The sequence below is a fragment of the Macrosteles quadrilineatus genome, unplaced genomic scaffold (genome assembly GCF_028750875.1).
Source record: "Macrosteles quadrilineatus isolate MER2022 unplaced genomic scaffold, UCM_ALF_1.0 Scaffold_3__2_contigs__length_128488019, whole genome shotgun sequence".
Classification (NCBI taxonomy): Eukaryota; Metazoa; Arthropoda; class Insecta; order Hemiptera; family Cicadellidae; genus Macrosteles; species Macrosteles quadrilineatus.
In genome coordinates, this window is record NW_026542596.1 from 28,173,291 (window position 1) to 28,234,309 (window position 61,019).

The window sequence follows — 61,019 nt, forward strand, 5'->3', positions numbered from 1 at the left end:
AAATAAACTAAAAGGTCATGTGAGCCCGTAGTAAAGTCATAAATTCAGCCGGTTTATAATAAAACTGAAAAGTATGTTGGGCAAAGCTGACGTGCATCAGCTAGTTGTATTATAAATCTGCTGAATATTTTTTTTGCATAGTCAATGCATTTACATGTTCTTCTGGCCAAATAAATTACTTATAAACATAAAAACTCAATAGTATCAAAGCAATCGATAAAATGAACCATGTCATACATAAATATACATTATAACAACAGTGAGGACAAAAAAACATCAAAAGCAAAAAAGTCAAAATAACAATTTTATTCAGTGTTTGTGTACTACTTAAGTACGTCGCCACGATACAATAATAACGTAACATTACCCAAAAATAAAGCAATTGGTTTTAAATTTCATGTCAACATGCTTATTTATATCCTTATCACAAAAATATTGCAACAGTTATAACTAATTTCAGTTTTTATGAGTACCTATCAAAAATATAGGTTTCATTGAAAGTTTATAAAAGATAATATTAGTATGATATAAATTTCAACAGTTAACAAAAGAAACATGTATTATTTATTTACCTAACTGGTCTTGAGCATACACATAAATTGAATTCCATTTGAGAATCATTATCAAACTGAGGTAACACATTGTTTAATCATATACATTTTTGCACAATACAAAATGCATATATTTATTTTGCCGAAATGCATCTCCTGTACGGTAATAGGATACAGCACATTAGGATCGACCGGCGGACACAGGTAATTTAACCTTTTATTGAATGTCATACCGATCCGGAACAACAACAAACAACATAAAATGATGAAAAATATTGCTTGCACACATAACAAAAAACACATCAGAGCAAAGTTTTGTACTCAGCAAAATAAATACCCAAAAAAACAAGTAGTAGAACCAGTGGGTAATGGGGTGGGAACATGTTACAGTACAAACTCGCTAATCCGCCTCCTACGGGACCAGAACCACGCTGGTTCCGCCATGAGAACGGCAATCCTACTCTGCTTTAACCTTGAATCGTATATATAAGTAGGCAACCCGTGTTTTTTGTCATGACTCATCAATGAATCTAAATGTTAAATAGCATTCAAATAAGTAATAAATCTCCTGCAATGGAGCTAAATGTGAACCTACTCTGGAATTACAGAAAAATTGTGACTGCCAAACCATAGGCCGTCACAGTGAAATCTAGGGGCTTAAAATATTTTCCAAGGTCGTGTCCCTTGGTCGTGGAGACATCACCATCGTATTCCAAGATTAATTTTTCATTAATTATTTTTAATTAGTCAACGCTTTAAATCACAATCTCGAAATTTAATTAAGTTCGCTTTTAATTAAGTAAAGCCAGGCAAATAGAATTGAAATAAAATGTTATAACTTAAGAGGAACATTTTAAAAATTAGTAAACATTTTTATATTGTGCAAATCATAACATCAATCATAACTACAAATCAAACTACTTAAAGACTAGTTTGTGCATAAAACAGGCCACCTTTTAAACTTGCGGCTATTTGATTATTATATTTTCAACAAACAGTAGAACACTACTACTCCGATCTTGACTAGTCCGATTCTTCACTTAATCCGACCATGCTATCCCCTATAAACCTATTGTTGTAATATTGAGACCATTTCCCATGGTCGTACCCATAATAGTATTTCGTGATCGTGGTAAATCCTAGACAAATCTCGTGATCATCGTTGTCTTCAGCGATCACGTAAACTTTATCGTGGTTATCTGTAATCGTGGTAAACTCCTGAATGTCTCCTAGGGTAACAGAAACATTATCAATATCTACCGTGATCATGACAAAATATTTAACGTCTCAAGGGAGCATGGGAATATTATCATAGAGATCCACGATTGTGGAAAAATCCTTGGCAAATCTCACGGACATGGGAAAAAATTCCTCGTCTTCAGTGATTGCAGCGAAATCCTGAATATTCTACTTCTCGGATAATTCGACCTGTACACTGTTCCGGCCATGGTTCCGGTCCCGTAGGAGGTGGATTAGCGAGGTTGTAAGGTTCATTCGACTTCTTAACAAACAACAGTTGTCTAGAGAAAACCAATAGAGGTTAGAGAGTCCAGTCAATCTTTAGCATCGGACAGCTTTTGAAAAGAACACCTAATCGCGAAGCTATTGTCAATCTGCAAAGGTAGAACTATCACTGGGTTTTGAGTTTAGCACTGCCTAGCGTATTTAACTTGTAAAGTCTATTTAAGAGCTAACCATGTATATAAAATGTGTCTTAACAATTACTGTATTTACAATTATTGGTATGCTTGCCCAACTTCCCCTCATGAGAATAACATTTCTAAAAAAAAATTTACAGAGTTTCATGATAATGTACCTGAGTAAACAATTTGTTTGTCATCCTGTCCAAACTGGTTAATTAACAAGCGCAAATATACATTAAATGCCAAATCCAAAAGTAAACAGTATAAAAACTGTTTGTTGCACAACCATCAAAAAGTACTGTAACATTAAACTAAAACTAAATAAATCTAAATAAAACTGTAAAAGTCCAAAACACATAATGTCTTGCAACATAGTAAAAGGAATCATCTAGGCTATTACTTATCTTGGAATTAATGACTGATATACTGGTACAATTAGTTTATTAAGTAATTAAACCAAGTTCAAGATCATTTTTGTTGTGTTGAATAGTTTTTAATGTCTTGATCGATTTGAGGCTTTAAATATTCTTGCTTCGATTCGATTTATTATTTTCTTTTTCGAGAGGAAATACATGTTCTCTGCAAAGCGATTTTGTCTGTAATCAGTAATCAGTGCAAAAAACTAATGATTCCTATCACTATATTGTCGGACGAGTAGTGGATTAGGCTGCACTTCCAATTACAATAGCACTGCTGTTAAAAATGCTGAATGTCACATGAACGTACAGAGAAACTTTAAGTAAAAAACAAATTCAACAATTTTTCATTACAGAAATATTAATTTTTGTACCGTCTCAATCTCTCAATTCTTATCAGACACATATTTTGCTGGTAATTCCATTTCAGAGAGCTAAGAGCTTATTTAATCTATTCAAAAGAGCTTTATGCAAAAAGAAAAATATTAAAATAAAATGATGGGAGTAGAAAAGTTTTTAAAAATAATCAGCTTAGCAAAAACATTATTACCTAAATAAAACAACAACCATAGTACTACTTTATTAAAAAATAATAAATTGAGTTCTATTTCATTATTGGCAAAAATAAAGAATTTGAGAAGACTGGTAGGGTATCTGAACACTATGATTAAAAACAGTAAGCAATCAGTTAAAATTGTCAGTCCTTTAGTTGTTCTGTGTTTGATTTTTTAATGTTTAGCCTAGTCCTATGGTTATTGAGAGTGTAAAAAATCTTTAGAAAGTCCACAGGTATTTGGTTTGAATTTCATACAATGACTCTTCTACAGCATTTTAAATTAATTTCACAATTAGTTCAAAGTTACAATATATATATTTTAGTTTATTTTCCTTTATTTGCATTTCCTCAAAGACCCTAATGCAGTATCCTCCCTCTGTTCCGGCCATCATGGGACTGGAGATCTGATCAGACGATTAAACCGAAATTAACCAATGTGCTCTCAACTCATTAGGTTACAAATTTCCAATTGCTAAATATGCTCTGCATGAGCTTATAAAAGCATGCATCGAGTACAACTGCACTGTTAACTGATGATCCGACACTTTGTAATTCGACTTGTAACACCGGCAGCAGTCTTATAGGAAACAACACTATTCTGTGGGAACATGAGTCTCCTTCCCCGCTCTATTCTGTATATACCATCATTGTGTAGTCTAGATTTTATAATTACAATGTTTGGAACATTTAATTGACTTCATTGTGTTTTTACACTGTCACAAAATAATACATTAAAGTTATACGTACTGCATTAGAAAATAATGGTAATATTTTAGGTTGGTCAAAAGAATTAAGAAAAACCAATCTTGATAATCTCACATTTATAGTAGACTCCATCTTATCCGGACACCTTTTAACCGGACTACACTCGGAGGAAATGACGTCTCTTTAACATGACAATTTTTGTCAGCACATTGGTAACCGGACTAGATTGGCTGAAAGTGGACGGTACTGAAACGACTGTTCTCGTGGGAAAGATTTGAGACTAGTGATCACGCGTCTAAATACAATGCTCTCCTAAATTTAAGTCAAATATCACAGTCAACAGACCGTTTTAACGAGTTTTTGGGAACGTCGGTTCAACCGGAAAACCCAATATCCAGACTGGCCTTGGTCCCGAGGAGTCTGGATAAGAGGGAGTCTACTGTACTGTAATCAGACACCCATTCAGCCAAGTTAAATTCTCGTCCTGTTGGATTATTGAGAGAGACCACTGTATTTGTAAACACTATTAGCTTTCTAACACTGTAGAGACTCAAGAAAAAAAAAACCCATAACTGAACAGAAAAGAAAATATAACTGGGGGAAACTGTGCTCAGGTAGTCTCCGAGTTTAGTTTATAGAAACCACCAACTGACTTAACTTCCAGCCAGGATCACAATCACTTTAAACAATGTTTTGTTAATGTGGCCTGCTGTTAATGTTTTAAGTTTGATAATGACCAATTTAAGCGATGTTTAACTAAACGAGAGCCTTGAGAGGGAGGCTACTGTATGTTATTTAAAATTTTATTGCTTTTGAAATTTACCACAATATATTCTACTTCTTTTTTGCTGTATGTATGATACATCCTGTAATAATTGTCCTATATGAAAAATAAATTAGTTCAACATATTCATTCAACAAAGCATTACAATTTTCACTAATAATCTTAGATAAACACTGAAGGTGCAACCATGGTGAATGCTGTCGGCAGTATTACGATGACTTGTAGTTGGCAGGGCCATCAAATGTGCAGCCAGATCGCTGAACTATCTGTGTTGCAGCCCAGATACCGCATTTTATACACTCGTCTATGCTTGCTCCTTGGATAAGCTGAGCGAGAAAGCCTGAAAAAAGGGAATAAAACCTGGTTAGGGATCTCATGTGTTGAGTATACTGGGCTAAATACACCGGGTGTCCCACAAAGAGGTCCCTATTTTTGAATTGATATGACAGACGTTTAGATCACGCTACAGACTTGAAATTCTACAGTCGTGACTAACACAGGTGTAAAGGTGTTGCCCCCCGAGTCTCAATTAATTCTGACTGATCCAAACAGTGGCGGAAAAAACAAAACAAATCAGCAATCGTATTTTAAGGGTAAACCTACTTTTATTTAGAATATTTCTTTGATATTCCGCCATTTTGTCCTAATGTGTCAGAATTAACTGATACTCAGGGGTATTTCTTTTCCATGTGTGTATGTTAGGACTGTTGAGTTTCAGGTTTGTCGAGTGTTCGGTGCGTCTAATACATTTAGTATAAAATAGGGACCTCTTCGGGAGACACCCAGTACATTACTAGTATACCAATTTATCCATGTGTTACAGAGATATTTTGTCTCTAGAATAACTCCTTTGAAAAAGCTCTTCACTCAACATGTGATACTTTCACAGTTCATACCACTTTATGTTACGAGGGTTGTCTTTAAATTGAGGTATTCATCAAGCTTCTCAGCCAAGCGAGCTAATTCAAATTTGAGACCACCACTGTGTACCTTACTTCATGCACAACCACTCTAGCCAGTTTTCACTCCTATGGGACGATAAGCCTAGTCATAGTATTCGAAAAAGTCGTGAAAGAAAATTTACACATCCGCCAATTATCACGTTATTTGATTTGGTTTTTGTAGGAATTGGGTAAATTGTAAATCTCTGTTGATTGCTGTTGCCGGTTGACCATTGTGTCAGCAGAAAGTGTCTCAAAGTATAAAATGTACTGTAGAAAATGTAGAAAATGTGCTTAGGAGGTTTGTAGAACCATTGTACATATTTACACAATGGGGCTAGAAGTGTGCGTTTATCCACAGAAAACTTACTACTATAACCCAGAATGCCAACCGCATGGTAAAAAGCATTAAGCGGTTTGAGAGAGCTTTGCCTGTCAATCCGTAGGCAGCGCCACCAGCGTTGCCATGCAATAGCATAGCAACGCTGGTGGCGCTGCCTACGGATTGACAGGCAAAGCTCTCTCAAAACACTTAATGCTTTTTACCATGCGGTTGGCATTCTGGGTTATAGTAGTACGTTTTATGTGGTTTATCTGTTTTCATTGGCCAGAGATTGCATTGAGAAAACTATGCTTGCTGATCCACATTAGGAAGTAAGGATGTATCGAATCCGAATCTCGAATCCTAAGAAAAGATTCGGATTCGAGATTTGATTAGCGAGTTTCGATAATCTAATCTCAATCCGCTGACAGAATACGCCAATTTGCCACCAGCTCTATAATAATGTGTAGCAGCAGTGTCGATTTACACATAGCTGGAACAAAGCCAAACTTTGTCTCAAAACTCAAAGCAATCGCTTGAATTACGTCCTAGTAAAAAATTAATTGTATTTTAAATAGGGATAGGCCGATAACAGAATTTCTCTAATCGATACCAGTTCTGAAGTGAAATATTACTCACGACTCTCGATACCAATTTCATTAAAAACTTTATTTTTAAGGATGTTGCCGTGGTCAATATTTTGTTGTTTGTTTAAATTCAGAATCAGACAAACGGCGTAGTTCATGCCGACCCAAAATTATCGTATCCAGGTCTAATAAGTACCTAAATGGAATCTTTTTACTAAACGAAATAGTCGTAGAGTGAGAACATCCAAATGGAAGTAACACTGGCACGGCAACTCTGCTAGAAAATTTAAACGCTGTAAAATGTTGTTATGTTGGTACCACTAGAAGAATCGACCAGCTCATTGGCTGAGTAGTATTTGTCTGAGTTTGTGTAGCAAGCAATGGCTGTAACATGTAATATACTCTATTGCTTAACTAATTTCATTTATTGAAGTTGGTCACTTCAAAAGATGAATTAACATGTTTTTGTGTTGATGAGTGCTCAATCAGCTCAAATAAAAATTAGAGAATCATGTCAAATAGTTACTCCAATCCCAACCACATAATAGCCATTGTATCAGCTCACCAGCTCAACTGGTGATTAACCTTAGATGCGCGGTATTCGTGGGAACAACGTAGATGATCTGACCCCAATGTTGGAGGAAGGTCTACTGAAATCTAACGATGATGACAAGCTCGCGGAAACTGGAAAGGAACGGAAGAAAACAACTTTCCAGGGGCGAGTTGCGAAGACGGAGGATAGCGGATGCCTAAGCAAAAGGTGCTATCCAGAAGTGAGAGGAGGCTGGCGTGGGCTGCCAAGCATCCTACTCCCTGCAAAGCCAGTTCCTCCGGGAACCAGGATGCTGGGAAAAAAGCAGGGCGAGGGATGCCCCCCCAAAAACTGACTCTAGTGAAGCCTCTAGTGAACTCTAGTAACAAAGAAGTCAGGATAAGCAGCTGCCATCTTGAAGGCAGAGCCTTGGTTGCTGGCTGTGCTGACGCAGCCACAAAGGTTTGGCTGGTCAAACAAGTTCAGGAGCTGAGTCCCTTCGGGGAAATCTCGCTACAGCTTGCCCCAGCCAGAGATTTTGTGAAAGCTGTGAAGGTATCAGCGTTTGTTCCCACCTCAATGGGGGCAATGACCAAGAAGGCCTCAAGCTGCAGATTGACCTTGACAGCCTTGACACAGACCTCGGGACCTTGGGCGGTTGTCGGGGGGAAACTCAATCCCTGACGGACAATTCCTGGTCATGATAATGGTGACATACAGTCAAAGAGAATGCTGCAGACACCTACCGGTGCGATAGCGGTAGATGCCCTTGGGCTGAATAGGAAGACCCTGCAGAAGGTGATTGGCCTTATCAGCGGCCATTGGGTATCCTGCAGACATCTACACAAGATGCGAATAAAGTTGAAAGCCTCTTATGTGGGAAATGTGGAGAGGAGGAGGAGACAGCCTTCCACGTGATATTTATGTGCCCAGACCCTACGTATGAGATCCCTTGGCCTATCGACTGAGATCAAAGGGAACAACAGGTTACCATAAGAATCTCATGGTTCACCAAGGACCTGGGATTTGATGGAGAATGAGGACCTGTGAATGAGGGTGCACAATAAGCTGTTCCAGCTGCGATGCAATCCCATGGTCACTTGTAAGCCTGGCCCTCTGTTAAAAAAAATACCCCCGCCGCAGCAAACCTGCAGACTTAGCGAATTTCCATTTCCCTGATTGGATTTACACTAAAATGTCTCCTTAAAAAATATCACATCTATTCCCTATTTAAACAGAATTAGTTTAACGAGTACTTAGGTTTGCTGCAACAGGGAGGGTAAAAAAGATTTTTTTAAAAATGTAAAATGTTAAAAGGTACTGTAGTTTAGTAAGAAATTAATGTATTTTCCAAATTTTATCAAAATATGTCCATAAACAAGCAAACTACAACAGTTGACTTATTCTCTATAAGAATAACATGGGAATTTTAAAATAAAACATTTTTTGAATTTTATCCATAACAATTAGGCGCATAATAACGCTTCAATATACTAAATTATTTCTTTTTTAAACTCTTCAAAATGGTTTAGAAAGAAAAAGTGAAATTTTGTGTTTTAGGGTAAAAAATGGGAAAAACCTATTTTTACCCCATAAAACCCCGTTCCAATAGTCCGATCATGCTGGTTCGCGAACTCATTCAAGTTTATCCCGCCTTACACCTTCAAACCAAATTGTATCAAAATCGGACAAAAATTACTCAAGTTACCGTGCGGATGGACACATATATATATAAATATATCTCTATGTATAGATATATAAAAATTTGAACGAATGGTGTTTTTGGCCCCTGGGGACTTCAAAATGAAAAATTAAATCGGTTTGAATTTGCTAAAAAAAAAACCTATTAACATTTGACAAAAAAAACTTTTTTACCCTCCCTGTTGCAAACCTAAGTGCTCGTCAAACAATTATATTTAAATAGGGAATAAATGTGATATTTTTAGGAGACATTTTAGTGTTAATCCAATCAGGCAAATGGAAATTCACTTAGTCTGCAGGTTTGCTGTGGCGGGGGTATTTTACTATACGAAAGAGTAAGGTTTGATTGTTTTGTAGAATCTACAACGGCACTGTTAAAAACAACATTGTTTCGATTAAAATTTTACATACCTCCAACAAAAGCATCGCCAGCTCCATTCGTGTCTACTACTTGCTCCAAGGGGATCTTCGACACGGGAAACTCTCTTGTTTTTCCATCTGCAATGTAAAGAATTTTAGTCAAAAAATAAATAAATTTTGATCAATTTAGAGAAAGTACTTAGTGACAACATCAGTCTTAACACACAGCATGTTAAATTACACCCTTCTTTGGGGGCAAACAGGATCAGCTCATTTGTTGGCACAAGAGGTTAGAGATTTAAATTTTGAGGAATAATTTAAACAAACATACATAAGAAGAGATATCTTTTAACATTGTGTCCGCGATCGCAGCAAAATCATGAACATTTCCCGCAGCTGTTTCGACATCACCGTCATCTCCCGCGGTCACGGAAACGTTATCGTCGACGTCCGCAATCACGGCGAAATCATGAAATTTCCCGCAGCTGTTTAGACATCACCGTCATCTCCCGCGGTCACGGAAATGTCATCGTCATCTCCCGTCATCGCGACAAAATCATGAACTTTTCCGCGGCTGTTTCGACATCACCGTCATCTCCCGCGTTAACGGAAACGTCATCGTCGTCGTCCGCGATCGCGAAAAAATCATGAACATTTCCCGCGGCCAAGCAGATATCATCGTCGTCTCCCGCGGTCACGGAAACGCCATCGTCATCTCCCGCGATCGCAACAAAATCATGAACATTTCCCGCGGCCAAGCAGATATCATCGTCGTCTCCCGCGGTCACGGAAACGTCGTCATCTCCCGCGGTCACGGAAAGGTCATCGTCGTCGTCCGCGATCGCGGCAAAATCATGAACATTTCCCGCGGCTGTTTAGACATCACCGTCATCTCCCGCGGTCACGGAAACGTCATCGTCATCGTCCGCGATCGCGGCAAAATCATGAACATATCCCGCGGCTGTTTAGACATCACCGTCATCTCCCGCGGTCACAGAAACGTTGTTGTCGTCGTCCGCGATCACGGCAAAATCATGAATAATTCCCGCGGCCGTGTATACATCATCATCATGAACATGACATGGAAGTTGCTGTTGTGAACTTGACTATTTAATATGTGAACAGGTCTAAAGTATCCAGTGCATTTAAGAAGTTTTTTAATATATTCTAAGTATTGAATAGTGTTTAAAGTGCTACATACCTTAAATTTAACCATATATAAACATTTATAAGTGATAAATTTTGTAAAGAAAAACACAAGTTACAAGAATATTTGAAAAATAGTTTTCCACTTTCTACAGCAGGCCAAAACACATTGTTACACTGACTGGAGCAAACTGGCAGGAAAAGTATAAAGTCTTATTCATAAATTATTAATAAAGGTAAAAAGCATTTTGAACTTAATTTCTTAGCAAAATAAAATAATATTTTTTCTTTTAACACAATGAAAATTTTAATTTGTAATTTAAATTATACAAGAGATACCAACTACGGAACTCAAGAATCACAAGTAAACCTGTAACCTAAGGATAACCTGTTGGAGTTTGAAACCTGCTTCAGCAGAATCGACAGACTCCTTATCAGCTGCTTTGTTTACTCCGAGAACTGACCCTTCAACTGACCTACTAATAGAGCTATTGCCACAATATTCAAATATTTTATCACTTCTCATTACAGAATAGAGAACTATTGTTATTTAAGATATTACATAAGGAAAGCAATTTAATATTTTAACTGTAAATTAATATAATTGTTTTACTGGAAATATAAACTGCAATCAAAAGTAGTTTTGATTTTATTTTGTGTTTATGTTTTATACTTTTTGATATGGATAGCAAGGATAAAAAATGTACGATTCCCAAAGGGTGGAAAAGAGAGGAAATAGTTAGAAAGAAAGGGATTCATAAAGGAAAAATTGATGTATATATAACCTCACCGTCAGGCAAGTTATTTCGTTCTAAAAAAGAACTAGCTAAATACATTGAAGAGAAAAAACTTGTGTACAAAATTGAAGATTTCAATTTTTCTGTTAAGAAAACAAATCAAAATTTTCTGTTGGAGCCTTCTGGTGATATAAAGTCTGTTGATTAGGGATGGACGGGTCCCGAAATTTCGGGAATTTTTCGGGAAAAAAATATTCCCGATTATCGAGACGGGATTACATTTGACTCGGGAATTTTTCGGGACGGGATTTGGTCCGATCGTCGGCGATTTTTCCGCTTCGCGAGTGCCGATAACGCCGTTATTGCAAGCGACAGGTCCGCGAACAAAGGACACGAAGTCATGTCGACGATTAAGCCGTGACCGCGGAGTCCTACCGACGTCCGCGCCGTGACCGCGGAGTCCTACCGACGATCGCGCCGTGACCGCGGAGTCCTACCGACGATCGCGCCGTGACCGCGGAGTCCTACCGACGATCGCGCCGTGACCGCGGAGTCATGCTGACGATCGAGCCGTGATCGCGAGTCATACCGACGATCGCGCCGTGACCGCGGAGTCATACCGACGATCGCGCCATGACCGCGAGTCATACCGACGATCGCGTCGTTGAATTGAATTGAATTGAATTGAATTGAATTGAATTGAAAATGTCTTTATTCACATTATATACAGTGGTATACATCGAATGGCGTCATTATACTAAATTACAGCTAACAAACTAATTTCTTTACATTTCCTCCATAAGCCATAAGGTACATATTTAAAACAACAGTTGATCATCATAAACAACAAAAAGTATGGTTGTCAGAGTTCATCAAATTTATATAATGTTTTATTTGTCAAATGCAGTTTTAATTTTTTCTTAAACATGTTTACATATTTAACGTTTCTCAATTCCACAGGTAGCCGTAGTAAAAACTTAGCACCCGCATTTAATGGTTTTTTATTATAAAACTCTAGCCTGTGGAAATCAATGGCAATTTGATTTCTATTTCTTGTAAAATAGGAATGGCTGTCACCTAACCTGGGAACCAGATTGTTTATACTTAGTTTTTTAGCATGAAGTGCTGTGTGAAAAACATATAAACTGTAAACAGTCATTATGCCCAAATCTGTAAAATGCTGACGAACCGAATCACCAAAATTCAAATTCATTATGATTCTTATCGCCCTTTTTTGAAGAATAAGAATTCTATCCAAATTTTGTTTTGATGTACCTCCATAGATTTCAATGCCATAACTGATTGCTGATTCAATAAGAGAAAAATAAATTGTTTTTAATGTATTTACTGAGCAAAAATTAGACATCCTATATAAAGCATACAATCCAGAGGTGACTTTGTTAACTACATGATCTATGTGGAGATTCCATGATAAATTTTCATCCAATGTTAAGCCTAAAAATTTGGTAGAAACAACTTTTTCCAAAGAGTGGTTGTTTATTTTTATTACTGGATTTACTGAATTTTTACTTCTTCCTGCATTGAACATGATAAAATTGGTTTTACTTGTATTTAATAATAGTCTGTGATTATTTAAAAAGTTATGGATACCCAATAAAGCTGAAGAAGAACTATGTTCCAAATTATTTATTGTATTGCTACTAATTTTGAAACTTGCATCATCTGCATATAGACAAAGTGTTTTTGTTGAGCCATTTTGAAAAGAATGTGGAATATCTTTTAGATAGCACAAAAACAACAGAGGTCCAAGGATAGAACCTTGCGGGACCCCATGCTGCATCTGTGCTAGCGAAGAATGACTGGTGACTGTTTGATTATTAATGGTACTTTTTATTTCAACAAATTGTTTTCTATTAACCAAGTATGAGCTAATCCAATTTAAAGTATTGCCATTGATTCCCAGGCCTTTGATTTTGTTTAAAAGAATTTTGTGTGAGACGCTATCAAAAGCTCTGCTCAGGTCCAAGAAAATACCTATTGTTTTCTCTCCTTTATCCACAGAGTCAATTACCGAATTAATGAAATCTATGCCAGCAGTAATAACTGATCTATTTGGTCTAAATCCATGTTGTTCCTTATCATGCAAACAATTGGTTTCTAGAAAATGTACTAACTGATTGTAGGCTGCTCTTTCAAAAATTTTAGAAAAGGTTGGTAATAATGATAATGGCCTATAGTTGGCTAGATTTTGTGCATCTCCTTTTTTGAGGATCGGGATTACCTTTGCAATTTTGAGTTTTGACGGAAAGATCCCACTAATAAAAGAGGAATTGATTAAGTGGACTATTGGTTTTATTAGTTGATTACTTGCTTTCTTTATCACTATCATTGGAACCTCATCATATCCAGTTGAAAGTTTATTTGGAAAAGAACTTAAAATTTTTTTAATTTCAATTTCTGTAACTGGTCTAAATTTAAAATTTTGATTTGTGAAATTATTGAAACAAGGCAGAGCATCATTGTTATTTTGACTATTTGGATCTAACTGTGGAATTATCGAACGTTCAACATAACTGGAGAAAAAATCATTAAAATGTCTACAAATTTCCTGCGGATCTTCTAATGTATGGTCGTTATATACAATTTCAATGTTGCTACACTGTTTTTTCTTATTACCAATCTCAGAGTTGAGGATCTGCCAGGTTGTTTTACTAACGTTTTTAGATTCTTCTATTTTATTTTTATAAAAATCTTTTTTTTTATTAATTAAATTCTGTTTGTAATTTTTCCTTAAAGTTTTAATTCTGTTAAACATTTGTTGATCCTTAACAACTCTGGCTTCTATACTTAACTCTACAATTTTCTGTCTATCTTGTTTTAAATCAGGTGTTATCCAACTATCATTACAATTCCTGGACCGTTTTTTAACTTTAGGAAAAACTAAATTGAAATAGTACATAAAAATGTCATGAAAAGTATCAAATTTTACATCAACACTAGCATTATATACACTAAACCAATTCTGTCTTTCTAATATCGTACCAAACAATGACAAATTGCTTTCATTAAACACTCTAGTTTCTCTTGTCACATATTTATTTTTGTGCTTAATTTTGGCTTTATTTAAGTATTCTCCAACAGAAGGATCTACAGATACCATTAGCCCATCATGGTCCGATAATTGTGTGTCAATTCCCTCGACTCTAATTGAAAGCTCATCAAAATTAGTCAAAACATTATCTAATGCGGATTCTGTAGTACAAGTTATTCGGGTAGGAAAATTAACTAAAAATCTCATATTGTACAATTGCAAAACATCATTGAGCTTTTGTCGATTTGAGTCATCCAAAACATTTATGTTAATGTCCGCGAGTCATGACGACAATCGCGCCGTGACCGTGGAGTCATACCGACGATAACCCCGTGACCGCGGAGTCATACCGACGATCGCGCCGTGACCGCGAGTCATACCGACGATCGTGCCGTGACCGCGAGTCATGACGACGATCGTGCCGTGACCGTGCAGTCATACCGACGATAACCCCGTGACCGCGAAGTCATACCGACGATCGTGCCGTGACCGCGAGTCATGACGACGATCGCGCCGTGACCGCGAGTCATGACGACGATCTCGCCGTGACCGCGAGTCATGACGACGATCGCGCCCTGACCGCGAGTCATGCTGACAATCGCGCCGTGACCGCGAGTCATACCGACGATCGCGTCGTGACCGCGTGTCATGACGACGATCGCGCTGTGACCGTGGAGTCATACCGACGTCCGCGCCGTGACCGCGGAGTCCTACCGACGATCGCGCCGTGACCGCGGAGTCCTACCGACGATCGCGCCGTGACCACGGAGTCCTACCGACGTCCGCGCCCGTGACCGCGAGTCATACCGACGATCGCGCCGTGACCGCGGAGTCCTACCGACGATCGCACCGTGACCGCGGAGTCCTACCGACGATCGCGCCGTGACCGCGGAGTCATGCTGACGATCGAGCCGTGATCGCGAGTCATACCGACGATCGCGCCGTGACCGCGGAGTCATACCGACGATCGCGCCGTGACCGCGAGTCATACCGACGATCGCGTCGTGACCGCGAGTCATGACGACGATCTCGCCGTGACCGCGAGTCATGACGACGATCGCGCCCTGACCGCGAGTCATGCTGACAATCGCGCCGTGACCGCGAGTCATACCGACGATCGCGTCGTGACCGCGTGTCATGACGACGATCGCGCTGTGACCGTGGAGTCATACCGACGTCCGCGCCGTGACCGCGGAGTCCTACCGACGATCGCGCCGTGACCGCGGAGTCCTACCGACGATCGCGCCGTGACCACGGAGTCCTACCGACGTCCGCGCCCGTGACCGCGAGTCATACCGACGATCGCGCCGTGACCGCGGAGTCCTACCGACGATCGCACCGTGACCGCGGAGTCCTACCGACGATCGCGCCGTGACCGCGGAGTCATGCTGACGATCGAGCCGTGATCGCGAGTCATACCGACGATCGCGCCGTGACCGCGGAGTCATACCGACGATCGCGCCGTGACCGCGAGTCATACCGACGATCGCGTCGTGACCGCGAGTCATGACGACGATCTCGCCGTGACCGCGAGTCATGACGACGATCGCGCCCTGACCGCGAGTCATGCTGACAATCGCGCCGTGACCGCGAGTCATACCGACGATCGCGTCGTGACCGCGTGTCATGACGACGATCGCGCTGTGACCGTGGAGTCATACCGACGATAACCCCGTGACCGCGGAGTAATACCAACGATCGCGCCGTGACCGCGAGTCATGACGACGATCGCGCCGTGACCGTGAGTCATACAGACGATCACCCCGTGACCCGCGAGTCACAAGTTTCTATAGGTTACCCATTTTTTGGTTTTTATAGATCAGTGCCACAAATGGTAAAAATTGATTTCGTATGTCTCTTTTGGTAACTGCAATACAGTACTTTCTTTTTATGCACAGAAAAAAAACCCGTCCCGTCCCGTCCCGAAAATCGGGAAGGAAATAAAAATCCCGTCCCGTCCCGTCCCGAACTAAAAATTCAATCCCGTCCATCCCTACTGTTGATATTTCTACTTGTACAGATAGTGGCAGTGTTTGTACTTCTGACGACTCATACAGCTTAAATAGTTTAAATAGTGTAGAAATCATATCTGACTTGCAAAATGATTTTTCAATAGAACTGAACGCTGGAACTCCCCTTAGTACACAGCCCATTGTTGATTTCGACAACCACATAGCATCTAGTAATAGTACTCCAATGCATAAAGATTCATTTGTTGTAAATAAACTAAACGACATTGAGAAGAACTCCAAAATTGCAAAGGAAATTCAAACTGATGTAAACACCGGTCATTGTATGTCTTTGCTTAACAACGAATGGTTAAATGATGATATGATTAGAATTTATCTTGAAATGCTGAATGATAAAATAGTAAACAATGAAAACATCTAATTTATAAACCCTGTTGTAAGCCAAGCAATCAAGTGTCTAGATGATACAGATTATTTAATAACACCTCTAAAACTACAAGAAAAATCATTTATATTAATACCAGTAAACGATGCAAAAGCTGTTTGTGCAGTGGGTGGCACACATTGGAGCTTATTATTGTATCAAAAATCAAGAAACACTTTTTACTACTTGGATTCTTCAAAACAATACAACTTGGAATCTGCTAAAGAAATTTTCCTGAAAGTCAGTAGAGTCATTACAGATAGTCCCGAAAATGCAAATTTTCATATTGTCAACTGTCCACAGCAGGACAATATGGTGGACTGTGGTGTATATCTGCTTCTGTTTGTTGACCACATAGTGAAGGGAATCCTAAATAACAATATTGATCTAGCTCTCCAACAGTTTCATGAACTAAAAATAAACAGGACTCAAGTAATCTCCAAACGAGCCACCCTTGCCTACCTAATGTACAACAGTCAACACTTGTTCATTGAAGCACCTGATGTAAAAAAATTGTTCTTTGAGCAGTGCATGCCTCAGACCTGCTTAACAGAGCCTACACCTCAAGTCACAGACATCCAATCCACAACATCTACGGACCCTAAAACTAAAGAAAAAGGATTTTTAATCAGAAACAATAATAATAGCCAAAAATGGGAACAACCTAAAAAAGTGTCAAAAGCAAAGCCGCATCCAAAAACTAACCTTAACCTGAACACCACTACAATACAAACAAACAACCGCTATGATGTACTACATCATAATCATGGGGCAGAATACTTAGAAGATACCAGTAGATCTGAAAACTTCACAAGCCCAGTGCAAAGTACAACAAAAGATAAAAGAAGATCTGCTGTGCCTAAATGGATCCATGACAGGGAAAATAGTACTAAAATGGAAATAGAATTATATGCAGATAGTCACGGAAGACAGCTTCCTGAAATAATAAATTTCTGCAGTAAAAATAAAATAAAAGTTAGTGGCCAAGTGATGCCCGGGGCAACTACCGAAAAAGTGTATAATGAGGCAATGAGAAGTAGAATTAGAAACAAGATGCTGCTTTTAATATCGGGCTCAAATGACGTAATTAAAAAGACAACCAATAATATCTATGAAAACTTAGAAAAGTATCTGGAAAACTTGATTGCTGGAGACAACAGTAAAACAATAATAGTCACTACTATTCCTCACCGCTATGATCTAAATCCAAAGGACTCAGCCCATGATCATATAACCATGATCAATAACTATATCAAAGAAATTACGGTAAGAACTCCTTGCGTAAAAGTTATTGATCTTGACGAGCTGGAAAGGTTTCATTTTACCAATCATGGGTTGCATCTGAATCATCGTGGAAAGAAAAAGCTATCCTACATGATAACATCACTCATAAATAAAATTAAGATAAACAACGTCACACATGTTATTGGAGGTGATAGGCCTGTAAATAGTAATTCTGTAAATAGTAAATCTGTAATTAGTAAATCCGTAAATAGTAACTCTCCCAGACAGATAAGAAATTCAGCTGGTATTAATATCATCCAAGCAAACATGAAGGACATTATAGATGGATTTCAGAACAACGAGACTGTGGGTTTTGCGCATACAATATCAGCTGACCTGGATAGTGAGAGGAGTATGAGTGCTGGGGTTGCGGTTACCTTCCGGAATCAATTTGGCAAGCCCCTCCTTTCAAATTGCCTTAGCAGTCACTTGGCATATCAAAAGGTGAATAAAGGAGCAAGCATATTTAGTCTCATTACAAAAACTAAATATTTTTTGAAACCTACAAAATTTGACTACGACTGTGCTTTTGAACAACTGACAAATGAATTTAAAAAAAGACAGCTTAAGATACTTATATGTTCAGCAATGGGTTGCGTTAGAGATCAAATATGGCCAGATCACGTTATACAAAACTTAATAAGATTTCAAAATAATACTGGAGCAATTGTAAATATTATCTGCTATTATCAAAACTCAAATAGGCTCTTATACAACGGTGTACCCTATAACTATTTTCTGAAACGTCTACAACAAATTATTGATGTCTATCACACCCAACAGTCTTCCCCTATCAGCGAGCTTCACTTGGAATCATCTGCATCCGTTTCCAATAGATCGACACTAGACCAAAGAACTTCACCTAAGCCGACTCACAACAACCCAACCTCCACTAGTAACCCTGCCAGTCCAAAAGTCACTCCTGGTGATCTTCAGTTTAGTGAAGTGGTCAAGCTTCCGGGAAGTGTTAAAAAGCAGAGCAGTGGCGCATTAGAGAGTGTAAATATTCAAGTTCCACCATGTCAAATGTCTTTAAATAATAGTAGTTTTTTATGAATACCAATTTGTCATCAAATTTAAAGGGGGTTAGCTTTAAGTATAAGAGTATATCATGTGTTAAAACTTATCCAGAGTTTCCAAAAGAATCCAATTCAATCCATACATTAACTACTAAACAAAGAGAAATTGAAGAAAATTTATCTTACCCCAGAGAAATAATTCCTTTAAATGTTGATAAAAATTCATCTTTTTTAAATGCTGATAAATCCTCTAAATCCTCTAATGTAAGCCTTTTAGACCAAGATAACTACTGTGTAAATTGCAAAGAGTGTCATTTTGATCTGTATAAAAAATGTGTTAAGTGGGAATATGGTCAAACCTTTTGTGCAAATAAGAAAAATGCATTTATCATGCACTTGAATATTCAGGGTGGTCTGGGGAAAAAATTGCATGATATACACTTATTTTTGGATGATTCAAATGTTGATGTAGTGTGTTTGAATGAGCATTGTTTACAGGATAATCAAATAAATTTGTTATCAAGTCTAAACAAATATAAGTTAGCAGCTTATTATTGTAGAAGCTCAATTGCAAGGGGAGGTTCATGCATACTTTTGAAACTTGATTATGTTTTTAAAGAAATGACAGATTTATATATATACAATGAAGAAAGTATTTTTGAAGTTTGTAGTATTGAAATACCTATTTTGAATGTTATTATTGTTTCAATTTATAGAACTCCATATGAGAATAATTTTATAATATTTATAGATAAATTAGAATTGCTACTTTCTAAGCTACAAAAATATGTAAAAACTTATCAGATTTGTATAGCAGGAGATTTTAATATAGATATTTTAGAAACCTGCAGCTCACCCAGCCATAAAACTAGGTTTTTAAATTTAATCAGCATGTACGGTTTTACAATTAATTTTCGTTCTCCAACTAGAATAACTATAAATACAAGCTCATGCATTGACAATATTTTAACTAATGACAACTTTGTTTTTAACCAGAATATAAGATCTAAAATGAACCTTGAACTAGGTGTTTCGGATCACAGGGCACTTTTTATTGAAATTTCAAGAAATACTGCACTTTGCAAAAAAATACAGTACAAAAAAAGATTATTTTCAAAACAAAATAAAGCGCTTTTTTATCAACACATATCAGGAGTTAATTGGAATACATTGCCTCAACAAGATGCTCAAACTAATTTTAACCATTTTTTCAATCAGTTGTTAGTAAATTTTGATAAATGTTTCCCTCTTAAATTTTACACTAACAAACCACCCAAAAATAAATATAGGAAAAGCTGGGTGACTAAAGGTATTAAAATATCAAGTCAGAGAAAAAGAGAGCTAAGCACTATTGCCAAAACGGTTCAAGATGTTAATTTTAAAAAGTATTACAAAAACTATAGAAAAATATTTAAAGCTGTTTGCGATAAGGCTAGGAAAATGTTTAATTGTAAAGTTATATCATCTTCAGATAATAAGAGCAAAGCGGTGTGGAATGTTGTGAAGTCTGAACTTGGAGTCCTGAATTCCAATCATTTGGATTTCCCTGATTTGTGTGTCGGAGACAAGCAATTAAAAGATGGACAAAATGTGGTAAATTTTCTCAATGATAAATTTTGTAACATTTACAAAAATATAAATTGTATGCCTTGCTTACACACTGCAACTAATTTGATTAATAATACTAGTAGACCTAATAATATAAGAATGAAATTTCAGTTCAGACATGTATCGATTTTAGAAATTAAAAAAACCGTTAGAAATTTAAAAAATAAAAAATCTTCTGGATGGGATGAAATTCCTATTGAATTAATTAAAAATGTCATAAACCATATTGCAGAGGCTCTGTGTCTAGTAATCAATCAATGTTTTGATGAAGGAATTTTTCCCTATCAATTAAAAAATGCTGAGCTGAAACCACTTTTCAAAAAAGGCTCAGTAATGGACCCTGATAACTATCGTCCTATTTCAATACTCCCATCTTGGTCTAAAATCTTTGAAAAAATTGCTTACAACCAAATCTATTCATATTTCGAAAATAATGATTTATTTACCAATAAACAATATGGTTTTAGATCTGGGAAAAACACTATATCTGCTGTCTCAGATTTCATAAATCAGGTTTCTGATGGCTTGGATGGGTCTCAGAGCACAGCTGCGGTGTTCTGTGATCTATCCAAGGCATTTGATTGTGTAAATTACAATATATTAATGAGTAAACTTAAATATTATGAATTTTCTGATATGGCTTTGTCTTGGATGCATTCATATTTGACTAACAGACATCAAAGAACAATAATCGTAAAAAATGGTAAAAAATGTATTTCACAGTGGCTTAACACTAAATGTGGGGTTCCGCAAGGGTCAATACTAGGCCCCTTGCTATTTTTAATATTTATAAATGACTTACCTCGAAATGTATCGTCTAACCTTATCTTATATGCTGATGACACTACAGCAATAGTTAAATCAAATAATTTGCAAAATCTTAAACAAGAAATCAGTCTTTCTATTCTTAATTTATCTAATTGGTTTACAGCCAACGGGCTAAAACTTAATAATTCTAAAACACAGGTGATGTTATTTCAAACAATTCAGAATAGGCAAAACGCCGCTGTTGAATTATCTTATGATGATAATAATATTATATCCTTTACTGAAAATGCAAAATTTTTGGGTTTAGATATCGATAAGAATTTAACATGGAAAACACACATAAAAATGGTAGTTGGTAAATTAAATACGGCTTGCTTTCAAATGTATGTTTTGAGAAATGTAATAGATTTAAAAACTAAACTCACAGTGTACTATGCAATGTTCTTTTCTGTCTTGCAATACGGGATTGAATTATGGGGAGCAACTTCTTATTCTAAAGCAGTTTTCAAAATTCAGAAGAAATTTATAAGGATTTTATCATTTATGCCTAAAAGAACCTCATGCAGAGCTTTATTTGCTAAATATGAGATATTAACTTTGCCTTCACTTTATATATTTAAAATGATGGTGAATTTTAAAATTAATTATCAAATGTACAATGATAAACAAATCAGTCATCCATATCTTACACGCTCAAAAAATTTTCAATATCCAAGACATCGCCTTTGTTTATATGAAAGATCTCCTTATTATATGGGATTAAGGCTTTACAACAGTCTACCCACTAATTTTAAAGAAATTAACAGTATTTCAAAATTTAAAAATGATTTCAAACGATACCTTTTACAGAAAAATTATTATAATATTTCCGATTATTTAAATGATAAGTAAATATATTTTAGTTTAAGCTATGTGGATTTTAGTTTTGTTATGTAACTTAGTGTTTAAGATCTCTGACAATATCACCTGTTTCACCAGCTGACGCTGGATCTGTGAAATGTTTTGTGATAATAAAGTAATATTTCATTTCATTTCATTTCATTTCATCGTCTCCCGCGGTCACGGAAACGTCATCGTCATCTCCCGCGGTCACGGAAACGTCATCGTCATCTCCCGCGATCGCGGCAAAATCATGAACATATCCCGCGGCTGTTTAGACATCACCGTCATCTCCTGCGGTCACAAAAACGTTGTTGTCGTCGTCCGCGATCACGGCAAAATCATGAATAATTCCCGCGGCCGTGTATACATCATCATCGTCTCCCGCGGTCACGGAAACGTCATCGTCATCTCCCACGGTCACGGAAACGTCATCGTCATCTCCCGCGATCACGGAAACGTCATCGTCGTCGTCCACGATCGCAACAAAATCATGAACACTTTTCGCGGCCGAGCAGATATCTTCGCCGTCTTTCGAGGTCACGGAAACGTCATCGTCCGCGATCGCGGCAAAATCATGAATATTTCCCGCGGCTGTTTAGACATCACCGTCATCTCCCGCGGTCACGGAAACGTTATCGTCGTCGTCCGCGATCACGGCAAAATCATGAACATTTCCCGTGGTCGTGTAGACATCATTGTCGTCTCCCGCGGTCACGGAAACATCATCGTCGTCTCCTGCGGCCGCGAAAACGTCATCGTCGTCTCCCGTCATCGTCGCCTCCCGCTGTCACAGAAACGTCATCGTCGTGTCTCGTGGTCACGGAAACGTCATCGTCGTCTCCCGCGGTCGCGGCAACGTCATCGTCGTATCCCGCTGTCACAGAAACGTCATCGTCGTCTCTCGTGGTTTCGGAAACGTCATCGTCGTCCTCCACTATCGCGGCAAAATTTTGAACATTTCCCGAGGCCGTGTAGACATCATCATCATTGGCTTTCGCAGTTACGTAAACGCAAGACAACGATCGCGGCAAAATAATGAAAATTCCCGACTTTGAAATCAAATTTAAGACTAAATCCCGACTTTTCAAGACCATTTTGAAATTCAATACTAATTCCCGACTTTCCCGATTTTCCCGACTACTAGACACCCTGCAAGATGTAAATAAGATGACAATGAAATAATATACATAAATACATTTTTACATATTCTATTATCAAGTATTATTATAAACAGATAGAGGTTAAAACAAACAAAAAATCTGTTAATTAACAGTTTTTGGTCTGACCCGAACCAAAGAAAGTCTGACTCGCAGACCCCTACTATCAAAGCAAGGACTTAACTTAGTAGCAAAATAGGTGAAACTTTTATCTTAACTTTGTTTATTTCTTGGCACAATACCGTTAAAATAAAGTTTTAATAATGTGTGGGAAATGTAGGATACTATCCATTTTCATTGTAGGTAATGTCAATGTATTAAAATTAAAAATAATGGTTTCAATACAATTCTGAGGAGAAAACAAAAATAATTACTGGTAGCCGCATACCGTACCGATTTTGTACCGAGAACCAAAGTAATGTATAAAACAGTTCTGGGCTAGTGCCTAGCGTCCTAGGATGTGAAGGTGGGAGGTAAAGAAAATATGCAAGGGTTTGAATCTGTTACATGGACAATCCATACTGAGCTTGCTAATTTGTGGCTTAGCTGGACTGGAGGGCCCATCTTAAATAAACAGTGTCCGGATTGGGTGGAAGTTGACAACACTAGTGAGTTTACTTATTTTATTTTATTTTTATTGCTCACAACACCTGTTTTGCTTCTTTTTACATTGGTATAGAGAAGGAGGACACAGATTTTTCTTTTTTTGCTTTTATTTTGGATAAAAATGGACCTATAGTGTTGAAATACATATTATTGTGATAAAAGAACAAAACCTAAAAAAACTTTATTAATAGATAAAATAAATATCCGTTGTCAATGGGTTAAGACGTTCTTTAAGTCTGAATGTGCGGCGTTATAAACAAATTCAAGACCCACAACTAGTTCTAGTTTAATTGTTTATCTTCGGACAAAAATTTATTTTGGTACAAATAATTACTAAATGGCAAGAAAAAGGTTTTAACTAGTGATGTGTTGATACCAAAATTTATCGATTCTCGACACCAATAACTGAAAAATCTATGGATTGGTTATACAACACTAACCCCTGTCTTTAAGTCCTTCCATGAAGTGTATTTTTGAGGTAATGGGGTGTTTTTCAAGTAAGGAAAAAATGTATGCAGCAATGACACATTACAACTAGCCAATTTAGGTTTAAACCCTTAGATAAATGAAGATCTAACAAAAAAAATTATAAAGAAAATTATATTATAGAGGTGCGCTAGCCTGACATTTTCAGTCAAGCTAATCTCGAGGCAATATCGTGATCATCACCAATGGTCATAGAAACTTGTCATCTTTGTCTTGTGGGATCACTGCAAAATCCGAAATATCTTCTTCAATTACATCTTGTTCAATTCTTAACTCATCACTGTCTTTTGCGGTTATGGAAAAATCGTGAACATCTCATGCGGTTGAGTAGACATCATCAACTCCCGTGGTCACGGAAACGTCATCGTAGTCTTGTGTGATCATAGCAAAATCATTAAACATCACCTGTGACCGTGTAGACATCATCATTGACTCCTACGTTCACGGAAACGTCATCATCGTTGTCAGCGATCGCGGCAAAATCATGAACGTCTTCCGTGGCCATGTAGATATCATTCATTATCTTCTGCAATCACTGCAAATATATGAACATCTCCCGTGCCCGTGTAGACATCACTGACTCCTGCGGTTACGGAAACATCATCTTTGTTGTCCGTGATTGCGGCAAAATCATTAACATCTTCAGATGTAGAGGTTAGCTAGTTAGCAATGACTTGAGATGATTTGGCCGATTGACTGGGAGTTATATCATTTAAGTCGCTAACGAGCATTGAAATCTTAAATTTAACCAGAGGACACAGGTTACCTCAAATCACAGGCCCAAGGAGCCAGCTTTGATGATTGCTAACACTAATTAAATCATTTATATACTATGGGAATATTATTATCTTTCAATTAATATAATAAATTACAGTTATCCCCATCTTAAATCAAATCTCTACAAGACATGTTAAATTGCCTTTTTTGGCCAAATATCCTCAAAGTACAAATAAAACCTGCACATATAGGACCAATCTTTCAATTGGTACAACCCGCGTCTAAATCGGTCCAGCAGTATGGTCAGGGTGCCTTTCGTAAGCTAAAAAAATTTGGCCCCTTGTCAAATTTCCATTAGAAAAGTTTTATTTCTATTTTTGACCTAATACACATAAATATTTTCAAAGTACAAATAAAACCTGCACATGTAGGACCGATAACCTTTCTTTTGGTACAATCCACGTGTAATTCGGTCCAGTAGTATGGTTAGGCTAGCTGTCAAGTTTAGCAAAAGTCAAGTCAAGTTTTTTAACATAGTATAAGATTTTAAAGTTGAATTGATGGAATTTTACCCTTTAGAATTAAAAGTAACTGAAATAAAATCATCAAACTAATGGAAGTCAACACAAAGTCACTGTCACAACTGAGAACCAGTAAATTTTACAACTGCACAAAAACTATGCCAAAAATAGTCCAGGAGCATGTTAATGTCGCTGCAAAGTGTGAGACTGATTGTCCAACAGCCTGCAGCGGAATTCAGTCCCTGCCGAATGAGGCAGCCAGGAAAACACCTGTACTTGACTCTTGTCTGTTGAGTTGGCGCTGAAAAATGAGCAGTATTCGGCAACTGAATTCAGCAGCTAGGAAAACTTACCTTTAGGTAAAACAAAGATTGTACCCATGTATAAAACAAAGATTAACAGTTTGTTCCAAACCTTGAGCCAAGATCACAGGGTCAGCTCCTTGTGTTATGATCACTATGCGAGGGCGATTGGTGTTCTGCTTGGGTAACTTTGCCATCTCTAGGGCGATTTTGTGAAGATCTTTCTGTTCTGCAAAGTCTTGTTCTTTGGCAAATACTTCTGCTTCCTGTGGAAAATGTACCCATAATCAAATATATTAGAGTAATACAGAGTGACCAACCGAAAAAGGACTTTTTCATACAGATAGTGTACGCCTGATAGTAATTATGGAGAGGAGGAGAGGTATCATTCATAGCTGTATTTCTGAAATGGCAAAAGTCTACGACCATTTTAATATTTTTAATAATGTAATAAGTTATAATTGAAGAAAAACAAATGAGTAAAATGCTTTAAAACATCAATTTTTTTCAGTCACCATTTACAAGTGGTTTGGTGTGTGAATCATATAGAAATTTCTGCTAGCCAACAGAGAAAGTTTTATCAAAATTTTTAAGAGTTCTGAATTTGTTTAAACTGGGAGATAGGCTTCCACCTGTAATCTTGTCAACTATTCTGGCCTGTGGATGAAAAACGAAAACGATGATTAAATTTCTATTTCTAACCTACAAATATTCTAGATAGGGTTCACCTTGCCAACAACAATCCCATTTATTGGGAGTATTGTCAAAATTTAAGAAAGCATTGTCAAATACCACTATGACAAATATTGACCCGAAATTTAGCATAATTGATTTTTAGATATGTCCAATGATTGAGTCAAGAAACCTTGAATATTAAAGCAGTATATTTATTTATGACATGTACGGCAAACGCCATTTTACAATAGTGTTGAGTTGACATTGATAAGAACTGGTAACTTAATGTGAAACAGATATAGCGTGAGCAATAATTATTAATATTAGTGCGAAATAGGATAAACACTGTCTTGTTGATTGTATATAAAAGGGATATAACCCTTGAGTAACCTGTCTAAATGAATGAATGGTGAGAGAGGTCATTTTAATTAATCAAAATATGGCACAATATGACAAATAACGTAAAATAAATACTACTCACAGTCTCGTTTCCGAACAAAATGTCTACGTAAGGCATCGCTTTCATCATTTGGGTTTTGAAGAACTGTGATAGAAACGGGGCACTGAGGTTCATGCAGAAAACTTTGTTTTTCTGGAGAGCTACTTCTGCCACTTCTAGGATTGAGTCTATACTAACTGTCAGGAAAAAGCCCTGAAAAAGAAATTACTATTGAATGGTAAGTTGGTCACACATAATAAAAAATTCAATAAAATATATACAGAAGTTACATTGTATTCTATCCAATCAATAAACACAGAAATTTCATTTCACAGCTGACCAGCTGATGTTTGAAGATCATCCATATATAAAATACTAGCTGTGTGCCCGTTCTATGCACGGGGATCTCATCATAGTCAGTTAAAACCTTCTTATATAAAGCACAGCAGTTGGTTTGCATACTTTCAGATATGCTGACAAAACTATTACTGTATATATAAACCTTCGCAAATACAGTATCTGACAGTTTCAAGCCAAAACGAATGCTTCGCAATTAAATGTAACCCGGATCTTGTTGGCCCATGTGTCAAATCCAATGATTAAACTAACTAGGGTTGCTTTCAGAGAGGTGAAAGCCAGTTGAGCGGAACAAACGTGATTTGATATTTGTATAAGTAACTAAATGTAAAAAAGTCAATAGATGTACTAATGCTGGTTTTATTGATTAAAATTATAATAATTCAGATTTGTTTTTACTACATCTTGTTATTCAGATACCTCTTCCAAAAGTGCATTATGGTAGTTTTGACCAGGAAAATATTACAGTAGTTGGAATCTGGTATTAACATCCAAAAAGGGCATTAAAGTATAAAAAAGGGAAAGGAAATTTAACATTCAAATTCAACTGTAGCCTACAACAAAAACATTGGACTTCATTTTTCACCCTTACAATCGGTTAAAGTAGGCTATATTAAAGTAAAAAAAAACAGTAACTATTAAAAAAACGAGTATTAAAGTATTACAACAGGAGGGGAAATTTTGCATTTAACTTCAACTGTGCAACATAAACATTGGTCTTCATTTCAACCCTTGCAATCGGTTAAACTCAGCTTTTTTTCTTTGCTGGAAATAATTTATTATTGTTAATACCAAGTATTCTTGATGGATGATATGATTGTAATGTAACTGGAATGTAGGTCTTCTACCATTATTAGGACGATTTAGAGACGGCATTTTAATACTGTCCTTAATAATACCATTGGCCGTTGGATACAGAAGATTTTGATGAAAAAGCTGGTTACAAATTTAACATGGGGATGGAACGTCTAGTTGTATTGATAGTCAAAGATAAAACATAGGCCTACGAAAAATGTAGGGCTATTTTAATGTAAGACTCAAATGTAAAACACCTTTAAAAGACTAAAATGAACTGAATTATCAATCATGTATTTCAATGTGTAAAAACTGCAAAAAGACTTACTTATTGAACAATAAAATAAGATGGCTGAAATGTAGGCCTAAACATAAGTAATAAGTAAACATCCCATTCAGCTGATTTAAGTGAAAACAGAATAATAATAAGAAGGGAAGTCATGCCTTAAAAATACAATGTAGATAATATAATTATAAATTAGTAGCCTACTTCTGGACAGGCCTAGACGATTATCCATACCTTGGTTAAAATTGTACTTCTATAAGTCCTGGTAATTAATTATTTACTTATTACGGTTGTAACTGGACGTATGTATAGTCCGTGGCTTGGCAATCAAATAACAGTATTTCTATAGGATAGGCTACTGTTGTCAACATTTGAAATTACTGAATTGTTACCAAATTACTGTTTCACAAAACGCAGATTCCATTTTCAGCCCAGCCATTAAAATGAGGATTTGCCGAACAATTATTGATATTAGAGAATAGTATTTAATGATATACAACTTTTCACATTTCATAAATTATATGTTAGTTTTGCTATGGTCAAAGGTCCAAATCCAAGTGTTCTTTTCATTTGGTTTGTATGTAGCAATTTACTAGAATCATTGACTTTATATAAAGTCAATGCTAGAATACAGTAGATGGTTTGTTAAGACCATATGCAAACATTTTTGAAATCGTTTCCCCGTTTAACCAACTATTCCAAAAGATAAAAATTATATGGTGCAACACAAATAAACAACTCGATCACCTACCTATAACCTACACTTTACCTCCCTAATCTAACCTTAACTCATAAACCCCGACCTACCTTCCCCACATGCCTAAATTAGATCAGTGTTCAATCTGCGTTTTATTAATAAGTGTAATAACTTACTGCACCGTCGATGTTATTCAACATAATATAACCTGTGATGTATTATCGGATTAAATATCGATTTCGATGCAGTTCGATATATCGCTTATTAAATCCTGATTTCTAACATTGGCTGTTTCTAATCAGCTGGCAACACAAATAGGTTCCCAAGAAAGTAGTCACTGGTCCGTATCCCTCCGCTCCTTGTTTATGCTCCGCGCATTGAGAAAGTAGTTACGTATATTTTCTCGATTTTCAGTGAATTCCGCGCCTTAAAAAATGTTTTAACGGCATTTTCTTGTTTATTAAAATCATAGGAATGGTTTAAAAACGTTTAAAAGAAAAGTCTAGAAAGTTCAGAAATACCTTATGATTCTCTTGTTTACATTTTCCTTGTAAACAAAAAACTGTCATATGGCTACTTTAGTCCCATAAGCCTAATGTTAAAATTTGGAAATGTTAAGTTCGTTTTAAATTGAATGAGCATTATCTAATTGAAATTTGTTTGTTTATTAACCATCTCACTAATAGTCTAAGTAATCTTGTTAAGTTTAGCTGAAATGTGTTCTGCCGTTATTGAGTGATGTTGCTTTATTTGTTGCATTGAAGTTGATCCCAAAGAGCTACGCTCAAAAAATGCTTTATAGATCTATAAGATATAGCCCTAAGGTAGGCCTATAATTGAAAGTTACTTTCCACAATATGGTTAAAAGTATTTAAGGTACTATCTCAACCTCACAATTTAACACTTTATTCGGGTTGACATTTTCATTTTCAAGGTGCTCTTGTACTTTCCATGAAACACTGAGAAATAAGGACATTAATGCGTTACCAACAGACATACACACAAAATACAGAACTTAATTAGGGAATTTGCTACGCTTTAAGCATAACAAAGTACATATAAAATTAGTATTTGAAATCTTTGTTAATGTCATAAAATTTTATCATAACAATTTATATTTGCTTGGACCGAAGATGACCCGAAATTCTGTCGAAATGCTAGGCTATATGAATCGGTTTGCTATATGAAATGAAGTACAGTAAATCTATAGACGATTTAGGTTGGTAATTTATAATAAAAATTACCAAAATAGGCCACGAACTATTGATACATAAACTTTGTTCAAAGCGTTTGAACAATTCATGATGGTCTGCTGAATAATGTTTTACTAAAATGCGTTATCGTTTTCTTAGCATAAACTAACATTTTGGAATCCAGACAGAAAAAGCAAAACTTATACAGTTAAGACATCAATGAAATTGAATACGCCTGTAATAAATAAGGTGCAACACCAACGATAACTAATTTGTAAATTACAGTGATGTGTTGGTACGTAAAAATGATTCTTGCTGCTACCAACGGTTCAGGAAGGAAAAGAACCAGTACCGTACCAAAAACCAACGTTTACAGTTAAGAACTGTAGTACATCCGACCAATTATATGCGTTAATCAAGGTTATTGATCTCTTGGTTTTGGATTTTCTCTCAAAAAGTTATCGGCAATCAAAGTTATTTCCCATCAATTGCTTTATTTGTAAACAACTCTTAATGTAAACTCATCGGTGTCAGTTTGGAAAAAAAACAACCTTATACAACAACTTTCTGTTATTTAATAGATTACGTATTCCCTAAACAAAGATTTGTATATCTATTAACATTAGAAGGAAATGTGACAAAAATCACACAACGTTGGGTTTTTGGACGTTTATAATTTTATTTCTTAAGTAGGGAGGCTGTGTATTCTAGGGAAAAGTACCGGTATCAAGGATCGTCGTCGAAAAGGCTGTTATAAATAATTGGGTAAGCGTACGTACCCAAGAGATGGGCTATGGGCCTATTGGCTGTATGGTCCAGCGATAGCATCACGCGGTGATTAGGAACTATTGACTTTATATAGTCAATGGTAGGAACAGAAAGTGACAAATTGTAAAATCGAGTTTAGCATCATCCGTAAACCTCTGTTACAATCACCCACTGCAGTTGTGATTTTTTACTTTACACTTTACACAACCGCCATTGAAGCGCTGTCAATGAGTGGAACCTTGTTTCTAAGCTATTGGCGACAATCATTAATAAATTTAAGTTTCCCAGCCGTATACAACACTGATTCAATGTCTTCTTTCTGGTTATCAAAACTTCAGAACAATTTTCTACACAAAGAATCTCTGGTTCCTGACCTGGATGATGCCTAGTTATTTAATTTAATTTACGGTTACAATATATTATTCCACTTGCGATTAATTAAATCCTTTATGTAAGAAAAACGTTTTTAATCTCACTTGGATGGGATTTGCCTTCAAAACGTGATCGGATATGGTTGCGGTATTTGTAAACAACATTTGTAAACATATCAGTGACAGCTAGAAAAAATAATCTTGATCCGAACAGCTGTTCGTTATTTCATAGATGATTATGTGATAAAAATTGGACGAAAACTTGAAAAAAATCTCACAAAACTGCATTTTTGAACGTCTGTAATTTTATTTACAAAGTATTGAGGCCATATTTTAATGGCTAAAGACACTCGCCAATCCAGTGAATACATTAAAATGACTTGGATCTTGATAGGTACTCTCGTTTTCCTGGAGAAGATTGCGTAAAATGCCATCTTGAGTGTTACAGACAGACAGACAGACAGAAATTTAGATGAGACTTGTTTCGGCTTCTTTAATGTATAAAACGTAAAAATAACCAAAAAAATATGATTCTGAGCAATGTACAGACAAAACTCTAATTTTATTTATATAGATTAAGTACCCATGCACTTTTGAGAAAACTAATCACTTGAATGGATTAGTTTTTATAGACCAACTAAAGATCATTTGACAGTAAAGTTGACTTTTGGTTTGAATAATAAATTGTTATAGCTTATAATCTGTTAAACATTGAAACAAATACAAACAATTTTACTTTTCTGTGCTAAATAACTTTTTAGGCCCCCCCCTCAATTGATAAAGCTCTACCTGATTCCATATATAGCTGGATTAGTAAGGATATTGTATGTTTAAGTCCAGTAACACTTTGAGAGCATCACCAATCAGTTTTTTGTTATTTTACCAACTATAAAGTAACTAGTTAAAGTATATAGTTTTTGTTAACTACTGCTAATACAATTTGTTTAACATTGTTATCATAGGGTAGAGTTACTCTTACTCTAAAATAAGAGAGAACCATTTAGCTGACTTCTCTACGCTTATGCGTTAGCGGAAATCAAACACACATAAAAACAAGCATCAGATTTTACAGCAGGACAAAAGATCAACTATAGTTCGGCCGCTTAGAAAGCGACCTGCACGCTAACCAATGCTAGAGGAGGTTGCTTTCTAAGCGGCTGAACAAAAGTAATATCTAAAGTCAATATTTTTGTACTTACTGACACGTAAACAAAGTCAACATTTTGTACAATTTTCTTGTTTTGGTTGATGTGGTCGACTGTGAAGTGGTTAGCCGCAGCGAGGTTAGCACACAGTGATCTCTGTGTGCCGTTGTTGGTGATCAGGACGGCGCAAGTACCTACATGGCCCGTCATATGATGATAATTTGAATAGGTAACACTTGTGTTAGGCCTAAAAATAAGTAGGTGAAACTCTTTAAAATATTTAGGAAAAAGAATGTTAAATGTTCTACATTAAAATGCCCGATGAGCAGTGGTGTCAAGGTAGTTTTTGCAGTGGCAGAACAGTGCACATGGCCCAGAACTAAGGTATAGGCCATCCTATAGCCAGGGGCGTCACCTTGTGGGGGGGGTAGGGAGGGTGCCTCCCCCCCTAGAATCTGGGAAAGAGAAAAGTTGGGAATTTCCTTGCCACGAGTTGGGACAGTTGGGAAGTCAGATACAAGAAAAATATATTTTTAAACTAAACAAAATTTAAATATTTGCAAAAATCCATCAAAGATAAAAATGTCTTTGATTTGGACCTTGAAACTTGACGCTTCTTTGATTTCATTTAACTTTGATTAAACAAGGCTATGGCTAAACACGCCTTATTTTAAGAAATCAATAATCAATTAGCGGTATAGCTTGTTGGAATTTCTTTACGAGAAATTTTGTTCCTTATTGGACGTATGTTGGCTACCTTGATCCTGTCCTGTGTTGATGATTCTGAATGATTCATCTGCGAGACTGCGAGTTTGAATTTTGAAAGTGCAAGCGATGTAGCTCTTCAGTTCAATTATGTTGTTTGTTAGTGTTTACAAGAAATTCAAAAATATTTTTCACGTCAGTCACATGAAATATATTTTATACCTTTTTTTGTGGTATTTGGAGCAGGCTAACTGACCGGAGTACGAAAATTTGATGTTTGACTTTCACTCTAAGTTTGATTTTTGTCTAAGTTCTAGTTTGATGAAGATGAAGGTTAAAATTTGTATTGTATTTATAAGTTTATTATCAACCAAGTTGAACGTTTTTATTTTACACGAGTCTTATTTTAGGTTTATTCTTTTCTAGACTAGAATAATATTATTCACAACACTGATATTAATATTTCATCATTACAAACTTGTTTAGGCCTACCCTAGTTGTAAGTTTTATGAAAGTTAAAATGTTGATCTTAACTTCTAAAAGTATTTTAATTTCATTATTTTGTAATAAAATATTTTTTCTATACTAATTTGTACTAGGCTTATTTTATATCCCTAAAATTTTACACTGCTACGTCTGCTACCACAATGGTTTGTAAAGTTTTTTGGATTTGAAACATTACTTGTTCAAGTTTTTGTAAGTCATAAAATTTCATTATGAATTGGTAGAAGCCTTAGAAATTGAGTAATTTTGTATATATGTAAAACTAGCTATGTTTTGTTAATGCAAGTTTATAAATACTGAATTGAGTGTGACTGCAGTGTAGTATAATAATTTGTAGATTTTTAAAAATAGTACAGAAATTGATTTCTAAAAAAAAATAGTTGGGAAATCTATGTTAAGCAGTTGGGAAATTTGAGGCTTCTCCCCCCCACCCTGGAATTTAACCAAGCAACGCCACTGCATAGTCCTCCCCCCCCCCCTCCAACTACACATAGCAGAATTGTTTATGTTATAATGTAAAATTTCCCTATTTAGTGTTTTTACTTTTTGACACGATTTTTGGGCTTATTTTTTATGCTACCTGCTAACTTGTATCAAAACTTAGATATCTAGCATATTTGAATAATGCAGAAATAATACAGACACAATCACCAGAATATTTCTTTTACCAACAAATAGTGTTTGTTCTATAGTGTATTGTAGGTTAGGATAAAAAATAACCAAAAACAAATGTTACAAACACTTTATAATGCTGTTAAGCAAATAAAAACCATTACTTTACACATATTTTTTTGTGAATAAAAAGGCTTCATTTCATAAATCATATTTCATGAAACGGCGTTCTAAATAAAGTCTTTGATGATTCTACCACTTTTCTCTCAACCTTACTCAAATAAACAAAACTAAATAAAAGATGGATTTTTTCTTCAGATTGTTTAGGTTTGGCCCAATGTAATCTTGTGTCATCAGCTGACCTGTGTTTTCTTCGCGTAGATGTCCAAGTGGCGTAGTTTTCCAGATTTTGGCAACAATTATGTTACATTTTAATTCTTAGGCCAATATTAACTAGATTTTTATTTTGTAGGCTACATAACATTATTTTAAGTTCTTTTCTTGCACAATATTGTTTTGTCTGCACGGAAAAATATTTCTGTATTTACTATTAACTTTGTTGTAACAGATTTTATTAAGTTTCCACTTCTGTCCAAACCCAGTGCCGAAAGGGCATTTTGGTGTGTTCCGGCACCATGACACCCCTGCTGATGAGTAAACTGTTATGTTTTTTAATGTTAGACTGGTGATAGGAAAACTAGTTATGCATCGTGTTTTGTGTGTTGTATGCTCTCTTTGAATTTAATAACCTGTTTAGATCAAGGAGAATCCAAGAGTAAAATTCCCCCTTGAATCAATTTTGAAAAGAAAAACTGGCCAAAGAAGTAAATCCAGAGCCTTCTAAAAATTAAATATTAATTTTCCAATAACTTTGGTATCTTTAATATAAATAAGTATAAGTAGCATACAAATCCTACTGCTTAGCTTAGCTACTAGCATTATACGAAAAAAGTCAAGCACACACTGTTTATAATTTACCCTAAAATAAGTGAGAAATATTTAGTCAACAGCAACACAGCATTACTAGACAAATAGAAATATAAGCTTAAAATTTAAAAATTATTGGTATGAGAAGTGAATTTACAGTATCTAGAGTAATTTATTTAACTGTAAGTTAAAACTCGGTAAAGGCTAGACTAATTGACTGCCATTACCAATCCAGAGATACTACTACTTTACTTTGAAATTTGTCGCGGATAAATAAAAATAAATAAGGTGTATTGAAGGATTTGACTAGGAAGCCTTTGACAACATCTGTATCACGTCTAGTTGACACTCAGCAGAGTGAGTGCAGGCCATAGGTTTACAAGTTCCTCACCGGTTGGTTGATTGTCAGTGTATTGGTATTTGACGTCCACTCCGTCCTCTGTTGCCTTCTTCACCAGAATCTCTCCAAAATCATCACGTCCAATACATCCAAAGAAAACACACACCTTCGGTTTTCCCAGGACCCACTGTAAAAATAGGTTATCATCACCTATGGTATTTTACTAGAATAGCAAAATTAAATATTTTCTGTCGGTCCACCATTTTTACTACTAAATTTAACCATGCAACTTGGTAATTATTTGTTAAGAGTAAAAATCAACTCTATGGGATAAAAAATAATAAAATAAATTGGTTTAACTCACAAGTACTGTAAATGCTCGATACTAGTCCTTTAGATGAAGGATTAGATGAATTAAATAGACTAGGTGGCGTTTGCAGTCGCGTCCATAAAATTGAGCGGAGTCATCATGGCATTATACTGCCATTGACCATCACCATCAAGCTTCAATGTGTAAACAAATTGTTAGAATGATAAAAATAGTTACAAAATATTTCCCAAAACAATTTGTTAAAAACACTGAGATGTCATTATATGGCTTTTTTGAGACCTGCAATTGCATTTTAAGATTAAAACCTCTGGCGTGGTATATTAACAATTCTCAATCAGAGCAGTACAGTTTCAGCTAGTGATAACATTTAACCCAATCAGTTTCGGCTTCTACCCATTTTGCTTACTGATAACTTAGCATTCCCTTTTATCTAAGACCTCCAAAAATAAAAAAATAAAAAACTAACCAGCCAATTAACTCAATATAAATTGTGTTAAACGGTTAAACATGAATTTAATACAGTATGAACTATATTAATTGGATGAATTAATTTCAACGATAGTGAAAATGTCTAACTAAAACAAAACAAAAAATCTTTATAAAATTGATTGATTTTGTTTGATTTATTTATTTATCCATTGCTTTTGACATTGTGTAGCATAGTTATTCTAATATTTACAGTACAATAGGTTACTTAGAGGTTTTTTTATCAAATGCCTGATTTTTCAAGTCACGCTTCAGTTTAGTTTTGAATAGATGGGAACTTTCCAGACTTTTAAGCCTTTCAGGAAGACAGTTAAGGAACCTGACACCTACTTGAGATCAATAGTATGAAGCAGAAATAAAAATTGGATTTGATACTAAGCTTATTGGAGGTGATGATACCAAACATTGATCTTCGACTAGTTTATTTTTCAGAACGAGTTTTTGTTAATGCTTATCAGATGTTCTTTTGGTTATCCTGGGTCAAAAAACCAATCTATCGTTCGGACGCCGCTCACTGCAATACGTCAACCCAGCACTGAATTCTCTTGATCCAATATCAACAACTGCTTGGTTCAGAGTCTTGCCTTGGAATTTGTGAATTGTGAGAGAATAAGCATGTGTCAATAGAAATGGTTTTCAGGTACACTTAATGCCAAGTTTTACAAATTTAGTTACAATAGGGACATCCGATACCACTGTATTGCATAATGTTGGGTCATCTATAAATTCAACTAATAAAAATAAAAGCTGCTTTTCCAAATGTGATAAGACTTCTTCACGTTCGTATAAAATATCATGGAAGGTGCCAACAGCACCATTGACTAATCCTGCATTGGTCCATAAGTTGTGGCGTAACATGACTCAAAGCATACAATATAATTACCCTTTGGCTAAAGTGAGGATCAACGTTCATCGAACTTCCTTTTGGCTATTGAAGGTTTGTCCATAGCACGAATTAATGCTACAGGACTTTGTAGCTAAGCCAATTTGTTAAGGTTGTCAGTAGTCACGTTTAGCATGTCTTCTTTTCTTGCCATGATATGAACAACATTGAGAAATTTGGCAATTGGTATTTTTTTATATGAGTCGTAGAATCTATAATCTTTCTCTGTTATTGTTCCATGAGCAATTTACTTTTATTTTTACTTTATTTTAACTTTTGTAAGATCATTACGAAAATGACTTCTAATCTTCACCGGATTGACGCAAGATAGTTTTTAGTTGAAACACTTTTTGAATGTGTTTGTATATAAAATGTCTATGTGTATATTTGATTTGAATGATCAGATAGTATGAATAAAGCTCGATCTTGCACTGGTAGTAACTGATCCAAATCACCAAAGTGATATACAATAAGACCACCAAATACTTCATCTTGGTCGTCAGGTTTCGCTTGACGTATGCGTTTGTCGATCATTGCTAGTAGCTTCTAGCCACACGTGTATATTTTATCACAAATTGCAACACGAACGTTTTCGAACAAAATCTGAAGATTCATTCCCCCCCCCCCTGTAGCTCATTAAAATTTTGTATATTCAATCTTAGTGCTGTGTGAATTGTTTAGCCATTAACATTAGAAGCAGGACAATCAATTTGTGGTAATATGAGAACACTGCCGTCACCATAGGTTGATTCCGTTGTATTTACAATCTCATTTAAAAACACTGACTGTTTTGTCAGTTCTCTCAGTTCTCTAGGTTATAAATATTTAATCATGTTGAAACTGAAACCAAAGATTAATCATGCATTTAAATAGTAAATTTACAAGATGATTAACAGCACGAATATTAGAACAGAAAGTGTATTTATCATCAAAAATGACGTCACTAGACCGAAAGCAAACATGTTTGTATTATTATTAAAATTATATTGTCAAAACTCGTCCAAACCTTACGTTAATGTTATTAGTGGTTCGAACTAGTGACATCAAGTTTATTGATCCATACTGTTTCTGTTCTAATATCTGTGATATCAGTTACAATAATTCCTTTAAGTCAACAGCTGATCTTATGCCTTTGGTTTTGTGTCAAAAACTGCTTCCATAAGGATTACATTGGAACTTTGAGAGCCCGTGGGGCGGATTCCTTTGGGAATTTTTTAACGCCATATAGATTTTAGCACTCACCGATATGGTCTTTATCACCATGCAAAATTTGAAAAAATTGCTTCATCCTTCTAGGAGGAGTTTGCGTATTACGAAATGCATAAGAGTCGACGTATAAGAGCTTCGCTCGCTTCACTCAATAAAGTTAAAAAACTTCCTAGAGTGTTAAATATGGATACTTTAAGTATATTTAAAAATAGGATTGGTTTCAAAATAGTACCCTTGCAACTCGAAGGGAATTCTGGGCCAAATCATAATGGGGAAGGAAGCTAGAACATAAAGCTATATCCACACAGTGATGGAAAATGGGCAGCTGAGCTGAAAAAAAACAAAAACAAAAAACCTATCTGGTTATGAATGTAACGGTAGGTAACCTCCGGCTACTGGAAGCTTACCCACCGCTACTTTTGGTGGGCCAGCTCATGAATTAAACGCTCAGCACCCACTTACAAAACCCAACTTTATTATCAGACCACTATACATACAAAGAACACAACACAAACGAAAAGATAGAGTAGACAGGGACAGTGTTAAATAATTTAATTTAAAACAGAAACCCCAATTTGAAAAGATACTCCAAACCCCAATTTTGAAAACCTGATTGTCTTACCTGGACCCAAGGCAAAAGGCCTTAAGCTCCAGGTCCCCCAGTAGGACCCTACTGGGGTACACCACACTATCACTACACACATAGCTGACCCCCTGATCAAGTGCACAGGCCTACTTAAAGCAACAGCCTTCTGTAGGTCAGCACAACAAGCTATTGTAATGTAACAACACTCCCATCCTACTTGCACAACAATTCCTCTTTACAATATTTGACCCCTCCTATTACATGAAGTTATTCCAGATCAAGTTATCCGTGACTAGAAACCCAAGGCAAAAAAAGATAGCAGGGGCGTTATTAGTGGCCAGGGGCGTCGCCCAAGGGGGATAGGGGGGGGGAGCCATCCCCACCAATAATTTTTTTAAAGTATAAAAGTTGGGAATTTTTGGGTATTTGAAGGTATGAGTTGGGATTTTGGGAAGTTTGAAACTGTTGTTAACCCGTCAACTTAAAAGTTAATTTTAAACTAAGCAGACATTTACCCTTATAAAATAATAATTAAAGTAAAAAAGTGTTGGGAATTTCATATGTTGAGTAGAATAGTACGTTACGTAACCTATCTGTGGTACACAGTAATTCAAGGCTTTTAAGGGAAATTTATTTCTGAACTACACTTGGAGGGCTGTATCCACTGAGCTTTTATTATAAATTGATTTTTATAGATTGAAAACTGAATGTGTTATTGATCAGTAAACCCACAGTGTGACTATTTGTTGAGGCACTTAAGACAACAATCAACACACAATCAACAATGAACAATGAAGATTGACAGTCAAACCAATAATTTGAGAGAAACCTTCATTTCTTGGTATTTGTGTATGCCAACTATGAAGAGGATTTAAAGGTAAAATATCCTTCTTACTGTTAAAACTTAATACTAATTAGTTGGGAAATCTGAGTAATAAGTTGAAAAATTTGAGTAGTATAGTTGAGAAATCCGTGTGATAAAGTTGGGAAATTTGAGTATTATAGTTGGGGAATTTGTGTAAAATAGTTGGGAAATTCAAAGTGTCTCCCCCTAATATATTTTTAGTGTGACGCCTCTGTTAGTGGCTCACCAGAGCGCAGGATGGAGGAGGCATTTTCACACACCCTTAGGGTATTGAACCCCTACAAAATTTGTAAGAAGATTTTTGCCTGCTCTAACAAAAACAGAGAGGAGTACTAAAAGGTCTCAAAAAAGATAAATTACAAGATAGATTACAAGATAGGGTTGGTAAAGGCTACCTGAGCAACTCTGAGAGAGTTCTGTGCCGCGCCGCCGGCGATGTACTCCACCTTGTACTGGTCCACCAGCTCCTGGTACAGAGGCATGTGCTTCTCCTCCGCAAGTATCGCATCGTTAGGTTTCATCTCGTACTTCTCTAGCAGCGACTTATCCACCAACGCACTCAAGTCCAACAGAGGATTGCACATTCCAAGAAGCATCCCTTCCCTGGATAGACAAATTAAGCTCAACAATTGCTGATATTGAATGTTTTTAATAATTAAATGTTTTTTTTAGAATTAGGGGAAAGTGTTAAGGAAAAATAAAGGTTAAGGAAAACTTAAATCCCCGCTTTAAGCTACACACACACACGGAGGTGTTGCAAAGTGTCTTATACTGCACGTTCTTTAAACCGTAGCTGGAAATGACTGCTTACACATAGAGCGCCTGTGTTTTGGCCAACAAACGTCTAAGAGGCTCCTCGTGGCTGTTAGTGCTGCCTCGAGCTTTAATGTGGAATGGGACTGTGTTGAAATAATGAATGTAAACCCTTTAAAATTCTAAGGCTTTATTTGATTAAAAAACATCATTACAGAATAACAACAAATAAATAAGTTAAATTTCCTAAGTTGAATTTTCATAGTAACCGGGACAGCTGATCAAAGTATAATATCAAGAACATTATAAATCATCACATTATCCCCTGGTTAAATTGTTTGTTGAATTAGTAACAAAAGAAATTTGTTGGAAGTCTTTTCTCCCTGATTGGTCTTATTTGGTACTCTTTCACTAGTTTCCAAATCGTCGTTTGGATTTTCATTTATTTGTACGTCATTTTGTACCTCATCTTCTTCTTCTTGAGAATTCGATGTCTGGACCATAGCAGTGCGAGTTTCTTCTCTGAGAAGTCTCACATCCCCTCGAGGAGCCAAATGCTTTAAAAACTCGTTCGATTCTTGTCCATTTTGATTTTGAACATGAGGGTTGGCTTAATCTTCACTTGATCCACTTTCTCGTCGTTCTTGCTTGACTGATTATGGCGTTTCAGTAGAGCTGATCCAGGTAAACTTAGCTAGCCATGTGGGCAAAGCAATTCCATTGCTTGATCTCCTTGAGTGTAGAAAAAAGCGTTCAAGGGAGGTTGCATTGGTAGCCGTACACAGTAAAGATCTAATACCATGCAAAGCATCATTGGGAACACGCTTCTACTGCCTATTTGGTAGATTCTTTGCCTTCAGTGCAAGAGTTATTGTTCTCCAAAGTGTTCCGTTGGAAGCGCTCGACTTGTCCGTTTCCTGGATGTAAGGTGTTGTCTTACTTGTGGGGATACCACGAGAATGCAAAAGCAATACCAACTCTTGGGATGAAAATTAAGATCTTCTGTCGGAGTGTATGTAACTTGGAATTCCAAACATTGAAAACAGATCAGTAAGACAATTATCACAGTTGATGAACTAGTATTTCTACATGGAAATGCAAATCAGAATCTTGAATACTCATTTATGGTGGTAAGTAAATATTTATTTCTGTGCTGGATGGAATAGGTCCTTTAAAGTCAATATAAAATCTTTGAAATGGCAAAGTAGCCTTGAGTAGGTTCTGATCAACTGGTTTGTAAAAACATGACTTAACCTCAGCACAAACAGAACACAACGTTGTTATACTTTTAACTTCCTGTACAGAATATGGGAGATTCTTACTCCTAATCCAGTCACACCCAGACCTAGTGCTTGGTGAACTCAAAGAGACGATAAGGCCTTTCAGTAACAGAAGCACTGACTCTTCAGAATGCATCTGCTACTACATTTTTATTTCCTGGACGATACACGATATAAAAACTGTAACAAGACAACTCAAGTCTTTTGTAATTTTTTATCTTACCGGTACTTAAGTGATTTATATGAAAAATAAAAGAAAGAGCTTGTTGATCCGTCATTAGTTTGAAATGATGACCTGTAAGAAAGTTTTTCAATTTCCGTACAGCTTCTACAATGGTCCTTTCAATAGCAGAGGGTCTCCTTTCAGTGTCAGATTTTTCGCTTATGGCACTTTTCATCGAGAAACTGGTGATTTATTGGATGTTAGTAAAGCTTGGATGGTAGCTATTTGTTTGGAAATGAAAGCAGAATAAATCAAATTTTCAGTTCGAAACTATGCCAAAAGAATAAAAAACAATGTTTTCCTAAATATGAACGCGTAATACCAATGAAACTGATTTTAAAAATCGCAACAAGACAAAATGTAAATAAAAAAAACAATAGCTGTTTACATAAATAAGATTACGGGCGAACCACAGAATGTTATTTCAACATGTCAGCAACAGTGGCTTCACATGTGTTTCCAGGCTGTTGTTACCAACGTCTCAACAAAAATTCCCTGCGAATCCCTGCGAATTTGGTCTTGACCAGCAATAAGCCTGGCTTTCACATCATTAGGCTCTGACTCGTTAACCCATTTTTTTGTCGTTGCTTCTTCTATAGTCTGGGACCAACGTCTGGTGGAGGACTATGAAGTCCCGAGCTCGTGAACCGCCCCTATAGGTCTTCCATTTAGACTTAGAGTTGCAGCAACAACAAAGTCAGATGTATTAGTCTCTACCAGTATTGGAGTTTCTGGGTCAATGGTAGTAAGAATCAAGCTGGCAATGTCCAACCCTAATGTGTTTATACTGTTCAATGTCATGTTATGGGTTTTATTCGGTATGTATTTCGGAAATAAGCATGAGCAATAACTCCTAAAATGTAAGGGTGTAATTCAAGCACATGTTCATTACGTTTTTAATCACATTTTATTAATTTAATTTATGTATTTTATTATGTCAAATATACTGTGTTATGAGGAAAAAGTCAATTTTCACAGTTATGACTTTAAAAATATTTTACTCAAAACCCCCTTGAGATAGAAAGGAACTTTAAATACAAAAGTTTAGATAATTTAATTCCGCAATGACGATTTTCCATTAGATTTCAAATCCCACCACTGGTTCAGTTTATACAGACCAAAATATGAAGGCTTAAGTTACTGTATTAAACCCATTAAATCAGAATTGATCATGATAGAATAATCTAGGTAAAAGTATTTTATTAGTATCAATCAACTCCAAGTAAACAAAAACAATTAACACATGATAATAAACTAAAATGACAATAGTCAGTAGAGCCAACCATTACATCTCCCTCTTTAAAGGTTGAGTTTCTGGGGAGGTTTTATAAGTCGTCTTGATCGGGTTGTTATGTTAGCAGAAGACATTCCAGAGGTGTTTGGAGGAACCGTTGAAAAGTTTGGCATGTCTTCATGATGATCCATCGGACCTCTTGTTAATGGTTGACTGTTACGGTTATCTGTTGAAAAGTTTGTTAAGCACATACCGTTGTCTTCCTCAGATCGATGATCCTTCTGACTACTTGTTGATGGTTGATGGTTGTGGCAATGATCCTTCTGACTATTTGTTGATGCTTGATGGTTGTGGTAACTTTCCTTTTGAATGTTTGGCATTGGTTGTAAGTGAAACCGGTTTCTTCGAACTATGGTTCCTTTGTCCGTCAGTACTTTATAAGATCGTGGTGAGTTTAACTTTTCTACGACTTTTCCTTCACGTTTCAAATCAGATATCCAAACTTTGGTTCCTGGGTTCATATCTGATAAGGGTCGAGCACCACGTCGTCGATCGTAATTTCGTTTGTAATTTTGTCTATAATGATTCTCCTTCTCTCGGAGATGACTGAAGTCTGGCTTGTTCTCCAGATGACATGGTAAGGTAGGCAAATTGTCCCGTAGTCTGCGTCCGTATAATAACTGTGCTGGACTGTAACCGTTGGCCAGTGGAGAGTTCCTGTAAGACAACAAAGCTAAATATGGATCTCCTTTGTTCTTCTTTAGAACAGCTTTTGCAATTTTTACAGCTGCTTCGGCTGAGCCATTGCTCTGATGAAACTGAGGACTGCTTGTTTTGCATAAAAAGTTGTACTCTTTGGCAAATTTTCTGAATTCTGCACTAGTGATGCCAAACTGCGTTCCACTATCTGAGTATAAAACTTCAGGAATACCGTGGCGAGAAAACGTTGACTTGCATTTCTCAATAACTTCAGATGCAGTGAGCGATTGTAGAGTTGCAATCTCAAAATATCTCGAGAACTGATCTGTTATAACAATGAACCATTTGCCATTAAGCTTGAACAAATCCATTGCTGCCTTTTCCCATGGACGTTTTGGAAACTCGGAAGGAATGAGCGGCTCATTTCGATTTTCTCTGTGTTTGATGCATGTTGGGCATGAAGCTACCATCATATTTATATCTGATGCCATTCCTGGCCACCATAAACTGAATCTAGCCTTTTCTCGACATTTGGTGGCTCCTAGATGACCGACGTGTATTCTATGAAGCATTTCTTGACAAAGACTTGATGGTACTATTATTCTAGAATTGCGTAAAAGTAAGTTGTCCATCAGTGATATCTCATCTTTAACCGAGAAGTAGGGGACTAGTTGAGATGGAAGTTGTGATTTTTCTGGCCATCCAGTATGACAGTATACTGCAATCTTTCTGAAGATGGGATCTGCTTGCTGAGCTTCCCGTAACCTGTTTATGTTTTCATCAGTCGTAGGTATGTTTTCAACCACATTTTGAACAAAAGCTTCAATTTCTTCTTCCATGTCATATGTTTCCTTGCTTGGAATGGGGCATCTTGAAAGACAGTCTGCTGGTGCAAGGTGTTTTCCAGGCGTATATGTCACTGAATATGAGTATCTCATCATGCGAAGCCTCATTCGCTGTAAGCGAGGTGTAATGTCATCCAAATTCTTAGATGATAAGATTTTTACAAGTGGCTTGTGATCCGTTTCAATTACAATCTCTCGACCAATTATATAGTCTCTGAGCTTGTCACAAGCCCATGTGATTGCCAGGGCTTCACGTTCAATATTTGAATATGATTTTTCAGCTTCTGTAAGTGACCTTGAAATGTAAGAAACAGGTCTGAATTTACCATCATGATGTTTCTGAAGAAGCAATCCGCCGAGACCATAAGAAGAAGCGTCTGCTGACACAAGAGTTGGTAAGCGAGGGTCGTAAAATGCTAGTTGGGGTGCTGAGGTCAGAAGTTTTTTTATACTTTCAAACGCATGTTGTTGTTGTTCTCCCCAAACCATTCATTTTTCTCTTTAAGTAGATCATGGATTGGTTTTAGTATTTCTGATCGATTTGGTATGTATTTACCACAAAAATTAATCATTCCTAAGAAGCGTTGTACTTCTTTTATATCAGATGGAGGTTTCATCTCAAGAATGGCTTTGACTCTTTCATGGCTGATTTGAACCCCTCGGGATGAAAGGTGATGTCCTAAGAATTGTACTTCTGGCTGAGAAAATACACATTTGTCTTTATTCAATGTAATTCCAGCATTTCTGAGTTTCTTTAAAACTTCATTTAAGATCAAGTCATGTTCCTCTTGACTGGAACCCCATACAAGTATGTCATCGATGTGAGCTAAACAGTTTCGTTGAGATCCTAAGGTTTCTTGAATTCGTTTCTGGAAATACTCGGGAGCACTTGTGATACCAAATGGAAGAACTTTGAATTTGTATCGGCCCCAAGGAGTTAAAAACGTGGTGAGATCTTGAGATTCTTCTGCAAGAGCTATTTGCCAAAACCCATGGTTGGCATCCAGTTTGGAAAAGACTTTGGCATCTTTTATTCGAGCCATCGTATAATCAATGCCCCAAATAGGATGAGTTTGTCGAAACACATTCTTATTAAGCATAGTAAGGTCCACACATATTCGAACCTGAGTTCTATCTTTCTTAGGCACCACGACCATAGGTGCGCACCAAGAAGTAGCGTGATCAACGGGTGTTATAACGTCCATATTCACCATATTTTCAATCTCCTTCTTTGTTTTTTCCCAAAGAGGTACTGGAATCCGTCGAGGAACTGATATCGCATAAGGTTTTGCATCATTTTTAAGTTCAATTTCGTAGCTCCCCTTCATTTTTCCTAGACCACTGAAAAGGTCAGGAAAGTTTTTGATCCAATCATTAGCAGATTTGTTGAAATTAGTTTTCGATACCTCACGAATAACCGGTATTATTTTTAGTTTTTCTATTGCTGGTTTGCCAAGTAGTGGTGTTGTGCATTTGTCAGCCACATACATTTTTTCCATACACGATTGTCCTTTGTAAGAGAGTTTTGCAGTGATTGTGCCAAGAACAGAAAGAGGCGATCCTCCAGCCGCACTTAAAGTTCTCTGGGTAGGCTGGACTGCAATTTTTTTGCTTAGCTTTATGTTGGATGGTATTACTGTCACGTCAGCTCCTGTGTCGATTTTGAACTTGACAGTGTCTTCATTAAGTCTTACATTTATTGTCCAGGGATCATTTTTTGTTTTACTAGAATACACACACCCAATGAATTTTTTCGGTGGGTCTGGTTCATTAGCGATTTGGGTAAAGTCATCTGAACGATCCAAGTCTATTTCTCGAACATTGTTTTGAAGACAACAGTGTGAAAAGTGGCCATTTCGCTTGCACCTAGAACATTTGCGATCTTTTGCTGGACACAGACCTCTTCGATGAGAAGGGGTTGAACCACACCAAATACAAGAGTTGGGATAGCTCTTGACATTTGAGCTTGAATACGTTAATCTCCCTTGATCCCTATTTTCTCTTTTGGATGAATGTATTGCATTATCATATCTAGCACGTTGATTTTTATTTACAGCTTCGATTGATGGGAGGGTCAATTCTTCTTTTTGTCGTTTCAATTCTTCTGATTTGCGAAGTGAAGTTATTGCAGATTCCAATGTAACTTTATTTTCTAATTGTAGTTTATCACTCAAATCTTGATCACGCATACCAATAATAATGACCATTAATAACATTTCATCTTCAAGCGTTCCCCATTCACAGGTACGAGCAAGAGAATATAAATCTGTCACAAAATCTTCTGCAGTTTCTGTTAGTCCTTGTTTTCTACGTAGAAATTTGGCTCTTTCATAAATAATATTCTTCTTTGGATTGAAGTGCCCATCAAATTTGTCCATGACTGTTTTATACTTTGTTTCTTCGTTGGTCATTTTGAAGGATGAGAATATTTCTTCTGATTTTGGGCCCATTGCATATATGAGTGTACTCACTTGTTTTTCTTCAGATGATTGATCCAAATCACTAATTGTTCTAAATCTTTCGAAACGTTTTTTCCATGGTGACCATTCCGCTGGTTGGAAGGAAAAAGGTTCAGGCATTCTTACTTGTGTATGAGCCATGATAAACTTTTTTGATAATGGTAGATACCACAAAAGTTGTTGATATGTTTGTATAGGTAAAAAAGTTAAATTTCAGTGTCAGTATATTAATTAATACATAAATAGTTGAAACAACCAAAGCCTTTGGTTACCCCAAACTATGCAAATACCGACTGCGCCATGTATTAAACCCATTAAATCAGAATTGATCATGATAGAATAATCTAGGTAAAAGTATTTTATTAGTATCAATCAACTCCAAGTAAACAAAAACAATTAACACATGATAATAAACTAAAATGACAATAGTCAGTAGAGCCAACCATTACAGTTACATAGTCAAATTTCAACAGAAATAGCTCCCACCCCCCCTAAAACATCCCTTTAAATTTTGATTTTTTTAAAATCCCGCATCATTACTGCACATACTACATTTGATAGTTCTAGGTCAGACTATCTTCAAATTATCCAAAATCGTTATATCCAATATTTATATTGTATTCTTCAAGAAGAACTGGTAATATTGGAATGAATATAAATTTGAAATAAAAACTTCACCAATATTTTAAGAATTTTTAATTTTATGAGGCCTTTCACCAGCTACGCTGGCATCATCAGACACATCACAAAACCAAATTTATATTTATATTGTAGATCGGATGATCCAAAGATCGGTAGAGCCAAAAGTACAGTCATAACCAGAAGTACAATTTTACATTGTGGAGTAAAGTTATGAAATAGACTGTCCGTTTCACTTTGAATCATTCAATCGTAGTTGGGTCGTTTGATTCAAAAAGCAATATGACAGATCAGACGATCCAAAAGATGAGTTATTGTGTCTCTCTGGTTGAAGGTGTTTTAATACACGCCGTCATCATCCGCATGCCTTTCTATTTGTTTTCTTATGTCATGTTTTTAAATAACTAATATTTTTGCATTTATAAATATATATATATATAAGTTATATGAAAAGTAGAATAATAGGGCTACTATATATAAAGGAAAATCAGACATTGAAAAACTTAGTACGGTACCCAAGTAAAAAATATTTATTAAGATATTTAGGCCCTACTTAAGTAAATTATTATTAAGTAAATATCTTTTTAAATATTTTTTTTTGGGTACCGTACTAAGTTTTTCAATGTCTGATTTTCCTTTATATATATTTATATGTATGTAATGTGCTTGTGTTCTGTTTACTTTTTATCTTCAGTCAATGGTAAAACAAGGTGTTTTAATTTAATGTATATGTCACAAGATGTTTGTATACAAAACTATTGATCCAGAGTTTGCCTACACACTATCTATCTATATATTAATAGGCAAGCATGTTTCTTTAAAACCTTTTTTCTCAGCTCGTGTTCATCGTAGGGAAAATCTACGCATACCGTTAGAAAACTATTTTCCTGTAGGTGTGCAGAATCCCTTTATAAATTTAAATAGGCTCAAAGATAAGCACAAAAAATGAGTTTAAAAATTTGAAAATATTAACATGGATCTTATGCGTTGCCATGCTGGTAACGAAAATAACAATGAAATATAAACAGAAAACCAAAACAAATGGAAGAAACTCAAATCACATGTTTTATTTACAGTGTGGGGTGAAAATAGATAAGTGAGTACATTACGTATTTTTGGTCGAGTTTCGACCACTGGACGACCTCTCGTCTATATATTAATAGGCAAGCATGTTTCTTTAAAACCTTTTTTCTCAGCTTGTGTGCATCGTGGGGTAAATCTGCGCATACCATTAGAAAGCAATTTTCCTGTAGGTGTGCAGAATCCCTTTATAAATTTAAATAGGCTCAAAGATAAGCACAAAAAATGAGTTTAAAAATTTGAAAAAATTAACATGGATCTTATGCGTTGCCATGCTGGTGACGAAATAACAACGAAATATAAACAGAAAATCAAAACAAATGGAAGAAACTCCAATCACATGTTTTATTTACAGTGTGAAGTGAAAATAAAGAAGTGAGTACATTACATATTTTTGGTCGAGTTTCGACCACTGGACGACCTCTCGTTTCACTTTAAAATGCAGTTTATTACCTGCCGTAAAAGATCTATGTTATCAGGAGATTGTGTAATTTTGAACTTAACATTTTAAACGTATAATCAAGTTTTGTTATAAATGCAATCCGTCTAAGTATAAGTGCTCAATCCTTTAAGATATAAGTGGTTTACGTGTTGATACATCTTTTTCTAGATTTTTGAATATAAGTATGACTGCATACAGTACACATGAAAATGTCAACCGGTGTAGTAGGTCTCCAGAAAACTGACCAGTAAGCTGCAGGGTGTCAGTAGAAACCAAAATCGATTCATACCATATCATAACTATCCCAGTAGTACAGTACTGATAGTAGTACTGATGATTCAGAAACTTGATAAAGGGGTACATTCCAAAAGTCTCAGATCTCGGATGGGCTGGGCAGGCTTTGCAAGGCTGAGAGAAGATACTTCAACTTTTAAAAGTGTATTCCAAGGAGTACTACAAGGTAGAAGACCACTTGGAAGACCAAGTAATGAAAACATCTTCAGACTGGTATCTTCCTTAGAAATGGCAAGGGATAGAAGAGAACGGGAGGCCAGGATCATTTTAGAGGTTTCAGTGGCCAAGGTGGTAAAATAAGGTAGGTAAGTGATAGTAGGCCTATGCAGTGGAAGGTGGTATGTAGCTGCTGTAATGAAAGCAGTGTGTGTGAATCGGCCACCAAGTTGTAAACTAGCTGTTCTGAATCATATACAGTTTTAATAGACTACTCGATTCCCGTACGTAGGACGGGCCAAACCGCTCGTTTATTTAATTTATCTATACATAAAATTCAATGTGTGTTTGTCGTTTGTTTATCATGGAATTCGTAACAATCATGGAATTAATACAAATATATCAAGTGAATGTCTCAGTGAGGATATATCTTATTTGAACGCCTTCAATCTGTGAGACGCAATTGTTCATACTTTTGGATCAACTGATCTCACCTAGGCCTATAGTTTTTAATCAAACGACCCAACTACGATCAAATGTTCCAAAGTGAAACGGACAGTCTAGGCTACTTCATAAGTTTACTTCACAAATTAAAATTGTACTTCTGGTTATGCCTGTACTTTTGGATCTACCGATTTTTGGATCTACCGATTTTTGGATCAACCGATTTGCAATACAAACGTTGGATCAAACTATTTTGGATCAAACGATGGGCTATCTAACTGCTGGATCAAACGATCGGCAATATAAACGTTGGATCAAACAATTTTGGATCATATGAAATACTCCCTCTAGGTCTTATATTTTATGAGATATGTATAATGGCCATCTGTCAGTAAGGGGGTATTTGCCTTTTACAAGTATTAGATAAAAATGTAAAAGCATATCTTCTCCACATAAAAAGTTTTTTCTGTTTTCATCTATAAGGGTCAATATGAAAAAAGCAAATTTCAACAAAATTATACTCAAGGATGAGAAAAGTTAATAATTGTATGTATTCAAGATTAGCCTACTATTCATTTTGTCCATTAGGTCACAAAAGATCTAATCTCAAAGAGATTACAATAGTACAAGTGTTATCTAAAGTATGACAGGTTGATAAATGATAATACTAAAATATTGAAACCCCTTGAATCAACATAACTTGATCAGTTATACAACTTATTGGAGTTGTTCACTATACAAGACATAATAATAATTTAATAATAATAATTTACTTAAGTAAATATCTTTTTTACTTGGGTACTAAGTTTTTCAATGTCTGATTTTCCTTTATATATAGTAGCCCTATTCTACTTTTCATATAACATTTCTATCTAGGCCTATATAAATAAAATTAGAGTATTGTCAGGTACATTGCTCAGAATTATATATTTTTAGGTTATTTTTACGTTTTTATACATTAAAGAAGCAGAAACGAGTCTTATCTCTATTCCTGTCTGTCTGTCTGTAACACTCAAGATGGCATTTTACGCTATCCTTTCCATGAAAACGAGAGTACCTATCAAGATCCAAGTCATTTTAATGTATTCACTGGATTGGTGAGAGTGTGTTTAGCCAGTAAAATATAGCCTCACTACTTTGTAAATAAAATTTTGGACGTTCAAAAATGCAGTTTTGTCCAATTTTTATCACATAATCATCTATGAAATAACAGCTGTTCGGAGCAAGATTAATTTTTCTAGCTGTCACTGATATGTTTACAAATGTTGTTTACAAATACCGCAACCATTTTCGATCACGTTTTGAAAGCAAATCCCAAGTGAGATTAAAAACGTTTTTCTTACATAACGGATTTAATTAATCGCAAGTGCAATAATATAGTGTAACCGTAGATGAAATTAAATAACTAGGTTATTCAGGTCAGGAACCAGAGATTCTTTGTGTATAAAATTGTTCTTGAGTTTTGATAACCAGAAAGAAGACCTTGAATCAGTGTTGTATACGGCTGGGAAACTTAAATTTATTAATGATCGTCCCAGGGCATAAAATAACACGTTAACTGGGCGACAGTTGAGTCGCCCAGTGCTAACATTTTGTCGTCCAATGGCTATGAGTGGTGCCGGCATATTTTTCCACATTTGATTAATTTTAATGATTCACATTTCATGTACAGTATTGGGATTTCCTATAGCAATATTCTAGAGCAAAAATTGCAAATTGGGGAAACATTTATCAAACGATTTCTGCTTTTTATTTTATGACAGGTAAGAATCATTCTGTCAATTATCATTACAGATTCTTTTGTGTCATATAATTTACTTATACATAGTATCTGTAATTATCTGTAACCATAATTGTATATTAAACCATTGTGGAAAGTAACTTTCAATTATAGGCCTACCTTAGGGCTATGCCTCATAGATCTATAAAGCATTCTTTAGTTTAATCATTGGATTTAACATATGGACCAACACGATCCGGGTGACATTTAATTGCGAAGCATTTGTTTTGGCTTGAAACTGTCAGATACTGTATTTGCGAAGGTTTATATATAATAGTTTTGCCAGAGCATATCTGAAAATATACAAACCAACTGCTGTTCTTAATATAAGAAGGTTTCAACTGACTACGATAAGACCCCCGTGCGTAGAACGGGCACACAGCTAGTATATTATATGAATGCAAAAATATTAGTTTTTTAAACACATCCATAAGAAAACAAATAGAAAGGCACGCGGTTGACGAGGGCTTGTAATAAAACTCCTTCAATAGAGAGACACAATAACTCATCTTTTGGATCGTCCGATCTGTCATATTTCTTTTTTGATCAAACGACCCAACTATAATCGAATGATTCAAAGTGAAACGGACAGTCTATTTCATAAGTTTACTCTACAATGTAAAATTGTACTTCTGGTTATGACTGTACTTTTGGATCTACCGATCTTTGGATTATTCGATCTACAATATAAATGTTAGATATAACGATTTTGGATCAAACAATCAGCTATATAATTATTGGATCAAATTATCGACAATATTACATAACTTTAGTTCAAACGATTTTGGATCATTTGAAGATGGTCTGACCTAGAACTATCAAATGTGGTAGAGGGGTGTATATGTATACCGGATACACCTGATATACATATATATATATACTACCCTAGCTGTTGTACCCGTACTTCGCAACGGAAAGGACACTGAAGCGAAAAAATTTGATCTTGAATTCTGTTGTATAAAACAGTTACACATTCCCCTTTGGTTTCAGGAATATTACTTAAATCCTTTTCAGATTTTTAAAAGGAATATCTATCTACTTGTTTGTCTACACTAGTGAAATAAAAGGTAGCCTATTGACAAACTAACTAATGCCTAGTGTGGTTAATATTGGCATATGGAAGCATTTACAGTACCGGTAAGTTAGAATATGTTGAGTTTGAATAAATTAATGTTGGTTGGCGTTGTTGACGGGAAATATTGTGTATTCATTGTCATTGACGTATTGTCTAGTGTCGGATGTGAGCAGGGGTGCCCAGAGGGGGGATACTGTGGCGCGTTTGCGCCACAGGAATTTTTGGGGGGGAATTTTTTTTAGGAGATTTTGGGGGGGATATTTTTTTGCTAGATGTCATAATGAATGTATAATTTTGTATAAACATCCCGAAGAAGTGTTTCTTAGTTGCTCACTATCAACACCAACAACATTTTACCGTCCGTAATTAAGATTGCTTCTAAGAATGGTAAAAACACACCTTGTCAGACAATCCTTAACATGCCAGTGTAGAATTTTACTTGCTACATAGGCCCTATGTTTTTGTGGTTTTTTTTAACTCCACCATTGTCAGGATTTACAAAAGATCCACTTCTGGAGGAGTCGTCAGAATACGTTACAAACATTTAACACAAAACACGAAACGATTACAGATAAGCCTATCAATTATTCAAGTGTGTACATTGCCGTCGGCCGTCGGTAGGACTGGAAGTAAACTGAATCAAGTTCAGGTTGTGACGGACCGACGTGGTCTCTGGATTGTCGTCTGCGTTTTGAACAGCTGATATTGGACTACGTATTGACTATTGTAGTGACTGAGAAGAGTGTTGAAAATATGGGATTCATAATAAATTGAGTGTTTTCACTCAAAAAAAAGTATTTAATAAATTTCCTTTCGCGCAGTACTAAAGAATTTCGAGACCATCATATATCCAGCAAATAAATTGGTTATTATTGTCAATAATTTTGAATGGAAAACTCAACTATGAATCCCATTATATTTTCAACACTCTCCTCCGTCACTACAATTAGTCCAATATCAGCTTTTGATAACACAGACGACAATAGAGACCACGTCCTGTTATAACCTGATTCAGTTTACTTCCAGTCCTCTCCGCGGCAATATACAAGCGTGAATTGATAGGCCTATCTGTTATAGTTTCGTGTTTTTTGTACAAATGGATTGTCTGACAAGATGTGTTTCTTCCATTATTAGTCATAAAAGGCAATCCCGGGGCTATCAAAATAAATTATAAGAATACTTCGTCACAAAAACCTTTTGTACTGGTGGCAATTAAAGAGATATTGTGGGTATTTTGCCCGGCGATTTTTGTAGAAGGCAGCCTGGGAGTGGCGAGCAACAAGTCTGTCTTATTTCGTGACTCTGCCTATAATTTTGAAACAAGATACTTTTTCCAAAAGTATTAATGCACTTAAAGCGTTTTGAATTTTGCATTAACGCCACCTAATATATCGTACTATTACAGTACTGTGTTGGAGTAGAGTAATTCACAGAGTATATTTTTGTACATTTTGAAGACGTTGTCTATTGCAATACTGAGCACATGTTGGCTGACAATACAGATTCTGAATTGTAAATTGAAAAACTTCTAATCCGTCTATTAGTTAGATATAATGATGTATTGTTAAATGACGTTTCCTATAAACATTTAATTTTTATTATCAGCAAGTTTGTTTTTCGTACCTCAAGTTTACTGAATACTTGAAATGCTCGTTTTATGAGGTAAAGGGAAAATTGTCATATAAATTGGTGGTGGGAGGGTAGTTTTGGGTTTAAATATACGGCAGCATAAATTGGGGGGGGGGACTACTCCTTTGGCTTGGGGGGGGATTGCGCCTCTGGGTTTGGGGGGGATGGGCACCTCTGGATGTGAGGCAGTTGGTTATGCAGGGTTTGAGATTGGTTGAACCGTGAATGCGCGATGCATGCGCACCTCGTGATTTTGTAATAAATTTAGATATCGTCAGAGAGGTCAGTAACAGCCTAGTCTGCTGAGTCTCCATTGTCGAGGAGCAAATTGCCGCTGTCACCGATATTCTAGTCACCGTATTTTCGAGCCTCTTGTCACCAATATTTCAATGACAAACAGGCATCGGACTCAAACACCAAAATTTTGAACATCTCTACTTGTCTGGCCATAGCTGTTAAGATGCTTAAGTTATTCACTGATTTATCTATGTATTTATGTGTGCATGATAGCTAGTAACACAACTCCAATCGAGTATTTAAAAATCAAGAATTGTCTAGAGAAAAAGTTAGTAAAATGTGTATGTTACAATTGGGTTATATAAACGAGAAACTAACCTTATCGGTCCTTCCATTGTGCACCGGCTAAACTTTGGTTACAAATTTATAAATGAAGTTAAGTATCCAGAGAGATATAATGTAACAGCTTTTTATGGCAGGAGAAAGACAACAGAATTCATAAATTCTGCAAATGGATTAATCCTTTCTCGTTGAGAACATGAAGTTTAAAGTAAAGAAAGATGATAGATAAAGAAAGGTATACTTGACTCTTGACTCCCCACCACTAAAAGAATAAGAAATAAGAAAAAATTGAACTTTTATCAGTGTATCCATACTCGACGTTCTGTACCCACGAGCAACTCAGCTTCCACACGCACAGAAAGCCTTGGAACAGTCCCTGGGATAACAGCTATTTGTGTAATAGCTTCACTGTATATCTTTATCGGACCTGTTTAGATAGTTGTTTTTTTCAACAGTTGCAGTTGCGAACTGTGCATTGTGATTTTAAGATGTTTATTCTTTACTGTTAGTTTATTTTTGACTTGAGACTTGAGCTGCTTGAAAAAGTGATTTATGATTATGAAAATTAAAGTGTTGTGACAAAACGTTTTTAAACGCACTAAAAAGTAGAAAATAATTTATTAATACGTTGAGAGTATAAATACTTGTAAGATTTAAAACGAAAAACGTGGGGTGCATGCAATTGATAGTTTACAATTACCTTCAACTATTGAACTAATGTATTATTATCAATTAATTGCATGCACCCAACGTTTTTCGTTTTAAATCTTACAAGTAACTACAACAGTACTCTCAACATATTAATAAATTATTTTCTACTTTTTAGTGCGTTTAAAAACGTTTTGTTTTTAAAAAGCTTTTTATTTATAAATTATTTTCGACTTTTTAGTTTTTAATGTGTAAATATGTTAAATATATTTTATATGACCTGTTAATATTTAACCAAAACCTGATTATTATCTCTAATCAGATGTTTTATCTTGACTTTAAAATGCTTGTTTTATATTTTTAGAATATATCCGGATCAGAACTTGTACCTCTTAACCTCTGCTCTTCGAACTGTCGAATTTAAGTATTTACAGCTGACTTAAATTAAATGAAAAATGTGGAAGCCCATGGGGCGTATCCCAAGGGAAATATGAAAACTAAATGATATAATATTGCATTGTCATCCATTTGTGAGCTATGTTTCAAATTTCAAGTCTTTAGATCATCGGGAACTTCGTTTAAGATTTATATCAAAATTTGTAGGAAAGCGACTAGCGAGCTAATAATATTGTATTGTCATCCATTTGTGAGCTATGTTTCAAGTTTCAAGTCTCTAGCTCATCGGGAACTTAGTACAAAATCGATTGCAAAATTTGTACCGGACAAGAAAGCGAGCTAATAAAAACGTTTTAATAAAATAAACAAACAGTAAAGAATAAACACCTTAAAATCACAATGCACAGTTCGCAACCGCAACTGCAACTGTTGAAAGAAACAACTGTCTTAACAGGTCCAATAAAGAAGTACAGTGAAGCTATTACACAAATAGCTGTTATCCCAGGAGCTGTTCCAAGGCCTTTTGTGCACCCATATGGAAGCTGAGATGCTCGTGGGTACAGAACGTCGAGTGTTTATCCATTTACGTTGGTTTTGGGAAAAAATCGAACATATGTCCGCCGAGCCGACCGACCGATCGGCGATCTAATAAATTAGTTTTTTCAAAGCGTAGCGTCATTGACTATACAGGGTTAGTAAAAAGTGTGGAGACCCCCTGTTATTTTTTTAACGGCCCATACTAGAATAACTAAACTCGGCACACCATTTTGGCATGTTATGTAGTACTTTTTGGGCATAACCGCCACTTGGAGTTCGTCCCAAAAATGGGGGATTTTGGGGGAAACTCAAAAATTTCAAATACAAAGACCCATCAAGTGACCCCTCATTTTGAAGGTCCTGGTAAAAGAAAACCAGCAACGCAAACTAGAGGTCTTTATCTCACTCCAGTAAAAAATGGCAGCCAATTGAAATTCTCATAAGTTACCAACCCCAAAATAGAGATTTTGGGGGAAACTCAAAAATTTTAAATGATAAGCCCCATCCAGTGACCGCTCATTTTGAAGGTCATAGTAAAAGAAAACTAACAACGCAAACTATAGGTCTCTATCTTAGCACAGTAAAATATGGCAGCCAATTGAATAAAAATAACAAGTTATTTCCGATTTCTAAAGATTTCAATCAGCTTCCATTTTTTACTGGATTGAGATAGAAACTTCTAGTTGTTAGTTTTCTTTTACCAGGACCTTCAAAATGAGGGGTCACTTGATGGGTCTTTGTGTTTGAAATTTTTGAGTTTCCCCCAAAATCCCCCATTTTGGGGATGTACACCAAGTGACGGTTATGCCCAAAAAGTACTTCATAACATGTCATAAAGGTGTGCCGAGTTTAGTTTTTCTAGTATGGGCCATTAAAAACATAACAGGGGGTCTCCACACTTTTTACTAACCCTGTATAACACTGAAAGATTGTTGATTCAGTGTATCTTTTTCTATTTGCACACAGTTTGCGAATAGAAAGAAGGGACGTCTCCTCAAATAAAAAATAGTTGATGTAGCTTTTCATGGTTCTAGACTGGGCCCTACTGTACTTGATTGGACTTTTAGTTTTAATACATGGGCCTGACTAAAAAAAACTTTTTCTTTATTTTAAGGAATTTCTCATACCCTGAATTAGTTATTACCATAGGTCTCGTGGTACGTTCTCCTTAGATACCAAAACATAATCCGTCCAAATTCATACACACACCCACCAAGTCGCACCAACACGTGAACGAGTTCGTGAACCAGTATGGGAGACCTTGGGAACGAGGTTCTATGATGAATTTATAGGGTACACACCTTTTCCAATTTTTTATCCCTCGAAACATAAAAGGTCGTAATTTATTTCCATAACATCGTTTTAAAGCTTAGAAACCAATTAATTTAGTTTATGGAAGAAAGCATCATTATGTACGCTCAAGCTGATGATTTTATTCTGCCGATCAACAATATTGATGTGAGCCACTGACAAACTGTGCGATTGTAAATTACTGATTTCTACAAAATACATGGAGGGGATTTGGCGGGCCAAAGGATGACTCATCTGGCATCGTTCATTCATATAACGAAACGAGGAAAGTCCTACACACATATTTATGATAACCTAATCTAACATAACCGCAGCAGCGCGCTGTATAAGGGCGGTCTCTAGGCCTCGGGTACGATACGAGCGACGAGTGGTGATCGGCAAGTGGCGGGAGCGTCAACCTGAGTGGCACGTAAGCGGTGGTTGTGGCTACGATACAAGCGGCACATTTATAACGCTCATAAATTTCCCCAGTTTAATGAGTCAGTTTAGTCGAAAATGCTAAACTATGCTTACCTGCAAGACGTATTGCAACTATTGTTGCTATCTGACAATTGTTTGCCTTTAAAGAAAAACTTAGTTTTTAGAAAAAAGTTTAGCCCTAACTTGGTCGTATACCTTTCTGGTGATTGAAGTGTTTTTAAAACATCCGTGCTGAGCACTCTACAAAACCTTCCCTGGACTGCACCACACGCATCAACCCGTATCGCATGCTTGCTGCTGTTTCCCTGTCATTTTAGGCCGAACTAAACATGACTCAGACTCACCTGAGCGGCGAGTGGCGTTTTCGCGAAAGTGGGTGTTGACTACAACCATGAGCGGTGCTGAGCGGTGTCGCTCACAACCTCTTGCCACTCAGACGTATCGTGGCCACCCTGGCCTCAACAAATTTCCACGCAACTAAATGACACCCGGTGTCAGAGCGGCGAGCGGTGAGCGGCAAGCGGTAACCTGAGTGGCACGTAAGCGGCGGTGGTGGTGGCTACGATAAAGTGGCTCATTTTTGTAATGCTCATCAAATTTCTCCAGTTTAGTCGAAAATGGTAAACTATGCTTACCTGCAAGACGTATTGAACCTGTGGTTGCTATCTGACAATTGTTTGCCTGTCAAATATCAAAAGTAAACATTGCTCTCGTGTGCAGCAAAGTGCCACTTTGCCCACTAGTTACACAAATAACTATTTCATAAAACAGCTGCTCATTTTTAAATTGTAGTTCACATTTTTATTGGGAGTTACTGAATTGTACGTTGTATTAATAGTCAAAGACTGTACCAAATAAGTATTTGCAATGTTATTTTCTGATTTTAAAATTAATTTTCCTCTTTATCATGTCATGTTTTGCAATAACGTTCCATTACGAAATCAGTGGAAAATCCTTTTATCACAGCAATTCTTAAATTATTTCTTATTGAACTATATATATATATATATCTTATATCTATTGTACGGGTTGGTGTCTGCCTTTTTCACCACTTTTGCCTACATTTTATCATATTATTCTACACATATCAAATATTTATGTAGAAATATCTTCTCTCATCGTGTCTAATAAAATCCAAACATAGAAACCTTGCCTAAAATGGTACCTATCTTGACAAATTATTTGCACCTGCCTATATTACGGACTTTGGCGCACTGGGTTGGTAACATTATTGAAAATAACATTTTCCTCATCCGGAACTGATGAGAACCTTTTCTGCGAAGGAGTGAGGGATTGTGGGAGAGCCCCTCACGTCAAATTAAGAAAAACTTTAAATTTATTTTATAGTTTTGTAGTAGTTATAAAATTAACTTTTAATTATAAAATTAATTTTAAAATGTTTTGTTATAAAATTAAACTGTCATAACCTAACCAACCAAACTTGCTGATAATATAAAAAAGATATAAGATAAAATCGAATAAAGGCTTACTAATAAAAAAAAAATAGTTCTGTTCATAAATAAAATCATAAATGCCTCAAATTCTAACAAAAGATGTATATTTTAGCTAAGAAGTATTCGCATTCTAAGCAAAATCTTTGACAAAAAGTTTGTGTCCCCGCTTGGATTCGAGCTGGAGACCTCCAGAACACCAGTCCGAGAAGCTATCAACTACGCCACGAACGCCGATGGAATCATATCGTCTCGTTACGGTAATGGTGTTCCCTCAAGAGACGAGTGACGTCACGCCCTCCACTTCTTCTCTAAAGAGGTTCTCATCCGCTCGTGACTAGGAAAACGAGGTGCTATACCCACAATATCACAATGGCAAGCCCGAGCCTCAAAACTGGCATGCTTTCTTGATCGTTTCCGGAACGAGGAACGATTAATATGTTCGTCACGACAATAAACACACTAACATTTTTTTGTATGATTATGTGCATAAAATAGGTACTCATAAGTCCATATGGATAAAAGAAAAAACCATCTGTCCGAAAAAATCGACTAACGTTAAAAATGCCAAAGAATTGCCAACGAGGTGCTAAAAAACACAGTATGTTTCACATACAGACTCATACAGTATTAAACATATTTAACCTACGGTTCTACATTTGGTTAAGTGCAGTACTGTGATAACCACTAGCAG

At 36.1% G+C, this 61,019-nt stretch overlaps 1 protein-coding gene across 1 annotated transcript; it reads right to left on the reverse strand.

The window, feature by feature from the left end:
* Window positions 1-291: 291 nt before the first annotated feature.
* On the reverse strand, window positions 292-55,802 carry LOC128988395 (uncharacterized). The gene is made up of 8 exons (XM_054409646.1): window positions 55,599-55,802; window positions 40,347-40,554; window positions 35,643-35,778; window positions 32,558-32,697; window positions 26,934-27,104; window positions 25,890-26,043; window positions 9,150-9,236; window positions 292-4,995 (listed from the first exon to the last, which is right to left on the reverse strand). The coding sequence occupies exons 1-8, from the start codon at window positions 55,613-55,615 to the stop codon at window positions 4,865-4,867; spliced, it is 1,044 nt and encodes a 347-aa protein (XP_054265621.1). The 5' UTR covers window positions 55,616-55,802; the 3' UTR covers window positions 292-4,864.
* Between the last annotated feature and the right edge of the window lie 5,217 nt (window positions 55,803-61,019).

What these genes read in the sequence shown, in the direction of transcription:
- LOC128988395 (XM_054409646.1), bottom strand. An exon ending in CCCTGTGATCTTGGCTCAAG is followed by an intron (nt 9,237 to 25,889) that starts GTTTGGAACAAA and finishes TTTACATTGCAG; the next exon opens with ATGGAAAAACAAGAGAGTTT. An exon ending in TGGCGATGCTTTTGTTGGAG is followed by an intron (nt 4,996 to 9,149) that starts GTATGTAAAATT and finishes CCCTTTTTTCAG; the next exon opens with GCTTTCTCGCTCAGCTTATC.